The 65,333-nt window shown below is 40.5% G+C and overlaps 2 protein-coding genes across 3 annotated transcripts; both read right to left on the reverse strand.

Moving 5' to 3' along the window:
- Window positions 1–4,723: 4,723 nt before the first annotated feature.
- Window positions 4,724–33,822, reverse strand: LOC100931071 (zinc finger protein 777; the record flags this gene model as incomplete). Its single annotated transcript, XM_031939353.1, is given in 7 exon segments — window positions 4,724–4,771; window positions 5,372–5,620; window positions 14,223–14,336; window positions 26,464–26,590; window positions 29,428–30,288; window positions 32,745–32,824; window positions 33,735–33,822. Coding segments are annotated over 5 exon segments (1,384 nt in total), but the record flags the coding sequence as incomplete, so codon positions are not given.
- A 13,024-nt stretch (window positions 33,823–46,846) lies between these two features.
- On the reverse strand, window positions 46,847–60,282 carry ZNF746 (zinc finger protein 746). Of its 2 annotated transcripts, none has more exons than XM_031939346.1 (7): window positions 60,151–60,282; window positions 56,002–56,301; window positions 55,742–55,868; window positions 53,300–53,413; window positions 50,178–50,363; window positions 49,356–49,481; window positions 46,847–48,136 (listed from the first exon to the last, which is right to left on the reverse strand). In XM_031939346.1, exons 2-7 carry the CDS (start codon window positions 56,284–56,286, stop codon window positions 47,076–47,078), a joined length of 1,899 nt encoding a protein of 632 aa, XP_031795206.1. In that variant the 5' UTR covers window positions 56,287–56,301; window positions 60,151–60,282; the 3' UTR covers window positions 46,847–47,075. The 2 variants fall into 2 exon arrangements, with proteins under 2 accessions (XP_031795206.1, XP_012406600.1); XM_012551146.3 differs by lacking the exon at window positions 60,151–60,282 and adding an exon at window positions 59,038–59,299.
- Window positions 60,283–65,333: the final 5,051 nt, after the last annotated feature.

The raw sequence follows: 65,333 nt of genomic DNA on the forward strand, positions 1-65,333 counted from the left end.
TCTGGAGAGCAATCTGGAATTATGCTCAAAAAGTTATCAAACTGGGCATATCCTTTGATGCAGAAGTGTTACTACTGGGCTTATATCCCAAAGAGATCATAAAGAAGGATAAGGGACCTGTATGTGCCGGAATGTTTGTGGCAGCCCTCTTTGTAGTGGCTAGAAATTAGAAATTGAGTGGATGCCCATCAGTTAGAGAATGGCTGAATAAATTGTGGTATATGAATGTTAAGGAATATTATTGTTCTGTAAGCAATGACCAACAGGATGATTTAAGAGAGGCCTGGAGAGACTTCAATGAACTAATGCTGAGTGAAATGAGCAGGAGCAGGAGATCATTATATACTTCAACAATAATACTATATAATCTTCAATTCTAATGGACATGGCACTCTTCAACAATGATCTGAACCAAATCAGTTCCATGTGTTCAATAATGAATATAACCAGCTACATCCAGTGAAAGAACTCTGGGAAATGAGTGAAACACTACATAGCATTTCCAATCTCTCTGTTTTTGTCCACTTGCATTTTTCATTTCCTTCTCAAGTTATTTTTACCTTCTTTCTTAGTCCGATTTTTCTTGTACAGCAAAATAACTGTATAGAGTATTTAACATATACTTTAACATATTTAACAAGTATTGATCTACCTGCCATCTGGGGGAGGGGGTGGGGGAAGGAGTTGGAAAAGTTTTGCAAGGGTCAATGTTAAAAAATCACCAGCTATATAAAAAAGAACTAATTCAGCCTGTAACACCTGAACTAGAACTTTGTATATATATGAGACACTCTTTAGTTTGCTGCTGATTTTTTAAGACTAAGCATGTTTGATTGTTCCCAATAAAATCTGTTTTTACTGAGATCTGATTTGCTTCTTTAAATTTTTTCCTCAACACAGGGACTAATACTGACATCCTCATCAGTACATCATTAAGATTTATACAATATTTATCTCACAACTCCACTTTGAGGCAGAAGTTTCAAGTATTATTAACCTCTTTTTTAAAAAAATGAGGAAAGTGTAGTTGAAGAGCTTTTTTTTTTTTTTTTAACCATGCTCATATATGTTTTCAGTTGGTACCTGAGCTTAGATTCACCCCCAGGTATTCCGATTCCCAGTTTAAGTTGTTTCACTGAGAAACTCTCTCTCCCCATATTGACTGCAGTATATCTGAAATTGAGAAACCTTTAGAAATTGATTCCTATGGGTTAAGGCATTGTTTCTCCAACATCTGCTTTAAAATGAAGCCTTTCTTAGGGAAGAAACACCTTATACTACTGTCATTTCTATAAGGAATAATCTCTCTCAATCAGAAACTAGCTTGCAATAAAGTATGAATTAAGTCATATCCTCGTGGGCACAGGAGTTGGAGTTTCACTGGTGGGGCCCAGCAAGAGAAAGAAATGAAGGAGAAATTGTTTGGGGTAGGTTGAAGAATATCAGAAGAGGGGAATGTTCAAGAGGAAGGAGCTGGAAGAAAAGGGAAGACAACTTATATTTCATCATTTCTTTCAGTTTCAGCCTTGCAGGTGGTGGTCACATTTTATGAATACTCCATTTTTTAAAATATGGATTTTCTAGAAAAACCCAGTCTATGGAAATACTCACTTATTTCCAGAATGTCATGACCAGATGGGGTTGTCTCGACAACTTTAGGGATCAAACTCAATTGCTCTCAGGATCTCTTGGCTTGGCAGCAGTCCAGGGTGGCCAGAAAACCTCAGTCCAATTCTGGTCTCAGAGGCTCTTTTCTGTCAGCTCATCATAAAATCTATCTCCCAATATTATAAGGATGAAATGAAATTTTCACAAAGCACTTAGCACAATATTTTTCACTTGCAGGTACCTAGTAATGTCATTTCCTTCTTCTGGTTTGTAAATGAGGAGGGTGTCTTAATTTTTTGTGTGTCATGGCACACACTTTGGCAGTCTAGTAAAATCTACGGGCTCCTTCTTAGAATGATGGCTATAAATAATTGTAACAAATTCTAAATTGTAAAGATTAATGAAAAAGTAGCTCCTCCCCCCCCAAGTCAAATTCACAAATCCCCTGAAATCTGTCCACAGCCTCAACTCCAGCCTGGCAGAAAATGTTTACAGACCCTTCTAGCTTTAACACTTTATGTTTCTGTGCCTCTATGGACTTATCTCCACCCAAAGATGCGCAGGCTCTGCCAGCAGAACTGACCAAGAGTGCTGACTTCTGGCTGTCTGCCTCTTCCCTTTGGATCATTCAAGTATATCATAGACCAGAATTCTCAACAGCTTGATTTTTCTGTTTTCTCCCAAAGCCCAGTGCTACTTTTGTGTTAAATTCCATTAATTCATGCAAAAATTATCTCACTAGCTAGATTTAAAATTCCTTGAGAGCAGGATTTGCGTCTTTGTATTGTGAACCCAATCTAACACAGGATTAGGTAGACATTCAGTGTTCTGCTTACCGGATGGTCTTTGGTTCATCCCTTCGTTATGTGCTCTGTATAAATCACTGTTAATGGCCACAATGCCTTACTTTGCTTTTTAAATAACCCCCGTTCTCTCGTGGCCTCACTTTTTGATAATCTGTTATGTCTTTGGCTCTCAGCTTACTCACCTGTAAAAAATAAAGTGATTGGGTTTGATGGCTGCGGTGTCTTCCAGCTCTAACCTTCATTTCTTTGGCTTCTCCCTTAAATTTTAGCTTTTCTAAGTCAGTCAAAAGTATCCTGTCCTCCCCTCTGTCCTCCCACGTAGATCAGATGCCAGGCTGACAATTTAGTACCTTTACTGCTACGTGTGGACCACCATTTTTCCTCTTTTTTCCTCACTGCTTCTTTACTATTTCCTTCCATTTCCACTCACCAGTTCAGTTCAGACGGTAAGATGAGGCAAGAGAGAGACTTGGTGCTACCTTTCATTCAGACCCTCACTTCTTCACCCTGGCGGCGATGATGCTGTGGCTGCGCAGCCGGCTCAGGCCCCCCAGAAGGGACTTTCGGTTCTGAAGGAAGCGTGTTTGCACGTTGCTTTGCACGTGCACCCTCCAAGCCCTCCCACTTAGCTCCAGCCAAGCTCCGTTTCCCCTCCCCGGGCCCAGGCCTTGTTCAGCTAGGCGGCCCAAGGGCCCTTCGGCGCTTAATGGTCTTGGCCATTCAGAGCCTTACTGCTGCTTTCTGACTTCCCCCAGTGGCATTTTCTCAGGAGGAGATGACAAGCCTATAGAAGGCCGCTCCATCTTACATTTCTGGCACTTTATCAAGAGGCTGAGCACTGCGGGCGCCGGCCCGGAAAAGGCGCCCGAGAACCAGCCCAACTGACCCCAGGCCAGCAGGGACCGGGCCATCCCGTCCCATCCTCCAGCCAGCCCCACTCCTCCCCCAAAACAAAACAAAGCAAAAACAAAAACAGCAAACAGGAAACACTCGTCTTTTAAAAATTACTCTATTATTATCAAATAGAACCACAGTATCCAAAAGGTAATTATAAAGTTCTATCCCCAACTAAATCAGCCTGCCCCACCCCCAGGTGACCCAAGGGCCCAGCAAATCCTCCCCTGTGATTGGTTTTATCCATTTATTGTCAAAAATTCCCCAAAAGGGGCTCCCAAATCCCCCCGGGGGAAAGGGCAGGAAGGACTGGTTTCCCGCCCCAGCTTTCCTGGGGGAATAGGGATGGGATGGGAGGTTACAGTAAAGGGGGGCGCTTCCCCTCGGCCCCCGCCCCCCAGGCCCGCCCCGCGGGCCCCCCCGCCCCCCCGGGGCCCCTCCGGAGGGCCCGGCCCGGGACGGGGGATGGCCCCCTCCGGTGGAGTTCTGAGGATGGTACGAGCGTGTTTGGCGGAAGCTTTGGCGTGGGTGCAGGGAGGCCGTCCCCTGCCGGGCTGGTCCCACGGTGTGCTTTTGAAGGGGCAGCTTTTCGGTGCAGTGGTAGGGCCGCCCGGGTTGCGCCCGTGCTCCACAGGTGGTGCTTTGGGATGAAGCCTTCCGCCGGGAGGCGCGGCCCGGCGTGCGCAGTGGTTGGTGACTTGGACTCGGGCAAGCCTTCCCCCCGGGGGGCCCGAAGGGGCCCGCCCGGAGTCCCGGCCGCCCGGAGGCAGGGCCGGCTGAGTCTTGGCAGAGGCTGCAGATGAAGGACACCTGTTTCCCGGCGGCCCTGGGGGATCACCAGGCTGATCTGCAAAGGAAGGTCTTCTTGCCTGGGGCGGTTACGGGCGCTCCCCGTGATCTTTTGCCGGCTGGACGGGCTGAAGCGTGTCCTTTGGGAGCACTGGAGGCTTGGCCCGCCCGCCCCGCCCGAGGCCCGGGGACTTGGGCCGCGGTTGGGGCGGTTGGGGCGGGGGGCCCGCGTCCCGGGGCCGCCCGCCCGGTGGATGCCTGATGCAGCGGAGGCTGCGGGCAGTGATGCGCTTTCGGGCGCCCTCGGCACCCTTTGGTTTCGCTGGTGGAGATAGGGGTTGATCTTGGGGACTCTTGCCGCCCCATCCGTGAAGGGCCGCCCCCCCGGGTTGCTTTTGGCCCCCGGGGGCTCGCTAGGGGGGCGAGGCGCCAGCGGGCGGCCCCCCAGGTGCGGGTGGGTCGGGTCGGGACGGGCGGGTGGCGGTCGGGCGGCCTTGGGGCCCTCCCGGGCCCCGGCCGCCCGGCAGCTGGGCCGGGAAGAGCCCGCCATCGTTCTTGGGACAGCGGGCCCACCTGCAGCGCGGCGGTTTCCCTCCTCCTCGTTGCGCCCCTCGCCCGGCCCCTGCCCTCATCCTCGTCGTCCTGCTCCTCGGTTTTTATCACGATGCCTTCGGCTGTGGGGGAGGGAGGAGAGGCCCTGTTAACCTCGAGGCAGCGCCGTGCCCGTAGCCACGGACCTGAGGCTGTCGAATTCTCCAGCAAAGACCCTGGCCCCTTCCCCCCTCCACTTCCCAGAGGTCGCCCCCCCCCCCCACTGACCCTAGCGTTCGGCCCGCCCCCGAGCCTCCCCACCGGACTCTGGGGCATGAGGAGCTGCGGGGAAAGTCTGGCGCAGCATCTCCCAGAGGCCCAGGCCCCTGGGAGAAAGGGCGGCGGGGCTGGGACCAGGTCACAGGAAGTCTGGCTGCGGGGCCGCTGAGCCTGGCAGCCCGCGGCCTGCTCTCCCAGCTGGACCCTGCCCAAGGCCGGCATTCACATAGTTCCGAACCAGGACCGTCCTGCCAAGGCAGCATTCAGTCACCACGGGGGCGGTGAAGGAGAGGGCCAAACGGTGCCACCTTTATTCCTCTGGGAACTGTTGCTGAGCCACAGATTGGATGTGGAAAGAGGCCTAGATTTCTCTGCCCGCTTATTGCCCGTCAGACGGACAAGGGCAATGAGCCCTTGGGGCAGCCAGTCTGGCCCTGCTGTCAGCCCCTGACTCTCTCTCTTACCTGTACAGTTTCTCTGCTGCACCAGCATCTGCTTCAGTTCGCTGAAATCCCTAGTGTCATCAGGGGATTCCCCAAGCCTGCTTTCCTGCTGTGCATCCGAATCAGGCTGTTCCCCACAGGCTTCCCCCAGCTCTGACTCCTGAAATCCATGCTCCTCTACTTGTCCCGCCAGTGGTTCTGGGGTTTCCAGGCTTTCTGAGCCTTCATCATTGGTCTGTACTTCGATTTTGATCACAATTCCATCATGTGCTGAGAGAAAGGGGGGAAAAAAGCAACTCAGGGAAGGTGCTTGCTTTCAGAAAGGTCAAAGCAAGAGTCCAAAGATACATAGAGATCAACTTTCAAGATACGTTAACGATGGGAGGATTCCAAGAGGGGAAAAAAAAATTGTACGATGGTTTTTAAAAGTGACCAAGACAAAGCAATTATATATCTATATGCTTATTTTCATTGTCCTTAAAAAAAAAAATTAAAAGTAATCATGTTTTCAGACTTTTTTTGATTTTTTGATTAATTATTGCTAATTTCTCTCTCTCTCTTTTTTTAAGACTAATATGTGGGATGGCTATCTGGAAAGGCAGTGGAAGGGATACTGGGGAAAATAACAGTGAAGTAAAAAAAGATAGCAAAATGTAATTTTTTTAAAAGAAAGTAATCTGTGTGGGCACTGATGGAATCTATCATGAAACAGGAAAAGGAAGACTTTTGCACCTGATGGTGTGTTCCCACTTATATAATCAACTGAGTTGAATGACCATAAAAGCCATTAAAATAATAGGAAGGCATCCTGGACAAAGGGTAGATCTTTTGTGCATGATTTATGTAAAGCAATATGACAAGATTCCTATAAGGTGAAATCATCTTCCAAAGTGGATGAAGTACCCACATCTATCAGACTCAATCTGCTGTAACCTGAAGTATTCTCATGAGCCCCAAACACTACAAGGCACCCTCCCCCCTTCTGTTCATCTGGTCCAGCCTTCTGTATAGGCAGAGTAGGTAGACACTATATGGTGTCTGATGAGCATAAGGAAGGCCTCAGTCCTCAAAAATATCTCCTGATTAAGATGCCATTGTCAAAGACTGATTCTTCTAGATTCATTCAACTTAACATTTTAAGTAACTACTATGTACAAAGTGCTGTACAAAGAGGAAAATAGAAATTTAGAGGAAAAAACTAGTCCTTGTGCTCACAAGTGCTTCCTGGGATTAAGAAGTATGGTTTCTAAGATGATGAATTCATCAAACTGCTAACGCTGCTAATTTCTTCCTCTCAAATTGGAGGGCTCTAGGGTAGCCAGAAGGAATGGGGCCCTTGGGAGGAAAGGTAGGTGCAAAGCAGAGGAATGAAAGAGGACTTCAAAGACAAACTGTAGACATCTCTGTTTTGCCAGAGTTTGAGCTACAACGGGCACAACACAGATCATCCTAACAGCGGTTAGACTCAGTGTTTCAAGCAGCACAGAAGAATTACCTAAAAAGGAAGCATTAATTTAATTGCAAAGGTACAAATTTGGAGTGTGGTTTTGTGGAGATGTTAACTGCCTTCTTCCCTACCATGGACTCCCACTTCAGGTTCTGGCTTACTTCCCCTGGGAAGGGTGAAGAGGTGCTTCAGGGATCAGGTGCCCTGGAGGGGGACATGAAAAGAACTGAAACACAGGGCATTAGAGCTGGAAAAGGCTTTTAAAATAAACCATTCAAAAATAATCACTTTACAAATTAGGAAACTGCTTTTGAAAGAGATGAAGAGACTTGTCCAGGATCCTAGTGGTCAATTATCATAGGAAGGTTTTAAACTGCCATCTCTGCACTCCTGAATTAATGCCCTTTTTATTGTGCTGTGCTTCCTAAGCCAGGTATTTTTAAGACAAATGTTTTTTATCTTTTGATTTCCTATATCACCCAATTTCTTCCAGAATACCTCCCTATCTAGAGAGCCATCCTATATAATGAATTTTTTAAAGAAAAAAAAATCTTAGTAAAACCATTCAATACACTGAAAAGTTTATATATATATATATAAGCAGTTTATCAGTAATTAACCTTACACCTCTACAACCAAATAAGATGAAAATATCTTCTGTTATTTCTTTGCAACCATATATTCTTTGTAATTTTGCAACATAATCTTTTGATTGCTTTGTGGTGGTTCTTCCCATATCTTTATGTTGTATAGTATTCATTATTATGTATATTAATTTTTTGACTCTGCTTGCTTTACTCTGTAAGATTGTGTGAATCTTTCCACTTTCTGTATTATAGGACAGTAATATTCCATTACATTCATGTACTCCAATTTGCTTAGTCATCCACTAATTGATGGAATATAATCCCATGCCTGGATTGCTTTTCCTCCTCCATTCCCACTACTGACCTCCCTGGCTTCCTTTAGGTCCCAACTAAAACCTCATCTTCTACAGGAAGCCTTCCCAAATTCCCCCTTAATTTTAGTGCTTCCCCTCTCATTTACTTCCTATTAATCTTGCATATGACTTTTTTTGTAGATATTTATTTGCTTGCCATCTTTCTCATTAAGCTGTGACCTCTCAGAGAGCAGGATATCACCAACTGCTTAACACCATCCCTGGCACATGGTAGTTGCTTAATGTTTCTTGACAATCTGATTGATAGATTTCAGTTATTTCCTACCACAAAAAGTGCTGCTATAAATATTTTATAAAAATAGAAATATGGATATTTCTAATCAATGACCTCCTTGGGGTATAAGCTTAGTGGAATCTCCTAGTCAGAGAGTGTAAACATTTTAGTCACTTTGTTCACAGAATTCTAGATTGCTTTCCAGAATGATTGTACTGCTTTAGAGCTCCACTAGAGCACTACTATTTGTATCTTTTTATAATCCCTCTAACTTGGATGATTCCAACCTTTTATCATCTTTATCCATTTTTCAGTGCTTGAGGTAAAACTTCAATGTGATTCACGTTTCATATGGTGGTGTTAACAGCAATTCTTTTAAAAACTGTTCAAATCCTTTCACCTTTGACCATTTCCTAAGTTTTATATTTGCTGTCTTGGTTTGAAGATAATAGGTAATTTGTAGCCTTGGATGTCCTATAAGTTCATCAAACTACACATGTCCAAAAGAAAATTCATCATCATTCATTCAATGACTTCCAAACTGATTTCACTTCTAAAATCAGATACAAGTTCTTCCATTTGGCATCTAATTCACAACTTGGCCCAAGCTTATTACATATTTGATATATTCTAAGATTTTCTCTAGCTCCAACGTTTATAATGTTATGATTCTGTGATGTACAATATTATTGCTTTCTTTTTTAAAGTTTTAAAATAAGTAAATTTTCACATTGATTCTTTTTGTTTTTATATAATATTCATTTTCACATATGCCTCCTACCCAGTGGACCTTCCCTTTTTACAAAGATCGGAAAAGAAAAATATATTAACTGAATTTGACAGAATATATATTATATTCCACACTCACTGCATGATGCATTTTCTCACTTTTTCTTTTGGACAAAATACTTAAATCATTATAATTACACATTATCCATTTTATCATTCTTTCCATTTGCACTATTATAGTTATTAGGAATATTAGCCTTCCTGATTCTGCTTACTTTACTCTGCATCAATTCCATGTTTCTGTGATTTATGTGACTATATTATTAGCATAGCCATTCCCTAAGTTAATAAGCATCTATTCTTTTCTAGTTCTTTATGACCACAAAGAGGAATATAATAATACTTTTTATAAGTAGGACCTTTATTTCTGTCTTTGATCTCCTTGGGGTATATGCCCCATGGTGTAATCTCTGGGTATGAGGATATGAACATTTAGTTATTTCAGAATAGTTAGACCAAATCACAGCTCCATCAATAGCATATTCTGGTCTTCCCATGGTTTGTCTAACACTATTTCCATCTTTTGTCATCTTGGATAATTGCTGAATATGAAGTAAAATCTCAGAGTATTTCTTTTCCTTGAAGACCTCTCATCATGAACTCCTTATAATATATTCCCTTTTTAAAAAAAAAAACTATTTTTATTTTGAATCTGAACAAGAAATAAAATTAGGATTTCTATATACAAAGTAGAATCAAAAAAGAAGGTTGTATATGAAACTGATTCTCTATAAGTTATTCAGTATATAACTTCAATACGTAACTTTCAGAATTAACAATTTTGTCTCTTCTGACTTTCTGTTCTCTTTTGTATATTAAATAACTGCTTCAATGATCACATTTTATTTACTTTTACTTTAATATTTTGGCAACCTATTACTGGACTCCCTTTTCTTGCCACCTCCTGACCTTTACCCCCACCAATGAAAAAGAAAAAAAACCTTATAACAACTATTTTGCATAATTACACATGTATAACTGCATTGAATTGCCTGCAATCTCAATGAGGGGGCAAAGAGGGAGGAAGGGAAAGAATCTGGTACTCAAAAGTTTTAAAAATGAATGTTGGAAATTGTTTTTACATGTAACTGGGGAAAATAAAAATATTAAATAATATATTTTTTTAAAAACTGATTTGTATTAAAGCATAGAATCTTCTCAAATATATAAAAGAGCAGAACGATTAAATCAATTTCTTATGCCATAAAGCAAAAAAATCCTACAATGACCATGCCTTATTCCACACTCTGAGTTCATCACCTCTCTGTCAGGAGGCAAGTAACATACTTTATCATCAGTCTTCTAGAACTGTGGTTGGCTACTGAATAAGTCTTTGTTGTTTTTCTTTACAAAGTTATTGGATAATTCTTCTCTTGGTTCTGCTCACTACTCTGCACTGGTTAATGAAAGGCTTTATAGATTTCTCTAGTTGCTATATTGCACTATGGACTCATTGGATTTGCACCGCACTAAAATACCAATTATTTTTCAAGCAAAAAAATATGCAGAGTCAAGCAAAGTAATCTTCATAGCTGTATACAAAATTATGTATGTATCATTGTGAACCCAAAATCCATCACTTTCTCTAGTAGATAACATATTTCATTATTGGTCCTCTGGAATGACGAATGGTTATTGTATTAATTATAGTTCATATAGCTGTCAAAATCGTTTGTTTTTTCAAGGTTGTTTTTATTGTATTCATGGTTAATTTAGAGATATACAATTTTCCTCTAAGAACTGCATTAAGTATATCACAATTTTTTTTTGCTATATTATCTCATTGTTGTCATTTTCTTTAATGAGAAATTACCTGTCGTTTTATGACTTGTTCTTTGATTTACCTATTCTTTAGGATTAAATTAATCTCCAGCTTATTTTTAGTTCTTCAGTAGTTCAAATTTTAGTCCTTTGCTGAATATAAATTTTATTGCATTCTGGTCAATCAAAAATGTTAAATTTTTATGCATTTGTGGAGTTTTTATTTGTTATACAGAATCAATTTTTGTAAAGGAACTGTATATGTAACTGAAAATTATGAATATTCCTTTCTGCTTCCAATTTAATAATTTCCAGAGATCTATCATATCTAACTTTTCTACAATTCTATTCAAGTCTTTAATTTCTTGTTTAAGTCTGAAAGGGATAGATTAAGGCTTTTTAATATTATATAGTTTTATTGTTATTCCTTGAATAAATTTTCTTTTAGTTTTTAGATGCTATAATATTAGGAATATTTATATTAAGAATTTGAAGTAGCTTATTTCCTATGATGCTTTCAGTATGATGTAGTTTCCCTGTTTATTTCTTTTAAAACTATTTTTATTATTGTCTTGTCTGATATCATGATTGTTATCCCTGTTTTCAGAATTTATTTGAAGCATTATGATTTTGTGATAACTCCTTATTTTAACTGTCTGAATTTTTGTTTTAAATGTGTTTTTTGGGGGTTTTAAAAATCACAAACATTATCTTTTAAGAAATATTTGCTCATATTCTTAAGCATTTATCCATCTGGGAATGACTTTTCTTATGTATTAGTATTATTCCTTTACATATTTGGATATCAGATCCTGATGCAAAGATTTCCCCCCCCCCAAAAAAAAAAAACCCAACAACAAACCCTGACATTTTCCTTTTTATTCTAACTACATTGATTTTGTTGGTGCAAAAGCTTTTCAATTTTATGTATACAAAATTATACATTTATTTGTAGATCATCATTCTCTTTTCAAAGGAGAAAAAACTAAAGTCCAAATATAGGAATGAATATGCTCAATGGATTGTTACTATTTATATATTCTAGAGTTCTCCAGAATACAGCCAAATTCCTTGAACTGTGCTGCTTTTCAGTGCAAAGTAAGAAGGTACATAAGAACCATACCAGCAAAGAGCAATTCTCAAATTAGAGCCATTAAGAAATCCTTTAAAATTCTTATTTTAATCAACAATTTATGACAATTCTACCTAAATTAATCTACTTATTCAGTGCATATCAACCAAACTGGCAAGAAATTAATTTGGAGCTAGTAAAAATAATAACAAAATTCATCTGGAACAACAAAAGGTCAAGAATTTCAAGAAAATTAATGGGAAAAATGCAAAGGAAGTGGCCTAGCTATACCAAACCTAAAACTATATTATAAAACCATTTGTTACTGGCTAAGAAATAGAATAGTAGATCAGTGGTACAGATTAGGTTCACAAGATACAATAGTCAATGACTAATCTAGTATTTGAAAACCCCAGAATCAAGCTTCTGGGATAAGAGCTCATTATGTGACAAAAATTGCTGGGAAAACCACAGAAACCTGGCACTAACACCTAATATTCTATACCAAGATAAAGTCAAAATGGTTCGTATTTAGACATAAAGGGTGACACTATAAGCAAATTAGGAGAACAAGGGATAGTCTACCTCTCAGATATGTGGAGAAGGGGAGAATTTATGGCCAATGAAGAACTAGAGAATATTATGAAATGCGAAATGGATAGTTTTGATTACATTAAATTTAAAAGGTTTTGTACAAACAAAACCAATGCAGCCAAAATTAAAAAGGAAGCAGAAAGCAGAAAGGGGGAGGGAGAATTATATCCAGTGTTTCTGATAAAGTCCTCATTTCTAAAATATACAGAGAATTGACTCAAATTTATAAGAATGCAAGCAAGTCCCCAACTGATACATGGTCAAAGGATATGAAGAGATAATTTTCAGATGACAAAATTAAAGCCATTTCTAGTCATATGAAAACATGATCTAACTCATGAAATCAAAGAAATGCAAATTAAGATAATATGTCATACCTCTCAGATTGTCTAAAATAACAGGAAAAGATAATGATAAATGTTGAAGGGGATGTAGGGAAAACTGGGACACTAATACATTGTTGGTGGAATTGTGAACTGATCTGGGGTCCAATCATTATAGAAAGCAATTTGAAACTATGTACAAAGAGCTATAAAGCAGTGTCTCTACTGAGCCTGTATCCCAAAGAGCTCATAAAAAAGGGAAAAGGACCCACACATACAAAAATGTTTGTAACAGCCCTTTTTTGTAGTGGCAAGGAACTGGAAACTGAGTGGATACCCATCAATTAGGAAATGACTGAGTAAATTATGATACATGAATAAAATGGAATATTATTGTTCTATAAGAAATGATCAGCAGGCTGATTTCAGAAAATTCTGGAAAGGGTAACATGAATTGATGTTACATGAAGTGAGAAGAACCTAGAACATTGTTCACAACAGTAAGATTATATGATGACTAGCTGTGATGGGCTTCTCTCCTTTCAACAATGAGGTGATTCAATGCAATTCCAATAGACTTGTGATGGAAAGAGTCATCCTTATCTAGAGAGAGAACTATGGAGAATGAATGTGGAGCAAAGCATAGTATTTTCACTTTTCTTGTTGTTTGTTAACTTGGGGGGTTTTTTTTGTTAGTTTTTTCCCTTTTGATTTGATTTTCCTTGCGCAGCATGACTAATACAGAAATATGTTTAGAATAAATGCACTTACATTAAATTGCTTGTTGTCCAGGGAATGGGGGAGGGAGAAGAATTTGGAACACAAAGTTTTGCAAAAGTGAATGTTGACAACTATCTTTGCATGTCTTTGGAAAAATAAAAGGCTATTATAAGAAAAAAAAAATCCGATAATTTATATCCTTTGGCTCAGCAATCCCCCTACCAGGCATATATCCCCAAGGGAGTCATAGACAAAGGAAAGGGTCCAGGTCCCAGGTAAATATGCTAATATTCATAGCAGCATATTTTGTGGTATCAGAAAATGGAAACTGAGTGGGTATCCACTACTTGAGGAATGGTGAAACAAACTGATGTATGAATGTTAATAAAATATTATTATATTTTGATATATATAAAAAATTCAGAGAAATATGGTTAGACTTGAATGAACTGATAGAGCAAAAATTCAGAGAATATAAACTATAACAATAGCAAATGATATGGCAAAACAGTTAAAATATTAAATTAAAACATTTAAGAAAGAGCAAAATTCAGAATAAATGGGAAAATCCAATATTGAATCCAGAAGTCAGAAAACTATACATGCTGAATGAAGCAGATGAAAATAATCACAGATGCTGTAATTGGTCGGCTTTGCTTTATTCTTTGCTTCAACAGAGAGAGAGAGAAGGGAAGGAGAGAGAATAAGAAAAAAATACATATGGAAATGAATTGTGATGTAAAAAACCAAAAACAATTAATAAAATTGTGTTCAATTGTTTAGACATTTGGAAACACAAGAAAGGACAGATATCCTCAAGCAGATCTCACAGTCACCCTGAGAGTTTTTTATTTATAGTTTGTTTTTTCAGGCTTTGTAACATACATATCCTCTCTAATTTATCATAGAAGAGATAAAACCCAATAGAGCAAAGCTGCAGTTACATAAGAGTTAGAGGGAAAGTGCTCTGGGAGCCAGGGCAGTCACTTACCAGCACTGGGGTCAGTGGGTGTTTCTCCTTCCTCAGAATCTTCCTGTTCCTGCATGGTTGGCCTCTCTCCTCTTTCCATCTGTGACATAAGGTCTGGTTTGGAAATTGCATAGTCTGTCCAGGAAACAGGAAGTAATAAAAAAGCATGGGATAATGCTAAAATAGGTGTTATTAACAATGTTACAGCATGTGTGCTGTACTAGCAGATGATAATCTTTGAAAAGGAGTATGCTTATGCTTTTATATATTAAATTTTCTTCTTTATGTTGTGTATCTAATCTGTTTTATGGATTGATCTCTTTCTTAACCAGTAAAAAATTATTTTAATAATTACTGCTTCATGGTATCATTTGAGATCTGGTACTGCTAAATCCCCTTTATTCCCATTTCTTTTTGTTATTTCTTCTGAGATGCTTAACCTCTTCTCTCTCTCCCCCACCTCTCTACACACACTTTTTTCTTTTCTTTTCTTTTCTTTTTTTCTTTTCTTACTTTATTTTTTAAAACAATTTTATAAAGCAACCCTTTGGTAATTTGATTGATATGGCCTTGAATAAGCAATTTAGATAGTATTATCATTTTTAAAATACTGACATGCTATTCATGAACAATGACTATTTTTCCATTTTGTTAGGTATATATTTTTATAAACAGTTGTTTATAATTTTGTGCATGTATGTGTATAGTTCTTACGTGTATCTTGGAAGATAGATTTCCATGTATTTTATATATTCTATAGTAATTTAAACTGCAATTTCTTTATCTCTTCTTGCTGGGTTTTATTACTTATAAGATTTATAAATAGAAAAGTTCATGACCAAATAAGAAACAGAATATCATGAAAATAAAATTAATAATTTTAATTATATAAAATTAAAAAAATTTTGTACAACCAAATCTAATAAAGTTAAGATTAAAAGAGTAACAATTAATTGGGAAAAATAATTGAGTCAAGTTTCATCTGGAAAGATGGTAGGATAGGTCAGAAAACATTTAGCTCTCCAAATCTTCTTCACAAAAAAAGTTAGATTACCTCAGAAGGATTTAAAAAAAAGTCTAGAAAAAGCAAGCATTTGTCTCTTCCTAATTTAAGAAATTCCCACGAAAGATCTCATCTCCAGGAGTGCAGGTTTGGTCTTAGTCAAATGCAAAAACCTCCAACCCAACTCTGTGAGAGCTACAAAACAATAAGACCTGGGGGCAGCTGGGTAGGGAAGCAGCCTCAGCTGCAGGCGCTTTCACTTCACTAACTGTGGAGGTCCCAAGACTGTGTACAAGATTTAAGGACCTCCCCCTTACAAAGGACACCAAGCACAGGAGCTGGCCCTAATCTTTCTGGGTTGTGAAGGTCCCAGGAGCTAACACAGGCCTGGTGAATATTGTGGAAGCACAGTGGGGACTCACCTGGCTGTGGGCATTTGCAAGAGAGCAGAATCCCTGGTTTCAGTTCCAGGGCAGAGAGGACCACTGTAGTTGGCAGCCACAGGAGGGATGGCATCAACAAGATTATTTGCAGAGCAGCATATCTGGGAGCCCTAGCTAAGGCTTAGAATAGAGAGGATAGCCCCAAGACAGACCTCAGAAAATAAGTAAAAAGAACCTGAGGCTTGGGCATCAATCCCCAAACTTTGGGACTAGGACTTGATTATACTAATAGCTGCTATTTTATTTTATTTTTATTTTTTTTTCCTTTTTTTTTTTTTTTTAAATTTATTTAATAGCCTTTTATTTACAGGATATATACATGGGTAACTTTACAGCATTAACAATTGCCAAACCTCTTGTTCCAATTTTTCACCTCTTACCCCCCCCACCCCCTCCCCTAAATGGCAGGATGACCAGTAGATGTTAAATATATTAAAATATAACTTAGATACACAATAAGTATACATGACCAAAACATTATTTTGCTGTACAAAAAGAATCAGACTCTGAATTATTGTACAATTAGCTTGTGAAGGAAATCAAAAATGCAGGTGTGCATAAATATAGGGATTGGGAATTCAATGTAATGTTTTTTATTCATCTCCCAGAGTTCTTTTTCTGGGTATAAAAGCTGCTATTTTAAAATTAAAATGAGCAAACAAAGGAGAAAGAGCCTAACCACACATAGCTACCATGGGGATAAGGAAAATCAGGATTCATATCAGAGGAAGATAATGGAACCAAAAAAAAAAAACAAAAACTTCTTTTTCAGTAAGAACCAACAAATGGTCCCAATCTTCGAACAACTTAAAAATGACTTTAAAAATTAAATAAGAATGACTGAGAAAAAATCTGAAGAGGAAAAAAAGAACAATCCAAGAAAATAAGAAAGTGATGAAAATATCAACCTAAAATAGACAACCAAGAATTTAAGAAAGAAAATAATACCTTAAAACTAGAATTGGGAAAGGGGAAACTAATGACACCAAGAAATAACAAAACAAAATCAAGAGAATGAAAAAGATAGAAGAGAATGTATAAAACATCTCTTTAGAAAAACAACTGATATGGGAAACAGATCAATGAGAAATACTATGAGGCTAATCAAAAACAACTGATATGGGAAACAGATCAATGAGAAATACTATGAGAATAATCAAAAACAACTGATATGGGAAACAGATCAATGAGAAATACTATGAGAATAATCAAAAACAACTGATATGGAAAACAGATCAATGAGAAATACTATGAGAATAATCAGCCTATTTGAAAGATATGATCCAAAAAAAGAATACTGATACAGTATTAGGGAAAATTATCAAGAAAAACTTCCCTTAAGTTCTAGAACAGGAAGACATTGTAGAATAGAAAAAAATCCACTGATCACCACCTGAAAGAAATTCCAGGAGGAAAATTTATAGGAATATCATAGCCAAGTTTCAAAGCTCCCAGGTTAAGGACAAAATATTGTCAAGAAACAAGAAAAAGCAATTTAAATATCATGGAACTATAATAAGGAATCCACAAGACCTAGTAGCTACTACACTGAAGGACTACAGATCTTGGAATACTATATTTCATAGAGCAAAAGAGATGGTGGTGTGACCAAGGATAATTTACTCAGCAAAATTAAGTATAATCCTGAATGGAAAAAAAAATGGCTACTTTAATGAACTGAAAGACTTGCAGATATTTGTGACCAAAAAAAAAAGAAAAGCAGAACTTAATGGAAAATTTGACATATAAGATCCAGAAGAAATATAAGGTAAACATTAAAGAACAATTATAAAATACTTGAAAGGCCAAATTGTTTACTTCTTGTATGTGAAAATGTTAGCAATAGTCTTATGACTGTTATTATTTGGATAGTTTGAAAGAAAGCCTTGGGCTAAGCTATATAAGATGGGGTGAGTCTTTAAAAATTGTAGGGAGAGATAAAAAGGAGTACTTATCTCATACAAATGAGGCATAAAAGGGAAAACTGATACAGAAGAAATTAGTAGGGGGTAGTCCTAGAACCTTATTCTCATCAGGAATGGGTTAAAGAGGGAAAAACATATATATATGATGAAGGATATAAAAGTATTCTAAACTTGAAAAGAAATAAAAAAGCAAGAGGATAGGATTGGGGAAGAGAATTAAAGAACTATTAAAGGGGTGAATAGGTTAAGGAACAGGAGAGTAAGATAGTGGGTAGAAATAAAATAGAGGAGTAAGGAGGATAGGATAAATAGGGAAAGAAGAATAGCAAGGAAAAACAGGAGGAAAATACAAAAGTAAATATTAGAATATAAATGGATTGAATTTATAACCCATAAGATGGAAATGGATAGTAGATTAAAAATTTGAATTCATACTATATTGCATTCAGGACTCAATAAAAATGAGATATACATAAAGATCAAATGAAGGGAAGAAGTAGAATTTATTATGTAAAAAAAACAGAAGTAGGTAGGAATCATAATCTCAGACAAAGTTAAAACTGAAAACTGAAAAAAAAAATAGAGAAACTACACTGTATGTCATCAATACTATTCAATAATTTTAGACCATTTAAAATAATTAGACAGTATAAAATGACTGAGGGCATATCTGCCAGAACTGACACAGAAACTATATGAACATAAACATAAAACACTTTTTATACAAATAAGGCCAGATCTAAATAATCGGAGTAATATAAGCTAATATAATTTTTATAAATGACAATTTTACCTAACTAATCTATTTATTCAATGCCATCCCAATTAATTATTTAAAAAATCTTACTGAATTGGGAAAAAAATAATTTGGAAGACCAAATGTAAAAAATTTCAAAAAAAACAGAGGAAAAAAATGTAAAGGAATGAGATTCAGCATTAAACTATAAGGTGAGAGCATTGTTGAGGTTTAAAAGAGATAATTTTGATTATTTTAAATTAAAATATTCTTGCACAAATAAAACAAATGTAGCCTATAATATAAGGGATGCAAAACATTGGGGAAAAATTTTCATAGACTTTCTTAGATAGGATGTGATTGTGTGGGCTGTGCCATAGGAAATGATGAGCTAGTTGATTCTGAAAAACATGGAAAGGCTTGGATATATGAAAGAAGATGTTATCTACCTTCAGAAAAAAAATCACAAAGGGAAATGTGCATATTAGTTTTACATATATGAGTATGCGTGTATGTGTGTTTATATGTATATGCTTATTGGCATTTATGTATATGTATGTATGTATGTATGTATGTATCATATAAGTGTTGTCTTTATGGCAGAGTAGGATGATGGGGGGAGGAAAAGGGAAAAAATAAAGTAAAAAGTACACAGCAGAGAATAAAAGAAAATGTACAAGGAAGCAAAGAAAAGATTGGTAGCTTGGAAAATAATGTTTAGTATTTATTTTTATATTTATTTAGTATTTAAGTTTTCTTGAAATGAAAATTTATTGTTTTATATTGAATTCTTTCTTCTGTGTATCATGGCAATGTTCTTTTTTTCCTCATTTATATTTGTTGCAAATGAATAAAAAACTTACAAAACAAAAAAAAATTTCTCTAATAAAGCTTTCATAGATAAGAAGTACCATGTCCCAACTAATAAATGATCTTAAGAATATGAAGAGACAGTTTTCAAAGGAAGAAATGTAGGCTAATTATAGCTATATGAATTATGAAAATGAATAGATATATGAATATGAAATTCTCCAAATTAGAGAAATCAAAATTAAAGCAATTCTGAGATTCTACTTCACACCCACATAAAAATGATAAATGTTGAAGAGGCTGTGAAAAATATGCACACTGATGCACTGCTGGTGGACTCTGGAAAACAATTTGGAATAAAAAGTTACAAAAGTTACTAAATAGTATGTACCTTTTAACTCAGCTATACCAATACTAGGCTTATGTCCAAAAGAAATAAAAAAAAAAAAAAGAAAAAGGTTATGTACAAAAATAATTATAGCAACTCTTTTTGTGGAAACAAAAAATCCTGAAAACTAAGGGAATGTTCCTCGGCTATAGAATGATTAAATAAATTGTAATATATGAATGTGATAGAATATTATTATGATTTAAGAAATGAGGAAATAAATGATTACCAAAAAAAAAAAAAGACACGGAAAAACTTATATGAAATGATATAGAATAAAGTAAAACAAAAAAAAAACTTATTTATATAACATCAATATTATAAAAATAATTTTGGACTGTTATAAATTGATAAAGAATAAAATGAACAGAACCAGAGAAAATTAAAACAATAACAACACTAAAAACAAACAAATAATTTAAAGGGTTGTTGCATAATGCAAGAATTAGATTTTTCTTCTTGATCAAGATGGGCAAGACTAGGCATAATGCTTTTTGATTCATTGATTGATTAGACAAATTTAGGGATTTAAGGAAAAATATCTTCTTAGAGCTAATCCAAAGCAGACTGAGCTACAATAGGAGGTAACGGATTCCTTGTCCTTAAAGATCTTCAAGCAAAGATTGGATAACCTCTTGTCAGGGATCCTGTATAGATAGTAGAAGTATCAAACAGGTAGCTTCTGGCAGAATAGGCCCTGACACCCTCCCAGTGCATAGGCCCTGACACCCTCCCAGTGCATTCCTGAACCAGATTACAATGTGATTGGAAAATATTTAACAAAATCAACAGAAATATAATAGAACATAGATAATGTTAAACTTGATCCTATTTGCTGTAGAGGAGATTCTTGCTTAGATTATGATGAATTTAGATGGCCTCTGAGGTCCTTCGCAAACCCAAATCAGCAAATAGCAGTGAGGATTCAAAGAGGAGAGGCCCAGTGGGGCAAAGTGCCAGTGCTAGCCGGGGTGGCTCCCATATTCACTCCATCAATTCGCATTTTGAAACACTTACTATGGGCCAGGCACCATAAGCTTTGGGCACATAAAGAAAAACAGCAACATGGTACTTGCCCTCAAAGAGCTCACACTCTAATAGCAAGCAAATCACTATGTACAAACGAGCCACAGACAGGATTAATGGGATTAGTTTCGATGGAAGGACTGGCAAAGGCTTCCTCCTGCACAAGACTGGACTTCAACTTAGAATAGATGGAAGCAAGGAAGTCATGGGAATCAAGAGAGGAGAAATGAGGAGTGACAGCTTTGTGTGCCTCTAGATTTAAAAGATCTATGGTTTGTGGAAGAATTTTGATTTCAAAGCTTCAACTCCCTTCACGCTAGGCTTCCCAATCCTTGGCATATTGTTTTGACTTTGAACTATTACCTACAACTAATTCACTCCCCTTAGCCCTTAGGAATCAGTACTTACAGACTGTCTCTCCTCTGATTTTTGGCTAATGCATCAGTCCAGTTTTGGACACTTGAGAGCCCTGGAATCCAACACTCCTCTTGGCATATAGGAATAAAAGTGATCTTGTATTTGAATCCCCAACACTTCAAAAATGGGCCTTTAAAAAGTACTATACACTGTTTCCTTCATGTGCCTGTGACATCACACAACTCTGTTATCTCCTACTCCCCTGAGATCCCAAGGTCCCTTAGGATTCCCTCCAACATTGTGAGAAGAGTTATTCAAGGGATATAAGAAAAAAAACAAAAGAAAGGAATTCCAATAACATATTCTACATATCAACCAAATCTAATAACACAAAGTGATTCTCTATAGCACTTGGTCTGTTCTGCATATTTTGGAAAGCTCTGGATTCCTACCCCTTCTGCTTACTGATAAGGTAACCTTGGGAACTCAATCAATCAATAATTTGGCAGCTAGATGATTACAGATTAGGAACCTGAACCTGAAATCAGGAAGACCTGAGCTGAAATCCAGGCTCAGAGGCATAAGTCCTAGCTATGTAGTCTGGGGCAAAACATTAAACATCTGCCTTCATCTATAAAATGGGGATATAATTAGCATCTACGTCCCAGGGTTGTTGGAAAAGTAAAATAAGATAAGATTTGAAAAGTGCTTTGCAAATCTTAAGTGCTATATAAACACTCATTATTATGCACTTACTATGTGCCAGACACTGTGCTAGGTGTTGAAGATACAAAGAAACAATCTTTATTCCAACATAATAATGGGGTAGAGAACACATACCTAGAGTAAGTACAAAATAAATCTAAGGCAGTAAGAAATGGAGTCAGGGCCTAGCAGGTTGGGGAATGAAGAAAGGTTTCATGGAGAAAGTGGTACTTCAAGAGCAATGTTATGATTCTCTAAAGCAGAGAAGAGGATAGTTAGTGCAAGGACACTTAGATGGACAATGTTATATCCTAAATAAGGAACAGAGAAAACGCCAGTTTTTCTGGACCACACACTTTGAAAAGGAAAGTAACAAAATGAAACTGGAAAGGTCATTTGGGACCAACTTGTGAAAAGCTTCTAAACTATATTTTATCTTAGAGAAAATAAGAATCTTTGGAATTTATTGAGGGAGCAAATGATGGGGTGAGGTCTGTCCTTAAGGAAAATGCCTTTGGCAACTGTGCAGAAGATGGACTGGAGCAGAGAGAGGCCCGAAGCCCAACACTAATGAGGAGGCCACTGGAGTCCCAGCAATAGTGATGGAAAGTTTGCACTAATGTGGCAAATGAGTGAAAGGTGTAACATTGGATGTGAGAGATATGAAGATAGAGGAAGAATTGGCAATTCACTGGACATGTTGGATAAAGGAGAGAGAGTACAGAATAACACTGATCTAGGAGCCTGGAAGAACCCATACGGAGAGTGGGAACAAGTATTAACTGGTACTTGCTGCTCAGTTCTGCATCAGACTCAAGATAGGTTGGCTGACCAGAGAACTTGTGGCCAGGAGTGGTGTGCTCCCTGCGCTATGCAGCAAGTTCAAAAGCAAGCAGCAGCTATATAACTGACCCCAGGAGCAAAAGCAAGGCCTCAGTTTCAGTTTCTAGCCCAATCTGAAGCCTGCAGAAGAATAACGAGGGCAAGCTATGACCAAATCTGACAACAAAGAAATTCTATTGCTCAAACCAGATCAAGGTTAGGAACTTGCAGGGTTCAGATGGGGCAGCAGCCGGGTGGGGAGTGGCGAGCAGTATATTGGATTCTTATTAAGATTAGATCACTTTGTGAACACTGAAAGCTTGCAGGTCCTCAGCCTGAGCTGTCCTTGAGAACCTGGAATAACACAATATTCAGTGCCCCAAGAAAGAAGAATAAGAAAAGCCCAGCAGTATACAGAAGCTTGCCTTAATATCAAGCCTTAAAGCTTGGCTGTAGGCTGGCAAATGGAACATTTAAGATGAAGGCTCCAGAAGAAGAGAATGACTCCAAAATATCTACAAGCAAAGCCTCAAAAACAAAAAAAAAAAAACAAAAAAAAAAAAACAGCTTGGATACAAATTAAACAAATTCCTGGGGAAAAAAAGTTAAGGGTTAAAAATAATTTTATCAATGAAATGACAGCATTAGAGGAAAAAAAAGAAAAAGAAATGAAATGGGAATTAACAGCTTGGCACAAGTACAACCTTGCTTAAACAACAAGCTCCTTTAAAATAGGAATGGACCAAATTGAAGCTAATGACATAATGACACAACAAGAAATATTAAAACAAAGTCAAAAGACTTAAAAAAATAGAAAAAAATTAAGTTACTTGAAATCAAAAGTAAGTTATTTGAAAAAAAATCAAGACAAAAAATTTAATAACCATTGGTCTATCTGAAAGTCACTACCAAAAACAATCTAGACAGCATATTTTAAGAATGATTAAAAGAAAACTGACCAGATCTATTAAAACCAGAGAGAAAGTTATTAATAAAAGGAATCCACCAGTTGTCTCCTAAAGGAAATCTCATAAAGAGAACTTTTAGGAACATTATAGCCAAAATTCAGACCTTCCAGATAAAGAAAAAAAAAATACTGCAAGCAGTCAGGGAAAAAAAACCGATTCAAGTACCATGGAGTCACAATCACGATCACACACTATTTTGGTGACCTTCACTATGAAGGAGAGGGGACTTTGATATTCCAAAAGGCAAAGAATATTGGCTTATTATTGTTGATTATAAAATTATTCTTTATTATAAAAACTCAATATAAACCTCAGGTGAAGGAAGGGGTGGGAAGTAAAAAGCCTTTAATGAATTATATAATTTCCATGCATTCCTGATTAAAAGACCAGAGCTGAGCAGAAATTCTTAAGTTCAAACACAGGAGCAAAGAGAAAGATAAAAGGGCAAACATAAACAAATATATGGAACTAAAGAAGGATAAACTTTTTACATTTTAATATAAGGAATGATGTATGTATTTCTGAAACTTATGATCTTGTGACTTGAAAGTCACAAAGAGAGCCTAATTAGAAGGAAGGCTTAGGAGTGATTTTGCTCTATCTTGAGAAAGGAAAGAGAGAGGAAGAGGAATATATGGGAATGGAGGGAAAGGAAAAAAAGGTTATGGAAAATGTTCTTATGTAACAAGGATTCAAAAGTAGAAGTCAACAGGGAGGAAAGGGTAGGGGGAGCGGTTAATATTTGAACCTTATTCTCATCTGAATTAGTCAAGGAAAGGAAGAGAAGATACATCCATCACTGGATACAGAAATGTTATTAATTCAACAGGGAAATAGGAGAGAAGGGGAGAAGTGGGAACTAGGAGAATGAAAGGGAGGATAGATCAAGGGAGGGATTGTTATCCTTCATTTTCAAAAAGGCTCAATGACATCATGAGGGATGTCTTGACTTTTATGTGAATTGGATTAAAGTAAGTCAATGTTGTGCAAAAGTCATCAGCCTTACTCTCTCTTCCTGAGTTAATGAAGTCCAGAGGTAGGACAAAAACCAAGATACCTGGCTGTGGCCCAGGATGGAGAGGGTGACCTTGGCACCTTGAATGCCTGACCAGGCTCCAAGCACCTGCTTCAGCCATCTTTATGGTCACTGGAATGTGATATTCTCATCTAACTATTCCGCCAGGAAAAGTCTTCGAATGCTTGAGGAGACGTTCCCCTCGCTCACCAACAGGTTTAAGTCAGAAGCTTACCCTCAAACTGGCTGAGCCCGTCTGAAGAGACAGTTTTACTGAGATATAGCTGCTGCACGTGCTACAGCTTCCTGGAGTTGTGGTGAGAGTTGAATAAATAACTTAGCAAAACAAACTCTGGAAGATGTACGTGGTGGGAATTTCCCCACTAGAGTTCTCCATAATAAGAAAATTCATAGGTCTGGACCGAAAACAAAAACTAACCTTATGTCTAGAGTGGTGAAGGATCATGTTCAAAGTCACACAGCACGCTGATAGCAGAAGTAGGACTAAAATCTCCCACATCTCATATAAAGTATTTCCGATGCTAACACACAGTCCAGGAGCCCACAGGACACGGCTCCCTGGGTTGGTCTGGTCTGTCTTGTGCTGCCATGGTTTTCTTCCTCATGGTTTATTTTCAGAACCTACTACTTGTCCCTCTCTTGCTTCTGGACTTCTTGTATGCATCCTCTAAGATGGCAAATGCAGAAATAAGGCCTAAATATACCCTATCTCCTATCCCTTCTCCATGCCAGAGACACCATCACCCTAAGTAGCTCCTCAGGCCATCCCTTTTGACTCTTGCCATTCGTTCTAAAGGGCTGCTGAGCAGAAATCACGTCTAGACAAGAAGAGAGGCATCGTGGTGGGCAGAGATGAGCCATCACTGAGACCTTGGGCAAGAGAGCCAACTTAACCTCTCCCTCAGCCTGAAGGTTTTTTTTTTAATTTGTAAAGTGGAAATGATAATCTTTGTGCCCCCTTCTTCATGGGGTTGTTAAGAGATTCAATAACAACAGGGATTTAATAAGCTCCTACCAAGTACCAAGCACTGAGGTAAATTCTGAGAATATAAATTAAAACAAAATACCCAGCCCTGTATCTCAAAGAACTCCCAATCTAATGAGGAAGAAAAACATGGAAACAACCCTCTAAGTACAAGATACAAAGTAAATGGGAGATAATCTCAGAGATAAGGCCTCAGCAGGGGGGAATATGAAGGGAGGGGAAAACCTCCTCCAGAAAGTAGGATCTGAGCTAAGTCTTAGAGGAAGCCAGAGAGGATTGGAGGTGAAGAACATTCCAGGCATGGGGGGACAGCAGAGGGAGAAGGATGGAGTCAGGCAAGAGACGGTCCTGAGGACAAGCAGGGGTAGAAGGCAGGCCTCTCTGGAAGGGAGCAAAGGGTAAAAAGATTAAAAAGTAGAACACCAGCCAAATATTTTTAAATTTGATCCTGAAGCCATTGGAGTTTCTTAAGCAGGGGAAACAAGGTCAGTTTATTAGCTGAATGAAGGATGGACCGGAGTGGAGAAATACTAGAGGTGAAAGGGCACTGGGACTGAGAAGATAAGGCACCAGGAGGGTGGTGGGGATGCTGCGCAGACGGAGGGATCTAGAAGAGATGGTGGAAAGGTAGAAGCACCAATCTTGGCAACAAACTGGGTACATGAGGGGAGGCAGGGAGGGAGTGCCCCCCCAAAGTTTCAGAGAAGAGAGGAGGGTTTTGGGTGGGAAAGGCAAAGGGATTGTTTTGGATCTTTAATTTGGGATGTCCAAGAAGCAGTTGGTGCAGTCGGTACCCTGAAGATCAGGAGAGTAGTTAGGGCTGTATGAAGATCTTTTGCCCAGAGGAACCTAGAGGAACTGATGAGATCATCAAGTAAGACTGTGTAAAGGGAGGAGAGAAGAGGGCTCAGGACAAACTCATGGGAGACAACTACCACTAGTGAATGTGAACTGGAGTGGGAGACAACTACCATTAGTGAATGTGAACTGGAGTTTAGGTAAGATAATACACATAAATTATCATATCTAGATAGGGTTATTAAAGAAGCATTCCTTACCCATTGAGACAAGAGATTCATAGTTGCCCCTCATCACATTCTTGTAAAGTTCCTTTTGCCACTCAGACAGGTTCCCCCACTCCTGTTCTGAGAAATGGACTGCAACATCATCAAATGTGACTGGTACCTGAAATCACAAAACAGACCTTCAGCGCTGTCCAAATATAGAGCTGGTAAGGATACACTTGTTGGACAATTCTAGCACAAAGAATATGGCCCAGAACTGTTTGAAATTCACAATGTAAGCTAAGGAACATTCCAATTTATAAGTAGAATAGAGAATATATTTAGGGTGAGGGCTGGTTCAAGGGCTGTATAGCTTAATAAATCTTCATTTTGAAATTTTATTTGAGTATGGGCATATGGAAAAATAATCAAATATCACATCTATGCTGCTAATGCACTAGTGAAACCTGACTCTTTTCAAGGGTAATCCTGCAGAACTAGAACATGACTTATCCTGTCTCCAAGAGAAATCCTAAAAAAAAAAAAAAAAAAAAAATCAGAAAATGAGTTGATTTGCATTCCATTCACTTCATGCTGACATTACATTCTACAATACTATAAGACCGAAAAACAAATCCTAAGGAGAAAGAATTCAGGATACTGCTTCTCATGCCAAAAGTTAAAATCACAAGTTGAAAGACATAAGCCAGAATACAATTTTATTACAAGAAAGAAAAGGTTTTTACCATGGATTCTCCTTTTTTTGGTCTGGATTTGTGATTTCACTTAGTAAAAGGAAATCCCAGGTAAGGAAACTCTCTCTACCAATCTGGATCATCAACTGTTCTGCAACTTACAGTATTGCCTGGAAAACTGATACTAAAAGAGGTTAAGTGACAACCAGTATGGGCCAAGAACTGGACTTGACTACATTATGCTGTGCTACCTTTCTTGTAAATCACTTCAAAGGTATTAGGTAAAATAATAAGTAACAGTCCCTGGAAATACATTTTAGAATTTCATTAAAAATCTAAATGTGAATCTGGGAATACTAATGAGTTTAAATCAAGTAAGGTTCCACTTTGATATCAAAAACTAGTCTGAAAAAACAGACTAGTTTTTTCTTGTCTATACCCATGATCATAAGTGGGTACACTGGAAACAGAACTAAAAAGACACAGGCTCTAGCAGTTTTTTTCTTGGAAGCACAGAATATTATGATCAGAAGGTTCCTCAGAAGTCAACTGGTCCCCTCTCCCAGGAAATATCTGAAGTGGTTGCTTATCTAGCTTCTGCTCTTTGAGAATTTACTAAAAAATTATGACATCAAAGTAGGCCTCTAATTTTTAGGAAGCTGAACCAAAATTTGCCTTCTTTCCTTCATCACATTTATGAATTACTATAACTTTCACCCATAATCTTATCTTTATCTCCTTTAAAAATTTAGTCTATAATCCTTCATGTTTGAAGCATGTTATCCCTTCTCCAAACTAAACACACCTAATTTAATATGATTTCTTGACACCTCATTTTCCTAATTCCTCTCCTCTGAACATCCTCTATTTCATTCAGTGTCTCTTTTAAAATCGGGAGTCTACAATAGAATCCAGCCCTATAAATGATCTGTGCAACAGGACTCAGTATGTGTCTGTCCTTAATGATCATTAAGAGGCTGTGAAACTTTAGCAGACTGAGGAGTAGCCTTAGACCTGGAAAGAACTGGATTCAACTCTTGTCCTGAAGAAATACTACCCAGGAAACCACAGGTAAATCGCTCTTTGTACCCCAGACAATTTTTCAATTCAATAAATTACGGAAGAATTACTGATCTTTATCCATGGAGGTTAACTTCCATATTGGAAGAGCATAACTTTAAAAACAATAACTGTTTCACTCTGTTGGCTCCATATTAATCTAGTAATCAACTAAAACCTTTAATTTCATGAACTGTGACTAAGCCAAGGATCCTCCATCCTGATTCTTGTAGATTTGATTTTTACAAAACAAAATCTAAGCCTAGGACTTTACTCTTATTTCAGATAAAATTTACTTTGTTAGCTTTAGCTTGTGGAGATATTTGGGAACCCTGACTCTGTTATCTATCATGTGGCTGTGCCTACAAGTTTTATGTCATGTGGAGATTGGCATTCTTATGCCATCTGTGTCTTCATCACTAATAAAAACCAATTCTGAACATCAGTGTCCCATAGCATTCCTCTGAGCCTATCAAGCTAACTAACATAAGACATGTCAACATATTTTGGTTGTTCAATCAGCTGTGGTCTAATTAATATCATCTATTTACCCCATTTCACCATCTAATTAACAAGGATATTGTGTAAGATTTCATCAAGTATTTTGTTGAAACTAAAATACACTAGAACTTAAAATGTCTCTCTAATCTATTAACCTAGTTTCTCTGCCTTAAAAGGAAATGAATTATTTGGCATGACTAACTCTTGGACATCATCTAATTCTTTTACCTTTATTTAGGCAGTACCAAATTATTTTTGATGATTACTGCTTTGTTGAATAGTTTGCGATCTGGTACTAACAGATCCCCTTCTTTCCCAATTTTTATTTCATTATTTATCTTAAAGTTCTTGACTTTTTTTTTGTTTTGTCAGATGAATTACATTATTCTTTTAAATATATCTATAAAGGAATGATAATTCTTTTGCAGTTTGGCCCAACAGTAAAAAAAAATTAATTTAGTTAGCATTGTCATTTTATTATATTGGTTTCTTCTATCCATTAACAATTAATATTCCTCCAAATATTTAGGTCTCCTTTTTTTTCCCCTTCAAAGAGTATTTTGTAAATGTATTCACATACCTCCTGTGTATATTTTGGTTAAGTAGAATCCCAATATATTCTGTAGTTATTCTGAATGTTTCCCTTTACTTGGACTCCCCCCCCTTGACCCAACCCTTTCCCTTTTCCTTGTATCAAACTCAACTAAAATAAATTTTTAGTTCTGTTCTTTAGTTATCATCCTGCCATTCAGGAAAGGTTTACCTTGGGAACTTCTCCATTGCTGCCTGGGGGGAGTCGAAGAATCCAGAAATTCCTATTTTTCAATAAGTTTTCCATATTCTCTAATCTTCTTTGCAATAAACCATACTCCTGGAGCAAGGTCCCTAGCACAACCCATTTGCTCTCTAGGTGGTTTGCAAATTCCACAGCTGTCTTTTCACAGTCAGTTAGCTTTTTCTCAGCCGTTCCTGCCCGCCCCTCCAGGGTGAGTAACCTCATGGCCTGGGCTTCCACTTTCCTCTCCACTGCTTGGATGGCAGCCCATATTGCCAAGCGGGATATTTCAGCAGTCTGAAGTGGAGTTTCCTTTTGAGAGGCAGCAGAGGTCTGAAAGGATGTATCCTTTTGAATCCCATGACCTGGGCTTTGCAGTAGGGTCTCCATCTCAGCTTCAGGAACAGTAGCGGAAAGGAGCAGGCTTTCTTTCTCAGGAATTTCAGGGGAATGGAGTGGGATTTCTTGATAATGAACAGGATGGGACCGAAATAAGATTTCTTGTTCAGAAGCAGCTAAGGGTGGACACTGAGTTTCAGGCTGGAGAACAGGAGGATGTTGAAAAGCTATCTCTTGCTCAGGAGAAGCAAGAATTGGGAGTGAAATTTCCCTCTGGGAAACAGAGTGGAGTCGGGCAGGAGTCACTTTCTCAGGAATGATCCGGGGTGGGGCCTCTTTCTGGGGAATGGCAGGGAACAGTGATGGAGTTTCTTTAGGGGAAAGAGCAGAGTACTGGGATGGAGTCTCTTGGAGGGGTCCAGCAGGTGAGTGAGGGAGAGTTTCTCGCTGAGGAACACTGGAGAATGCCAAAGGCGAGGATCGCCGTGTCTCCATGTCTAGTTCCCGAACCTGTTTGGAAGGAAAGAAATGAAAAGACAGTATTGAAACTTATATTCCTACATGGCAATTAAGTTAGGTCCAAAAGATTATTAATCACATTTCAGAGGTTCAGTTCTGATAAGCAAAAAGATAAGTTCTATAAACAGAATATAAAATCTTGAGACTATTTTTATCATGCATGTACTCTGAACAGTTTTTATTGTTTTGGAGCGTCATACTAATAAGACTGTGGTTATTAATTATAATGGTAATATTATCTTGAATCTATATACAGCATCATACTTTTCTGATTTCATTTTATCCTTATAATGTCTATGAGCTAGGTAAAGAGGGATTATAATCTAAATTTTAAAGATGAGGAAACTGAAGACTTAAGAAACATGACAAATTAGTGTTAGGGTTGGGATTAGAAATCTGGTCTCCTGAATTTCAGGGCTATTTCTTTACATCCAAATTATGGGACCTTTTTCCATCATTTTCCCAATAGGATAAGGACTACATGTATAATTTCCTTAGTGCAGACATCGCCCAGTGAGGAACTTTTTCTACCAGTGCAGGTTAGCATCTTTTCACTGAAAATCAAAGTCACTTTCCCAGGTTCACAGAGCCAGTATCTTCCTGGCTCTCTATTCACTACATGGTAATACCTATCAATATCGCTTAGAAAGGGCACAATTATTTTTTTCTTTTTCCTTTCAAATATTCCAAAATAAAATGATTAGGTATTTTTTTTTTTACTAGTGTTTGCCATGATGGATTTTGAAAGTGTTGTGTTCATATAGTACCTTTCATAAAGAGAATTCAGTTTCATATAGCATGTTCACTCTTCTGAGAAAAATCCTGAGACAGGTACCAGAAGGATTATTACTCTCATTTTATACATAAGGCAAGTGAAACTTACAGATATTGAAGGACTAGCCCAGAGCCATGGGCCTAATCATTCCAGAGTGTGACTGTAAACCTTCATTCCAGGTCTACCACACTTTCCTACTAAAAATTATACTCCTATAAAAATTATCTCCTATAGACTCACAGAATTAAATGGGAGTCTTTGGGCATTCAGTCCAGCCTCCTGCTTATAGGTAAGAGAGCCACTAACATTTGCTCAAAAGATGAATATTGATTTCAAGATATCATAAATTCAGGGAAGAGAATCAAACAGGATTCTTTCAGCTAGTGAATGACCTAAGCTTCTGACTATGACACACAATGATGCTGTAAGTATCTCTGTGAAGGTTAGGATACAAGGTCAAGGACTAGATAAGAAAAATCCAATAGATCCATTTTGCTACTTATTTCTAGCTCAGTTGAAAGACAGAGAAGAAAAAGGGCTAAAATGAAGTTTTCAGAATACTCTGTGAACTTAATATATTCATACTCAAGCTGTTCCAAATAAAACATAACTTTTTCTAAATGGAAAACTTAGTATCTTTAGGGAAAAAAAGCTCTTAATCTACTGGGTTACTAATGTTTCAACTACCAACACAATAATTATCTTACTGAGACCAGATCTGAATCTCTTGTTACAATTTTTGTTCAATTTCTCTTACTTTGTTTTTCAAGGACATGAAGAAAAGCTATAGCTACTTATTAAAGTTCCTCTAGACCATTTCTAAGTCTCCACAACTATTCATTCATAAGCTTATTCATTTCTTCTTCCAAATAAGTGAGATGATACAGTTTCGCTCATAATGTAAAAGAAAGCCTAGGGTTCAAATCCCTGGGGGGAATTTTTAGAATGTGTCTAGAAATCAGAACACCTCTTTACTACAGAAGACTCTACTTCTAATATTTTGAAAATCTTTTAAGTATTCATTAAGTCTCAATTAGATCCTTAGCACTGAGTTAGGATCTTTGGGAGCTACAAAGGAGGCCTGCCTTCAGAGAGCTTACAATCTAGTACATGAGTATGATAGTAGTAGAAAAAGCAATGATACTGGTATCCAAATCACTTAGCTTCAGTTTCTTCATCTGTTAGGAAAAGAAAAAAAGAGGGAGTAGGATTACATCATTTTTGAGGTCTCTTTCAATTCTTTTGGGACTTAGCCTCATAAGTACCTGATTAATGGGATGAAATTTATTATTATATCATGTCACCTCTAAAAGATATGAGGTACTAAGTTGTGGTCCTTTTACAGATGAGAAAATAAGAACATGAAGCATGTGATTAATTCTCAATAAGCTCACAATTGTTCAGTTTAGTGAGAACACCAATGATTCACTATGGTCAAGAAAACTGAAAACTATCCAGTCTATAATGAAGAAAATATGGCTACAATCTCATAAATAAAGCTTGAAGAGCAGAAACTTCTTGCCTCACAGTGCTGACCTGAAAAATATGGAAAATCTGATTTTTTTTCCTAGATGTTCCTCTTATTGGTTTAGAGAACTTTATGTGAATCCTGAGAGAAAAGAAGAAAGTTCCTTTAAAAACAAAAATAGTATTTTTGCTGTGATTTCCTCACCAGTCTTAGAAGCCTGCGATCTAATCTGACCAGGACTAGATGACTTCAGAAGTCCCTTCCAACTCTGATATCCTGTGGTTCTGTGAGGTAAAAAAAATAAATAAATAAATAAGATTTTTAGAAGTTAAAAAAAAAACAAAAAACAAACAAACCTAGAGTGATCTATCAATTCATTTAATTCCTAGGACACTCAAGTTCACAAATATCAATTCTAAAATTGAAATTTCACGGGAAAGGATCCTATTCAATCTTTTAAAGCCTTTAAAAGATGATTTTATAATTTTCTCTGTTATTGTCTTTTCTCTTCTCTTGTGCTTTGAGTTCCCCAGAACTGGGGTCATATTAATGAAAGGAAAATCTTTGTTCTTTTTTTTTTTTTTTTTTTAAATCCTCCAAGTATAGTGAGGGGGTGTGGAGAAGTCACCCATTTGTGAATTTAAAACTAGGGATCATTCTCTTGAGGTCACAGATCCTGGCAAGGGCCCCTAAACAAGCTGGGGGAGCTGCTGTCGCCCAGATACCTGCTGGGGGGGGCACGAGGCCGGGGCACCTACTCTGGGCAGCAGCTCGCCCTCTGGCCTCCCCGAAGTCTGGGGAGGGAGCGGCACATGGGGAGCCCAGGGGGTCTCGCTGCTCTGCCCCCGGCTTCTCTTCCTGGGGGTGGAGGCCCAGTCCTGCCGGGGGCCCCGCCCGCTTTCTCCGTCCGGTGGCCTTTGCTGGAGGGGCCCGCAGCGCAGGGCAGAGGGCCACGGAGGACTGGCTGCATGACCTTGGATCCGGCGGGAGCGTGCCTCTACGGCCGCTGTGGATCCGCCTGCCCCGCTGACCAGAAGCAGACCGCTCCCCGAGGGCCCGGGCCGGCGCCCGCGGACTAGAGGGGATGCCCGCAGTCCGAAGCGACCGCGGCGGTGCAGGCTCGGGTCCCCGATCGCTGCGCCCGGACCCCCGCCCGCCCCCCCCCGGCGGGGCCCGCGCGGGGACGTCTCTCACCGGAGCAGGCGCCGCCTCGGCCATGGCCCTCGGACTCGCTCCCAGACCCCGGGGAGGCTGCGGCGCGGAGGCTCCGGGGCGTCCGGCCCTTCCGCGTCCCCTCCTCCTCGGCCCCCTCCCGCCCCGCACCGCGCACGGCACCCGCAGGCGCTCGGGCCCCCGGGCCGGGCCGCGCCGCGCTCTCTGGCCGCAGGGGCCGGGCCGCGCCGTCAGCGCGGAGGGCGCCGCGCCAGAGGAGCCCCGGAGCCAGGCGGCGGCCGGGCAGGGGCCGGAGGGGAGCTGAGCGGAGCCCCTGCAGCGCCGGCCCGGAGCTGGGCCGCCCCCGTCTCCGCAGCCGCTGCGGCCCGGGCCCCGCGTTCAGCCCAGCCCCAGCTCGGCGGACTCGGGCTCGGGCTCGGCTCGGGCTCGGGCTCGGCTCCGCGCGACGCTCTCGCCCCAGCGCCCGTTCAGCAGGGGAGCTGCACCGCAGCTGCCATGTTGATACAAACTGCATCCTGGGAGGCATGTCCCTCTCCGACCGCTTAAAGAGAAAGCGCCGAATCTCCGCCGAGCTCACACCAACCCGGACAGCTCCATCTACAGCTGGTAGGAGCGAACAGTGCAGGCAGCGCCGGGCGCGCGCCGCGCGGACACGCCCCAACCGCGGGCGGCGGGCAGCGGCCCCCCCCCCCCCCCGGCCCCGCCGGCCCGCGGCTCCCCACCTCCTCGGCCCCGGAGCGCGGGGGGCAAGCGGCAGGGCGCGCTCCCGGACCCCCGAGGACCCGAGCGCTGAAAGCGGGAAGCCCCCCCGCCCCCCCCCCCGTGGCGTCCGAACCGTGCGGCCGGGGAGCCCCCTGCGAGCAGGGCAGCCACGAACTCTGGGGGCGGGGGGGGGCCTCACTGAGGCCGTTATGAGTGTGTGTGCGGGTGTAGCATCCCAGGTGGAGCAACTGGGACAATGCCCGTCAATGCCCGGCAAGCTTTCGCGCAGCCACATAGCTGCTCCGTTTCCCAGAAGAGCGTCTGGGCTCGGGCTAGGACCGGGAAGCCCCCTTACAGAGATCCTGAGAAGCCTGCTCCTCCGCAGCCTGCTCCCTGGGCGCTTTAGAACTTCAAGAAAAGCACGTTTTCCTTCTTACCTTAGATGACCCTTGGAGTACTTGACATCGTGTCTACGGTCCAATTCGGTCAGATGTGGTGATCATGGCCGAGGAGGCAAAGATTAAAGAACTGACCTTATGGGGTTTTGGGGTGAAGTGGAACATGTGAAGTGCCATCGAGGGCTTTCTTGTGACATGGTCCCCCCTTCCCCGCGCGCCCTCATCCTGCTCCGGACAAGCGCTTGCTTGTTAGGGGCCTTCTTGAAAATGTAGCGCCGGGAATAGGACACAGCCCTCCTCATGTGGGATTTCTGAGAAAAGGAGGGTTGTCATTCTTCCTTCAATCAACCAGCGTTTTTAGAAATGCTTACTGTGAACTGTGCTAGGGAGAGTCCTGGGGATAGGGGTCTGGACCTGAAATTCCCTTCAGGATCAGCAACTTGCGGGTGAGGAGACTCTACCAATGCTCCCTGCTATGTGGAGGCTTATCCACTTGTCTAGAGCACCGACAGCTTAGCCCGATTGCCAAGGCCATACTGGGTCAAGCCAAAGGTTGTTACTTTTTTACCTGTTACATCTCCGCCCACTATTCCTGGAATACAAAGACAGACGTGAGTCTGTGACCTCAAAGAACTTATATTCTATCGGGGGAAAATGTGTACATCAATGTCAGTAGAAAATAAACACAAGGTGATTTTGTGGAAGAGGAATCAGCGGCTGGAGGAACCAGAAAAAGCCTCATGTGGGAAGTATTCAAGCTGAGCTTTAAAGAAATTCTATGGGACACTTTAATTTAGACACTATCTTCCTGTTAATGCAGTATAAGATGTATCAAGCTCTTTTATCCCTCATATCACACTTTTGACTCATTACATCTACAGCCTGCTAAAAGCTCCAGTTCTTTTTCTAATGGGGATAATAATAGTACCTACCTCCCAGAGTTGCTGAGGGGATCAAATGAGAATTGCAAAGTGCTTTACAAAGCTATATAAATGTTAGCTATCATTATCAATACAATTTGGGTGAGGAGAGAAGATGGGGGAAGGGAAGGCAGTTAATATTCTAGTTCCATTTTTTGCTGTTATTTTATGGATGCCTTCTGTTTTTACACCACATGTATTTCTGAATATAGATCTTCCCTCTACTCATAGAGACTTCCTTTGTAACAAGGAAGGAGTTTAAAAAAAAATTCAGCAAAAACAACAGATTGACTGACAATATATGTAATATTATACACTCAAAATTCCCCATCTTTGTAATAAAGGAGTTAACCTCTTATCCTCAGTTTCTTCCTCTGTAAAATGAGTCTTATATTGGAAGACCTCTGAGAATCTTGTTATCTCCAAGGGTCTATGCACAAATGAATGGGGATAACAAAGGCCCTTCCTTGTCTTTGTCCACTAGGCCTGGAATGCATTTCTATCTTAACTTGATATCTTGTAGAATCCCTAGTTAACTTCTAAACTCTACTCAAGAGATACTTCTCCCATAAAAATTCTCATCTCACCATTTGCCAAACCTTTCCCCCATCACTTTATTTTGTATGTACTTACTACTGTATACATTTTCTTCCCATTTTCACACACACACACACCCAAAGTAAGCTCTTTGAGAAGTAGGGACTGTTTCATTTTTTTGTTTGTTTGTTTTTGAGTTTCCAGCATATAACAGTGCCTGGCTCCTAGTAAATACTTAATAAATGTTAGTTGATTAATTGCTCCTATTCTCCCATTGGTTAAGCACCTTATCTCCCTGGGTCTTACTTAGCTCTTTAAACTGTTCTTAGACGTGTGTGTGTGTAAAATTTGAACATTTATCCAAACTTTCCAAAATTATTCTTTCCATCCTCCATCCATCTTTCCCTTCTTTCTCTGCCCTTCTTCCCAAATACCTCCTATTCCTGAAGGATATCATAAGTGGTCTGGTGCTCAATGATCAGTCTAGAATGATCTTCCCCTTTTCTGTCTCCCTCCCAAGGTCAGCTCATCTAATTCCTCTTCAATTCAACTAAAACATCAGGCCTTTCCTCTCCAATTTCACTTTCCAAACGTACCCTGAATATCAGCCTTAGCCTTCCTACTGAATTGTAAGCCCCTCAAGGATAGGGTTTGCATAGTTTTATTCTTTAAATCTCCCACAACACCTAGCAAGAGCAGAGCTTTGCATATGATAAAGATGTAGTAAATACTTGTGGAGTTAATTTTTTTTTTTTTTTTTTTTTTGAAAGGGGATGTCTGGCAGTGGGCCAGTTGTTGCTTAGAGACAAAAAGCCTTCAGGGACAAGCCACCTGAAGTCAGAGGGATACAAAGCAAAGACCTTAACCAGAATCATTCATTTACATCTTAATGTGAGGTATTTTAACAAGATTTCCACACCCATTCACTCTAGGTGAAGGAATGGGATTTTTAATGTGATGGAGATGAGAGAGGTAATTTGGGATTCAGGGGCTATTCTAAAGTCATTCTACAAAAATGCTCTAACTATTGATCAGAGAAATGCAAATTAAGACAACTCTGAGATACCACTTCACACCTCTCAGGTTGGCTAAATCAACAGGAAAAGATAATGATGAATGCTGGAGGGGACGTGGGAAAACTAGGACATGGATACATTGTTGGTGGAATTGTGAAGGGATACAATCCTTCTGTAGAGCAATTTGGAACAATGCTCAAAAAGTTATCAAACTGTGCATACTCCTTGATCTAGCAATGTTTCTACTGAGTTTATATTCCAAAGAGATATTAAAGAAGAGAAAGGGATCCACATGTGCAGAAATGTTTGTGGCAGCCCTCTTTGTAGTGACAAGAAACTGAAAACTGAGTGGATTCCCATCAATTGGAGAATGGCTGAGTAAGTTATGGTATAATAGGGAATATTATTGTTCTTTTTTTTTTACCCTTTTATCTCTTTTTTATTATAACTTTTTATTGACAGAACATATGCATGGGTAATTTTTTTATAGCATTGTCCCTTGCACTCACTTCTGTTCCAACTTTTTCCTTCCCTCCCTCCGCCCCCTTCCCTAGATGGCAGGCAGTCTCATACATGTTAAAGTACATCCTAGATACAATATATATGTGCAGAATTGTACAGTTCTCTTGTTGCACAAGAAGAATTGGATTCAGAAGGTAAAAATAACCTGGGAAGAAAAACAAAAATGCAAACAGTCCACATTCATTTCCCAGTGTTCCTTCTCTGGGTGTAGGTGATTCTGTCAATCATTGATCAATTGGGACTGAATTAGATCTTCTCTTTGTGTAAGAAATCCACTTCCATCAGAATACATCCTCATACAGTATCGTTGTTTAGGTATATAATGATCTCCTGGTTCTGCTCATTTCACTCAGCATCAGTTCATGTAAGTCTTTCCAGTTTTTTTCTGAAATCATCCTGCTGGTCATTTCTTACAGAACAATAATATTCCATTGTTCTATAAGAAATGACCAACAGGAAGAATACAGAGAGGCTTGGAAAGACTTATATAAACTGATGCTGAGTGAAATGAGCAGAACGAGATCATTGTACACGGCAACTACAAAATTATATGATGATCAATTCTGATGGACGTGGCTCTCTTCAACATTGAGATGACTCAAACTAGTTCCAATAATCTTGTGATGAAGACAGTCATCTGCACCCAGAGGACTGGGGACTGAGTGTGGATCACAACATATAGCATTTTCACCTTTTTTATTGTTTGCTTGCATTTTGCTTTCTTTCTCATTTTTTTTCATTTTTAATCAGATTTTTCTCGTGCACCATGATAATTGTGGAAATATGTATTTAAGAATTGCTCATGTTTAACATATTGGATTACTTACCATCTAGGGGAGGGGGTGAGGGGAAGGGAAGGAAAAAAAATTTGGGACACAAAGTTTTGCAGGGATGGATGTTGAAAATTACCTGTGTATATGTTTTGAAAATAAAAAGCTTTAATTTAAAAAAAAGAAAGAAAGAATTTTTCTGTCTGGGTAGACCTGAGAGGCTGTCACCTTAGGAGCAGAGAGAGTATAATGATAGAGGATACCTGGCAAACTAGAAAGGAAAGAATATGACAAAGAATGAGGCCACTAAAAACAAATGGCTGCTAATATATCTCAGCATGTAAACCAGCTTCCTCAGCATCCTATTCCCAGTGACTTCTGGGTGACAAAATATACTTTTTTAAGTCTGAAATATATGTGTGTGTGTAAAGATATATGCATATAATTCAAGTGTATCTTTTTCTTTATATCCCCATTACAGTGCTTGGCACTTAATAAATGTTCACTGTTGATGATTTTTATATATTTGCATATATGAAATATATCTCTTAAGTCCTTCAAACAAATTTTGTATTTTCTACTTGTTCAAGACCTCTAAAGATAGCCTTTTTTTTTTTTTCCTGAGGCAATTGGGATTAAGTGACTTGCCCAGGGTCACACAGCTAGGAAGTATTAAGTGTCTGAGATCAGATTTGAACTCAGGTCCTCCTGACTTCAGGGCTGGTACTCTATCCACTACACCACCTAGCTGCCCTAAAAATAGCCTTTTTATGAGACTTACTGGCAATAAATTTTCATTTCTCTCTCCTATAGAGAGTTTTTAAATAGATAATCAGATTCTCATTTCTGGACTGGAAAGGTGTCAAAATTTCTCCATATCTTACACAAGAGCTCTGATTTGAAAGAAATGGCCTCTGAACCCTTCCAGCACTAAAGCCAATTCCTTTGTCCCATGGAATTAATTTTTTTCTGAAAAAGAAGAAAAAATTCTTCTGCTTGGAAATGCAGGTTAAGAAATATACTTTCTCCTCTTTGGTCTAGTCTTAATCACCTTCCTCTTCTTGGTTCTTTCCTCTTCTAAATTTGGTCAGCCTGCCAGCCAGCCAGCAACAGAAAAGGTCACACTTTGCACTGGAACCTCAATAGGCAATTAGTGTGCCTCTGGAGATTTGCCTAGGTCTTATCAGAAGTCGAGAATGGGGCACCAGGAAAGTTGGGGTTGGCTCAGAATAACCCTTCTAGCCAAAGGTAGGAGCGCCACAAAAGGATTCGTTAGTTTTTAAAAGTCAGATGCGCTACCATAAGCTTTTTAAAAACAATTTCAATTTTTAAAAAATCTCTTACTTGAATTTGCTTGCATATGTATACACACACAAGAACACAAGCGGGGGGGGGGGGGGAAGAACAAAGTTCTTGTAATAACTATACAATCAAGCAAAACAAATCCCCACATTGGTCACATCCAAAAGTGCATATGTCATTTAGCATGTTTTCTATAAGCTTTTATAGCTTCAGAACTCTGATTAATACAATGATCCATCAGAGACTGCCCAAAGAATTCCTGAAGGGAAGTGCTGGATTCATGGTAGAGCCACATTTTTTGGACATAATCAATGAAGGAATTTGTTCTGCATATCTGTTATGCATAGGGGTTTATTTTGCTTTTTTTTTTTTTTTTTTTTTAATTGGGAGGGGAGAGTGTGAGGAAAAGAAAAATTTTTGAACAGCAAAAAAATTAGTTTAATTTTAAATGAATACTTCCCTCAAATAAAAAATTCAGGTGTCCGCAAGAAAGCCTTAATCTTGAGGAAGAGTAACACCAAAGAATATTCAAATTACTTAACAATTGTATTCATTCACATGCTAGCCAGGTTATGCTTGTGATTCTGCAAAGTAGGTTTAAGAATTACTAGAAGTACAGAGGCAGAGTTTCAGAGACAAAGGAACTAGAGACCAAATTGGTAAAAATTTTCCAGGTTATGGAGAAAGCAAGGGAGTTACAGAAAAACAACTAGTATTGTTTTATTTATATTTTAACTGAGGCAAAACAATGCAAAAGAATGAAGCCTTCATTGGATCACAGGATTTGGAGCAGTGGTTTCCTAAATAGCTCAAATTTCCTTTCTTCTGTGAGGCTTTTCCAAGCTAGTCTATCCAATGGTAATCTCCAATGGTACTTATATTTATTTCTTCTATCGGAAGAAGATAAGTTCTCTCAGGACAGAGAGTCCTGAATCTACAGGTGAGAACGAAGTACCATGCTGCATGGTACAAGTTATAGCAACAATTGTTTACTTTCACATAGCACTTTGTGACCCACAGAGAGTTTAATACACGTCGTCATTCATTCCTCCTGATAACTGGATGAGATAACTAGGTGGTGGTCAGTCATTTCAGTCATGTCTGATTCTTCGTAATTCTATCTGGGGTTTTCTTGGCATTGTCTTCTTCAGCTCATTTTACAGATGAGGAAACTAAGGCAAACAGAATTATGTGTCCTGTCCAGGGTCACACAGACAGGAAGTGTCTGAAGCCAAATTTGCACTCAGGTCTTCCTAACTCCAGCTCCAATGCTGTATCCCCTCACCACTTAGCTGCCCCAGTGAAAAAGGTAGTGTAAGTTTTTTCATTCTCCACGGCTAGAAGGTCCAGGATCCAAACACACTGAACTGGCAAAACTCTGAACACATGATCTTTTAATGGCATTGTAAAATTCTAGTTTTCCTCTGACTCCCCCCTTCTCCTCTTTCTATGCTTTTAATTAATGCAAATTTTCTTTGAGGCATCTTCAAAGTATGGCCCTCAAGAAGGCACTTAATTAACTGGAATGTTAAGACAAAGTCTACACTTCTGTCTCAGGCACAAATGAAAGATTATAAACTCTGCATCTTCAATAAAAAAAAAAAAAAGTCATCACCTCCCAATTTTTTTTTTTTAAAGCAGCATCATTTTCCCTTTGTTTTAGTAAGTTTGTATATATGACAATGAACCAAAAAAGTATGGGTTAAGTGGTCCAGGGAGTCGTTTATTCTCCAAAGGAATTGAAAAAAATTAAAATTTGAAATTCCTACCCAAATGCTGTAACTCCAACTGCCTATTCTTCTGCCTTTGCCCTCATTCTCCCAGGCTTAATCAGCCTCACTGCTTCTTTGGTTACTCCCTAATCTTTCTTCCCCTCATTTCTATCCCTAGTAGCCTGGACCATCTTGCTCATAGGTTCCAAACTCCTGCTCCAAGAATATCCTAGTCAGCTCAGCAATAATAAAACACCCTGAAAAAAGTCACTCTCACTGCCCTACTGCTTCACCTCTAGGCAAATATGTAACCTCCTGGCATCTGCAACACCTTTCATCCCCCTCTCTCCCATGGTCGATTGCCAGTTCGGCTTTGTTCTTTCCCACATCACCTGAATCCACCCATTCCCATTTTCCTTTTTTGTGAAATCGACTTCTTTTCCATAAGTAACAGCTTCCCACTCCCTCTGCCACAGAGGGCTCTCCATACTTGAGGTTATTAAACAGCTAAACAGCCTGCTCCCTGATGGGAAAAATGCTTTATGCATGCTGTTTAATTCCCAAGTATTAACCTATAACACTTGCTATGGGGTCAGGAAACACTGCCAGAATTCACACTGTCCAATACACTTGGGGAAGCCTTTAAAGCTTTTTGTGAGTTTACCTCTATTCTTTTGGATCAACCCCTAACTTCTGATCCCTTCCTAGCTATTCCCACCAGATTCAACCCACACCTTCCATTCCAACCAAATCAGCACTTTGTCCCCATTTTCTCCAGTGTCCAAATCTTTGCTCACATCCATGGAGGGACCTATTTAGTTTACCATGTTCTAACAAAACTCAAGGGCTACTTCCAAAAGAAAAGTCTTTCCCACTCAACACCAGCAAATTCAAACCTAGCATTCACCTCTTTCCTTCCTTATCATCTAATAAAAGTATTTAAAAATAGATATATAATATATAAAATGTTTTACACATTTTAAATATATATAATGTATAAAATAAAGGGCATAACGTATGAGCATTAAGCTTAAAACTGCACCATTCCTTTTGAAATACCCTGTATATGTATGTGTATACATATACACATGAACATATATGAATATATTCACCTATAAATATACATATATAACACATGTGTGCGTGTATAATATATTTTATTGTTATATGTGTGTATTCTATATTATAAATTCATGCATAAATACACATACAGATTACACACAGAAAGGCAGCATGATGTAGTGGTTAGAGGGCTGACCTTAAAACCAAGACCTGGGTTCAAGGTCTACTTCTGGCATATGCTGGTTGTGTGACCCTGAACAAGTGACTTGACTCCTCAGTGCTGTGGGAAGCTCTCTACAAGACTACCTTGTAGAGAGGGTGCTGACGTGAAAGCCACACCAATGAAAGAAAAACTCTGAAAAGTCCTACCAACCCAGAAAGGCTATGATTATGAGTTTATGGCCAGATTCTGTCATTCAAGAACTGACCTAAGTTTGGAGAAGCTTTTCACCAGCTTGACCACAGCTAGATCCATTATTTTGGCCACAGTGACTTATTCTAAGGTTAACAAAAAACAAATTAAAGGGATATTTCTATAGGCATAGTAGGATAGGGAAAAAAAAAAAAAGATTGTCCATGAAACTTCAGGTCTCTATTATGTGCTGTTTTTCAGTCATATTCATTCATGTCTAACTCTTCGTGACCCTACTTTCCTTGGCAAACATACTGGAATGGTTTGCCTCTGCCAGCTCATTTCACAGATGAGGAAATTGAGCCAAACGAGGTAAAATGACTTGCCCAGGGTTACCCAGCTAGGAAATGTCTGAGGCCAGATGTGAACGCAGGAAGATGATTCTACCTGACTCCAGGCCTAGTGCTCTAGGTACTGAGCTGCCTAGCTGCCCCCACTGTTTCTATTATGCACAATCTTACTTTTCTTAAGCATATAAATTCAACTTGTAGCTTTCAAAGCTGACCTTGCTAGTTTGCAGTCTTTATGGCCTTCCTTCTGTTTTCTTCTCTGTACTATAAAAAGTTTTGATCACTTTTTTCCTTTCTTTTTGCCACTCTAGTCCTATCCTTCCTTGTCCTCCCACCATAATCTCCTCATTGGGAAAAAGGAAAACAAAACTCAAAACAAGTATGGAGTCAAGAAAACCCAATTTCTAGCTTGGTCTCCATGGCAACCCTTGCACCCTGTTCAGACACAAAAAGGCAATTGGGCCAGACCACATCACCTAGATGTAACATACTCATGCTGATGAGGTATTGGCTTTTTCAACTACCTATGTGTCTATCTGCCTCAGGGCATGTACATAAACCAATTTGCAGCTTGCATGTAGGTCTGGCTAAGATAGCTTTGACTGCACTTTCTCAGGGCAGAGAGCTAGTTCAAACCTAAATGAAACGAAGTTTATGTGACTTCCAAGTTCATATTGCTTGTTAGAGATGGGATTAGAACTCAGGGCTCCTGACTTTACATTCAGTACTCTTTCCATGCTGCCATATGGCTTATGTTAAGACTGAGTAGGAAATAGATCTTGTTTTCATTTCTATCTCTCTCTGGCTAGATCTTCCCCCAAAACAGCTTAATTTTTAAAAGGGTGGGGAAGAGGTAGGATGAGAAGGGAGGTGGATATCTCACTTTTCCTTTTTCTCTTCTAGGTTTTCCAAAATGTAAACAAATCAAACATGACTGTTTCAGGAGCTAATCAACTTAAACACAAATCTATTTTCACCTCCCCAAATTAACAAAAAGTATTTGAATGAGTGGAAAAAGTCTTCTAATAAGGTATCTGATTTCTCTGCATGTGTGATGTAAAACTATCCTAGTGTCTTTGAAAGATCAATGAGAGACAAAGCTACTTAACCACCCTATGATGATCGAACCAAGCAAGGCGTAAAACAGAAAGGCATATTGCCAAAAAAGGGTCTGTCACTTATAGAAAAACATCTAGGCTATAGACTTGAGAGCTTCCAGTTGCTCCCGTTCACAAATGACATTGTGCTGACTGCATTGGTCCCAGAGCTTCCAAATTAGATCCATAAGCACCCAAGAGTTCATCTTAACCATTCACTTAGGGAAAAAAACAAGTGGATGAGGAATACCTGGTGTCCAGACTAGAATATGCATTTGGATGGGAAATCCAGAGCCAGACCCTATAGATGAATGAGATGGACCCAAAATGTAAGGGAAAGAGCATAGGATTTCATTTGGGAAATTTCATAACCTTTTTAATTACCCTAGATTCTCTTCCCATTTGGAGGGGGAGGGTTGGATCTATTAAGACTCTTGCTATTTCTTCTTCCAATGACCCTATTTGACTATGCATCACGGAATACCATTGAGGTTCTGAAGAACCAGATTTGTGTGTTTTGCCCCCCAACACACACACACACACACACACACACACACACACACTTTCCCCAGAGCAAAAGAACTGCAAGGTAGACAGATTTACAAAGAAATTCTGCACCATCAAAAAACAGCTGAATAGGGGGGGAAAAAGACAGGTTATATAGCGAGAACAAAGAGTTAACAGAGGGATAGTTTGGATATCTAAGATTCATCTTATTTCAAGAGATCCATGGACCCTTTGCATACTGGGTAAATTGTCTGTAGAGGATGTATAGGATATAGACAGAATGAAGGACTTTCATTAGAAGTAACATCCACACCAGCGAGATGATAACACTATCAAAAGATTACAATTAAACAAGGCACCTTCAGGTGTATAAAGGGTACTTTACCCTTTAAACAACTAAATTTTGATTTTCTCCCAAAATTTGCTCTAACATAAACTAAAAACCAGCAGTTATTATTCCCCAAGGTGGGCAGACAGGCAGTCTGATCCCAAGAACACATCCCAGGAACATCAGGTCTACCATTATATGGTATGGTTAAAGTGAAATTTCATCTGGGGCTTAAGTTTTAATTTTTATTAAAAATAATCTCTGTTTTTTTTCCTCCCTTAATAATACCAATCTCATATGTATGAGGAAATATATAGATATAAGCCTTTTTCTTTATCAGTTTTCTCTCCATAAAACTTGTCCTGTTCCTTCCCTCAAAGAGGGAAGAAACATCCATAGTGATAATCTTATGAAGTTCTTCCCACTTGGGACAATGAACTCTCCTGGATGGTTGACCAGTAGTTTTTTTCCAAGGCAATTGATTAAATCAAAATCAGTTAATAGGTTATGGTAATATAGAAAGAATCTTAAGACTGGGGTTCTAGCTGTGCAACTACTTACTTTGAGTAAGTCCCATCCTTTCCAGGGATGCTTTCTTGTTTAGGTCATATTACCTAACCAACTTTACAGACTTAATGTGAGGGATAACAAAGCATTCTATAAATGCACGAAAAGCTAAACAAAAAGACAAGCTGGTTCATAAGGGAAAGCCCTAGACCTGGGTGGGAGAACTGATTTTTTCTAACTCTACCACCAACTAGTGAGCTGTGAGAATTAGAGGCAAGATCCCTCAGTGCAACCTCATCTCTTCTTCTATAAAACAGAGAACTTGAATTAGATGCTCTATGGTTTCTTCCATCTCGAATTTTCCATGATTCTTTTCTACAAGGAGCCCAATGGTAACCCTATGCTAGAGCCCCCATTTTCACCAGATTTCCTTTAAAAGGCATGACTGTGAATCTGGCCGGTATTTCCTAGGTGATCGAGACCTTCTAACTGCCTCCACACTCCCCACTATCTAACAAAGACACATGTACCCAACAGCCTTCATTCCACCATGAGGGTACCTTACAAATGACACTCAAAACCCTGAGAACTCACTGCTATCAAGGGGTTTGTCTATCCAGTCCTCAAGGTCAAAGCTATCAATCGCCTAGAGCTGCAAACCTGCAATCCTGACAACTAATTAAAACCTTTCTGACAATGAAAAAGTCAGCTTCAGGGCTGGATGATCAAGTCCTTTTTGCCCTTTCTCTCTAGCTGATATAGTGTTTTAAGTACATTCACTTTCACATTTGATATGGATAGGAGACCCCAATTTCAAAAGTGAAAATGTTTTTCTATCTTGTCAAATTGCAGGTAACTGGAACAGGAAAAACCCATTTTAGTGATGAGGAAACTGATACCTGGGGGAAGAAAAGTGACTTGCCCGAGGTTGCAAAAAGGTAAGTCATTGCTGTTGTTATTTTCCTGGATTTTTATTTAGGGATAAAAAATTAAAGTTTCATATTAAATTATTAAAAATTCTACAGTGCGAATGCACAATCTAAGAATTCTATTTTGTTTGCAAGTGGAATTTTTATTGACAGCTTCTCTCGCTCCTCGTCATGATCAATTTTAGGTGACTACTATTTGTCATCTTACATTTGCTATTTTCTTTTCATATTTGCCATGTTTGCTGTCTCCATTCTCCTAATATCCTGGTATCTGGAAATTTTATTTTTCAATTTGTGAACTGGCAGCAGCATCAGGGGGAGGGAGCTGCCCAGTTCCTGATCTGCCCAACCTCACAGACTGTTGCCATCTGTAGGTCCTAGGGCATTCAGACCGTAAGTCCAGTCACTCGCCAGTTCCGTTGGGGTCAATGGTCCTTTGGAGCCAAGACTCTTAAAAGGATCTGGGAGACTGCTGGTGGCTGGTGGGAGGGGTGGTCCAAGGGCCGCCCCCTTAGGCCCTGCTGTGTGGTTACGCTGGTGTTTGCGGAGGTGGTCCTTACGGATGAAGCTTTTGCCACAGGCCGAGCACGTGAAGGGCCGCACTCCTGTGTGGGTGCGATAATGGTCGATGAGCTTGGAGCGCTCTGTGAAGCGCTTCTCACACTGGGTGCAGGGGAATGGCCGCTCACCTGTGTGCAGCATCCGGTGCCGGATGAGATGGGCCGGCCGGGTGAAGCACCGTCCACATTCCCCACACCGCAAGGCATTGCCGTCTCGGGCTGCCGAGTCCTGGCCCGACCTGGCGCATCCCCGCTGGTGGGTGCTCTGGTGAATGGTCAGGCTGATCTGCAGCTGGAAACTCTTCCCACACGTGCTGCAGGTGAAGGGCCTTCCCCCAGGGGGCGCCGGCGGATGCTTTTTAAGACCCAACTTGTGGCCAAACCCCTTTGTCCGGCCTGGGTACTTGCAGGATTCACTGTAGGGTCTTGGGCTCTGGCTGGGATTCAGAGAGCCTCCCCCATGATCAGGGGCGGAATAAGTCAACCCTTCAGGACCAGTCCTGGGAGGAAGGTTCATGGGAGGCTTGTACCTTAAATTCCATCCCCACCTGACCCCACCGAAGAGCCAATCTCCAGGCAGAGTCTCTTCCGGGGCCATAATCGGGTTGAGCTCACTGAGATCTCTTTCTGGCCGGGTGGGTTCCCTTAGCCCCAGCAGGGTTTCCTGGGAAGGAAAGGGGTTACCCTGATTCTCCCAGGCTGTATCTTGGACAGTATTGGGGAAGAGCCTAGAGACTTGGCCTGGTTCAAATAGAGCCCCGTGGGCCTCCAGGTGGGCAGGGTGGACTGGGGCTGCTGCGGCAGCGACTTCCTCCTCTTGGACCTCCGTTTTAATCACGATTTTCACATCCGCTGAAAGACAGAAAGAGTCTAGATGTCACTGACTTCATTAACTAAACTTGGAAAAGATGTGAGAATCAGAAATATGGGAATTTGAGGACTTAGATGTCAAGAATGAGCTTTTGTATAGATGTGGAGTAACCCCCCCCCAAAAAAAAATTATAGCTATAATCCTGAAGTAACTCATTTCCAAACATTAACTAAATGCTCATAGACCTAAAATAGCCACTACTGAGACATGCAAATTTTTAGAGCCCACTTTGTGACCAAAGACAAAAATATGGGACTTTCCTATAGGAAGAAGGATGTGTGTTTCCAGATTTTTTATCAGGCTAATGTCCACAATAGGAAAAACAATCAGTCTATTAATCTGGATTCCATTTATACTGTTAATAATTCAATGGTTTGTTTCAAATAAGACATTGACTTAATGAAGAATATTAGTAGTTGCCAAAAGAAAGTGAAGAATGTGTTTGAGTTTCTTTAAGCACTTTTAAATTTCATCTTCATGCAGGATGATGTGGGAATGCCTGATGGAATAAACAGAGGAACTTCAATCCCCCAGGAGATGTGAATTTGAATACTCTATCTGAATATAGTCAGGAAGACCTGGGCAAAGTCTGGAGATTTCTAAGTGTCCCCAGACAAGTCTTTCTAGGATTAACAGGTGCCGATTTGTACTGTTAGGTTTCCTCATTGGAAGTTCTCTATGCCAATGAAATCAGAGACCTGGTATGTGTGCCCTTTCTTTTTCCCCAGTCCCTGAAAAGTATTTCACATGAGAAACGTTTTAAATTCATTGCTTTTCAACAAGAAACTAGGCTTGGCTGGGTAGTACAATGGACAGAGTAGTAAGCCTGGAGTCAGGAAGCTGAACTCAAATCCAGTGTCAAGACACTAGTTATGTGACCCTGGCATGTCACTTAACTTGTTTGCCACATTTATATGGAGGTAATAATAGCATTTATCTCTTCCAGTACTGTTGTGAAGATCAAATGAGAAAAAAAAGTGCTTATCACAGTACCTGGCACATAGTAAGCCCAAAACTAATACTTATAAATATTTCTTAAACTTAGATAACACTTTTTAGCATATACTGATATCTATTACTAGGGTAAGAGATTTTTTTTTTAATATTCTAGTTATGATTTGCTGATATTTCTAAATACATTCTAAAGTTTACGAATGTTCTACAGGTATGACATTTCTTTTCTTCCAGCTCCCATCATACCTTCCGAAGAGGCCACGGTACTGAGTTTCAGGGTTCCATCTGAGCATGCTGATGAAGGGTGGTGGGGTGGCAGTTCTGCCTGCCATGAGTTGGTTGGGATGGCAGTGGAAAAACTAGGGTGCATACCTGTAGACAGGATAGACCAGAGTGCTTGTTAGAAAAGCTGAGGGGGAAAGAAGAGAAAAGTGACCCTTGAGATAGAGAAACTGAGGGGGAAGAAGAGAAAGGTGACCCCTTGGTTAGAAAAACTGAGGGAGAAGGAAGAGAAAGGTGACTCCTTGGTTAGAAAAACTGAAGGGGAAGGAAGAGAAAGGTGACTCCTTGGTTAGAAAAACTGAAGGGGAAGGAAGAGAAAGGTGACCCCTGGGAAAGACTACCAGACCAGACTAGATCCTGCAGACACCTAAGGCTGGAGGTGTTCTGAATGGCCACAGTGGTTCTCTACTACCATCCTCCAATTCTATTTCTCTTGTTCCGATTTCCAAAGCACCCAGAAACTTATAGATAGTACAAGTTTCATCCACAGAGCCCTCGGAAGTGCAGAGGGAGCACTGGTCCAAGGGACACAAACAAGATAAAATATCATGAAGAGCCAAGATTAGAAGTTAGTGATCATTAAATCACAGGAGTCAGAAGCTTCCAGAAATCATTTGCCTTCAGACAGCTGAAGATCTTAACAAGTAAGGCCAGATGGTTACTTATTCATCAGAAGTAACTTGCCCCACCATTTGTATCCCAGCACCTTCCTCTGGACTTCTGCTTCTAGTAGGAAAGTAGGCTTGCCCTCTTGGGTCCCCCTTTGTCCCCTTCTCAAGGACTCACCAGGACTAACATCAGTAGAAAGTTCTGCTGCCCCAGAGTTCAACTGACTTAGGGCCCATGATTCTTCTCCAGTGTCTGGCTGACTGGCCACCCATGCCTCTACCCCAGAAGCCTGTTGCCCCTGGAGTCCCAGTTCTCCTTCTTGCTTGATTTGAAGTAAAAGGTCAGGAGCAGGAACAGGAGATCCTGCATGAGAGAAACAGACAGCACATTTATACATTCTGGGGTTGGGAAGGAAAACAAAACACTTTCTCCTCAGTTTCCTCATCTGTCAAATGGGAATAATAACTTGTACCCTCACCTACCTCACAGAATTGTTATAAAGGCTATACAATGAGATAACGGATGTGGAAGGACTCTGAAAAGGATAGCTATATAGTGCTATTATGATGTAAGAACCTTGACTGTCATCCCTCCCCACCCCCACTCTCACCAAGGCTCTGAGTTCTAGTTCGGACTGTGCTGTTGCCTTGCTTGGCAACTTCAAAACAGTTTAAAAAAAAAAAGTCTTCAATGCCTTGTTTAGTCAAGTCCTCAACAACAGTGGGAATACTGAATTAACACCAGATATAGTTGTCAAGAAGATGGCCACTTAGTTAAGAAGACAAGATTAAAGTATTATGAAACGGGGTAAACTGTTTCACTTTTGGTTTTGTTAAGACTTAAGAAATGTTCACTGAAATTAATTAAACATAGGCTCATAGATGATTAAATACAGGTCTAAGTGATTTGGATTTTCAGTGCCACAAGAGCTTAGGGTACTCTAAGAGGCATGAAGAGCAGACAGAAGACTTCATGAACTTAAGTCTTTTTTTTTTTTTTTAAATAGCTTTTTATTTACAAAACATATGCATGGGTAATTTTTCACCATTGACTCTTGCAAAACTTTCTGTTCCAACTTTTCCCCTCCTTTCCTCCACCCCTTCCCTAAATGGCATGTAGACCAATACATGTTAAATACGGTAAAGTATATGTTAAATACAATATATGTATACATATTTATACAATTATCTTGCTGCTCAAGATAAGATCAGATCTAGAAAGAAGGTAAAAAAACCTGAGAAGGAAAACAAAAATGCAAGCAAACAATAATAGAAAGAGTGGAAATGCTATGTTGTGGTCCACACTCATTTCCCATAGTTCTCTCTCCGGATGTAGCTGATTCTCTTCATTACTGAACAATTGGAACTGGTTTGGATCCTCTCATTGTTTAAGAGAGCCACTCATGAACTTAAGTCTTGAGCTAGTCCTTAAATAACATTGAAGGAGCAGCAGGGGCAGCTAGATATTGATGTGGATAAAGTACTGCTCTAAAGTCAAGAGGATCTGAGTTCAAATTTGACCTCAGACACTTAACACTAGCTGTATAAACCTAGGCAAGTCACCTTACCCTAAACATTTCACCAAAAAAGGAATGGTGAAATTGAGAATAGGTGGATAAGAAAAAGAAAAACATTGTACGGTTGTGATTTGCCCAAGAATCGCTTTCCAAAAGGGTGAGAAAGAAACCCAGTTCTCAAAGAAACCAGTTTTCACCTAGCCAGTGGGCACAATCAGCTTGCCCCTTGATTTAATAACTTGAAAACAATGACATGAGAAGGCAGATCACACCTACAATATGTAATCACATCTTTGGAGAAATAACAAAATATACTTTGAAGGTGGCTTAGTTCACCTTGAAACAACATGGATAGCCAATTGTGTTTTCAAATGGGAATATTTTGTTATTTTTTTGGTGCATTTCAATGACATTTTGATCCATGAGAAAATTGTGAAAGACACAAAAATTTTGTAGGCTGTCCCCCTTCACTATTTCTCATCTATGTCTTCCTGATTCATTCCTTCTAAATCCCATTCCTGAAAGCCTCAATGTCTCATACTAGAGAGCAACCACTTTAAAGGTAAGTTCATGATGATTTACGGTGAGAGGAAAATTTAATATTCAAAGGAGGCTCTGCAAGACTAAAAAACCTTCAGAACACAAAGAAATGGCTCTTTAATGGTGAAATTTCATGGGAAAGGCAATGGGCGAAATAATGGGCCCTACGTTGAAATTAGGGAGTTAAATATCAAGGAAGTCCTAAAGTTCACAGAAGACTCCTCTGATATAAGAGTCTTTAAGCTTCTCTAATCCCTCATCAAACGGAGGTGACTGTCTCTTTGAAGGCTATGCCAGCCAGCAAGTATAAGTTCTTACAAGTCCTACCTACTTGGCAAGGTTTCAAGGATGGGCCCCAGACTGGACTCAGTATTCGTCATCTAAGGAATAGGGTACCTAAATTGGGAAAGGCTCATCACCAGGCTGTGACCACAGAGTGAGGAAAGAGTTAGTCACAGGAACTCAAAAATGCCATCTGACTAAGTCACAACAGGTTGGCATCAATGTCAATAAGGAGAGCACCCACACTGAAAAAAAAAAAATCACAGATGGTTAAGAATGAATGTTTCCATCCTAAATCTGGGCGTCCTTCATGGCTCTCTTCAACAATGAGATGATTCAGGCTAGTTCCAATGATCTTGTGACAAAGAGAGCCATCTACGCCCAGAGAGAGGACTGTGGGAACTGAGTGTGGACCACAACATTGTGTTTTTATTCCTCTTGTTGTTTGCTTGTATTTTATTTTGCTTCTCTTTTTTTCTTGTGCAGTATGATAATTGTATAAATATGTATACATATATTAGATTTAACATATATTTTTACCATGTTTAACATATATTAAACTACTTGTCATCTAGGGGAGGCTATGGGGAAGGGGGGGGGCATAATTGGAACACAAGGTTTTGCAAGGGCTAATGTTGAAGAATTGTCCATGCATATGTTTTGAAAAATAAAAAGTTTTAATTAAAAAAAAAAAAAAAAAAGTGGGTTTCCTTGCTTTAACTACATTTCCAAGCTCTTCTCATAATAACTCAAAATATGTTTTGCAAGGATGAATGTTAAAAGTTATCCATGCATGTTTTGAAAATAAAAAGCTTTAATTAAAAAAACATAATAACTCAAATATAAAAGGAAAACTTCTTATACCTGACTTTCAAGTTCAACATTTTCTTCAGAAAGCAGTCTTCCTCCTACCATCTCCCTTAATTTTCCCATTTCCTCTGCTTTCTCCCCAATTCCTCACCTGGGTTTGGGTCTGTATGGATGTCTGGATTCTTGGGACCTGCACGTCGCCAGCCACATGGTTCCTTCCCTTGTTCAATCCGAGAGAGAACCTCAGGTTTGGAAATGGCATAGTCTGACAAAGGAGAGACAAGTTAGCCACTGTCAAAGACTGGCAACCAGACAGCTAGAAGTGAATCAAGAAAGATTCATTCCTAGAGAGGACAGTTTCTCTGTCTCTTCAGGCAACAGTGGGTACCACTTATTCCTGCCTAGATATTGTATATTAAAGATGATTATTGCATGGTGAAACTCTGTTAGGAAACAGATTGTTGTCTTCAGACATTTAATGACTAATGAGAATCATGAAATAAGGAGAGGAAGGTAGAGGAAAGGAATACTACTTTATCAGGTCACATGGAATAAGCAGAGTAGAATAATACTAGTTTGTAACAAATGAAAATTCTAATAACTTGGCCCAAGGAGTCAAGAGAAGAGAAATAAACAACTGTGGGAAAGATAAGATATTTTTCTCAAGGACATTTGGCTTACCCCTCCATATAACTCTGAGCATAATACTGAAAAGACCATATAATATTACCAATGCTAAAAAGAATCCTCAAACTTGAAGAATATAGATAGCCTGAGTCCTCTCTACCCAAGCAGTATTTTGGGGACAAAAGCATTAAATCCATGGGCCAATGAGTTCCTAAGAAGCAGAAACAGAAAGACTGGAATAATCACTACTCATTATTCTAATCAATTCATATACTGGGGTGAGTACTATTTACACAGAGGAGGAGTCAGTTGCCATCAAGTGTTACTGGATAGCTTAACTATTAAGTTGACCTTCAAATTGGAGTCATATATATTGGCTGATACGCAAAACTTGATCATAAACATAAGTACCCATAGCAGAGCAGGAGATGACTACACTTTTATCGATGGGCTTGGCAGAGAAGGCTCTGGTAATGGCCAGCAACTCTTATGCAAATAACATGAGGAAAGGACATTTCAGGACCAGGGCCAGCAGAGAAACCAATTCCACCAGACAAATCAAGCCTATCTCCACTAAAAATATTTAAGACCAAAGCAAGATCCATTCAAGGGAATCAGGCCTCCTTCTGGGCCCTGAAAAAGAGGTATACAATTTGGATTGATGGATGAGGGAATTGTGGTATTCCCAGGAGTCACTTCCCACTTTTGTGTTTTTCATTTCAGTGTTCTTTGAGCAGTTGTTTACTACAAAATCACTTCAATGATATAGTGTTACAGTCTACTTTACATGAAGGAACCTTATATCAATAAATCTTACACTAAAAACACTGATAAGGTCTCTGACCTCATTTAAAGCAATGTCACAGAAACTCCTCAGGGTCTTTACCTGGTGGCAATTTCCTTTTCCAGTCTCCTCTCTTACTAGCCATTAATCAAACTCTGGTTTAAGCTGGTCTTCTTACTCTCTCCCAATATATTACACACACTACATCATTTTGCCCATGGCCTGACATGTTCTGTTCCTTTGTAAAGGATAAAACCCTTAGACAAATCTTCTTCTTCACTCTTCAAGGCCCAGATCAAGCCTGATCTCCTTTCTGAAGTCATCTCTGGGCACTCTGAAATCCCATAGCTCTGCCTATATTGTTTGCTTGGGAATTTAATCACATCTCCTCTCGCTCTTCAGCTCTTCACATGCTTATGATACTAGCTATATGATCTTGGGCAGATCCTTTGAACTTTCTGGGCCTCAACTAGTTTATCTTTAAAACAAGGGGATAAAAGTAGATGATTTGTAAGGTCTCTTCGAGACCTAAGAATTCATAATCTGAAAACACTACCCACACAAGCATTCCTCCAGCTCACCCTCTCTATGCTATCTCTGACAAATGGTCATCTAGCTTTTGCTTGAAGACAAAGTAATGGGAAATGTGCTACCTTTTGAGTTCTATTTTATTTGGGCCAGTCTAATGGGTAGGAATCATTTCACCAAACAGGTTTTTATATAAGCTAAAGACAAGTTTTGATTTAACCTTGAATATCTTGAATAGCCTTGAACATCATAGGACACAAAATCTTACATTAGATTGATACTTCCTTAATGTATTAGTTGAACCCAATGCTCATAAAAAGGCCAGCCATTAGGACAGGTGGCCACAGTGCAAATCAGGCTCTGTCCTTCAAACCAATTACTTCACCTATCCTGACCAACAGGAGAGTGCTCAGGCTTTCTGGTAAGATTGAAGTGCTAGGCTACAAATAGGCTGGAATGGGATTTTTGACTCTAGCTGATTCAGCACGATCTCAGCTAAGAGGTCAGTCAGAGTCGAAACTACACCAGGACAAAAGAGAAAAAGAAGGCTCCTGACTTCATGATCAAATTATCTATGTAGAATCTTCGCTGGAGGAAAGCAGGACTAAGAACACAGATAACTGCTAATAGGAAAAAAAAAGTCTAGCATCTTACCCAGGGAAACCAGTGTTTCATAGTTGCCCCTCATCACATGCTTATAAAGATCTTTTTGCCATTCATCCAGCTTGCCCCACTCCTGTTCCGAGAAATACACAGCCACGTCATCAAATGTCAGGGGCACCTAAAACCACAAGGATCATATGTTTTCACACACACACACACATATATATATATGCATAAGCCTGGGAGGCCTCATCTGTTCTTTCTGCTCCGGGTTGCCTGCCCACCCATCTCTTTAGACCCGGTATTATTACCTTGGGGACCTCCCCTTTACTGCTTGGGGGCAGCCGTAGGATCCAAAAATTTCTGTTTTTCAGTAGATTCTCCATGTTCTCCAGTCTCCTTTCCAGCAATCTGTACTCCTGAAGCAGGGTGCCCAGCACGGCCCATTTGCTCTCCAGCTGGTTCCCAAACTCTACTGCCATTTTCTCATAGTCACATAGCTTCTTTTCAGCCGTGCCTGTCCGTCCCTCTAGGGTCAGTAAGCGGGCAGCCTGGGATTCAATCTTTCTTTCCATGGCCTGAATTGTTGCTGCCATTGTCCATGGAGAAATCTCCCAGAAATGATAAAAAAGACCAGTTTCACTCCTTCTGTTTACAGTATTCCCCAGCTGGATGCCCCAGAACTATAACTGTCATAAGCAAGGGGAAGCAGAACTAGGGAGTGAGGTGGAAAATGAGGATGCAGGATTATGTATCACAAACTGAAGTTGGGGGAGAAGGAGTAAACTACAGATTTGTCACAGACTCTCACAGTGCCCTACACATAGCAAGCATTCAATAAACGTTTGTTGAGATGATGACGATATAGCGAAAGAACAGCCTATTCATTCAACTAGTATGGCACACACTGAACTTTCTAGGCATTTGTAGCTGTAGTAGTTAGTATCATCCACTGAAGAGCTTGTTAAGGAGATGAGACCTTGTACCCACTGGAAATGAGAAAATGCTCCAAATTAACAACCCAAGATACCAAAATGCAGTATCTTATGAGGTGCTACAGAAATGTTGTAGATGATAAGTACTATGAGAATTCAGAGGAGGAGATCAGACTTCAGAGTATTTCATAAAGTGGTGAGCTTGCTGTCATTATGATTATTTAGTAGAAGTGGTGTGATCATCTGTCAGGAGCTACAGAAAAGATTCTGGCATTGGATAAAGGGACCCCTTATGGCTCTTTCAATTCTGAGATTCTCAGAGATGGGATCTGAAAGAGAATGGCTTTGAGGGAAGGATTTCAGAACTAGGATGGTTCCTAGGACAAAGCAAAGCTGTGGACATCTTGATCTTTTTTGGATATCGGCCATTTACTGTTAGCACCCTGCTCCAACACAAATTCCTTATCCTGGTTCTGCACACTCCGTTCTAAGTCCTCATCTCTGAGCTTTTTGAGCAGCCTCCTTCCTCCCCTACAACTGCTTTCTCTCTTCTCCTCCACATCCTAACCATTTTTCAAGGACCCAATTAAGACCTGCCTTATCTATGAAATGGCTGTTATTACTGTATTTTTACTAAAGCCCTACTCTACTGTGTTACTTTGATGTGGAGGTGACCCTGGATTTCTGAAGGCTGTGCCAGCAGAACGCAAGTGCTCTGGCAAATCCAAGCCAGAAGGGCTGTGAGTGACAGACTCAAAAGTACATCCGTTGTCCGAGGACCAGGTTAAGTTGGCGTGAAAGACTCATCATTAATTCACTGAACAGTGACAACTTTTTAGTTACAACTCTTCTTAAACTCATCTACTCAAAGCAGAAAGGTACCAATTATCATGTGGTATAAAGAATAATCATGTAACAAACACCATTTATATATTCATTATAATAATCCCATTAGGATTTATGAAACACTATTCTCGACTGATATTCACAACACTCCTATCAGAAGAATACTATCTATTATTTGCTATCCCCACTTTACTGAACCCCAGAGAGGCTGTGACATACCCAAGTTCACAAAGTAAAAAGCAAAACCAGATTAGAACCTTAAAAACAAATATAATGCTCTTTCTACTGTATCTCAAAGATAAGACAAGAAAGGGCTTTGGGGGAGCCCCTGAATTAGAAATGTGACTGTTTTAGACTACAAATGTTTTACCCCTAAGCATACTAGCCCCTCCAAGCCTTTCCCTGACTCATCCAGATAAATGATCTCTATGAACACACAGCATTTGTCTATGCCACTCAGTACTTACTCATTCCACTGCCTTGTGGCATCCTTTGTATTGTCTCATATTGATATTTAACTATTTTCGGACCTTGCCACACACCTCTCCTGCTCCCTACAAGTTCCTGCAGGATAGCTTCTGCAGCTCTAGGCTGGGCTCTAGACTAGATGTGGGCCGGGCGGACATGCAGTAGATGCTCAGAAAACGCTGGCTGAACTGGATTTCACTCGTGTTTGTGAGTTATTTGTACAATAAAGTTTGACTTTCCATACTAAAATGGAACTTGCGGCTCTGGGTGACAGGAAACGGAGAAAGGAGGAAGTATGGGACGAAGGCAGGAAGGAGGAATGGAAGGAAGGGAGGAAGGGGATAAAAACAAGGAAAGGAAAGAGCCTGGAGAAGATAATGGGGATGAAGATAGAAGGAGAAGTATGGGGGAGGGGGGGAAGTGGAGAGGAACAGAGATGGAAAGAGAGAATAGATGAGGAAGTGAGGGGATGGACAGAAAAGGATGGAGGAAAGAGAAATGGAGCAGAGAGGAGGGTGGGGAGGGGAAGAAAAGAGAAAGGAAGGGGTGAGAAAACAGAGGACGGTGGGGAGGGAAAGTGAGGAGAGTGCAAAGTAGAAAAGGGAAAGTAAGAAGGGAGAAAGAAGATGGAGAGGGGGACCAAGGGGGTGTGGAGGGGAGGGAGGATGGGCAGAGGAGGAAGAAGATGGGAGGGGAAAAGAGGGAAACATGGTGGGAGGGAGGGGGAAGAGGTGTGTACCGGGGAGGTCGGAGAGAATGAGCAACACGGCCCTCCCAAGCTCCCGGCAGCCCTCCCGCTCCGCGTCCCCCAGTCACTAGAGCGATCTCCGCTCTCCTACTCCAACACAAAGCTGGGGGAGCTCCCACACCTACCCCCACCCCGCCGAGCTCCCGGGGAGACCCAGGTCACGCGGCGCAGCCCGCTCCCCGCTCAGAGCCCCCGCCCCGGCCGGGGCCCTCACCCCAAGCCTCACGGCCCCCTCCCCCCACCCAGAGACACGCACACGGCGGCCCAGGCCCGGGCCGGCGCAGGGGGGCCCCCGAGGGGCCTTCCTCCCCGCCCCCTCCCGGCGGGGCCCGCGCGGGGGGATCTCTCACCGGAGCAGGAGCCGCCTCGGCCATTGCCCTTGGTCTCGTTCCCAGGCCCCGGGGAGGCTGCAGCGCGCGCGGGCGGGCGGGCGGGCGGCGGGGAGGGCTCTGGAGCTGGCCCTTCCCCTCCTCCTCCCCTTCTTCCTCCTCCTCCCCCTCCTCCCCCTCTCGCTTCGAATGCTGGGCCCCTTCTCCACCCGCGCGGCTGCGGCTGCGGCTTCGGGCCTAGGAGTAGGGGGCCCACGCTCCTCCTCTTCCTCCTCTCCTTTCTCCTCTTCCTCCTCTCCTCCTCCTCCTCCTCCTCCTCCTCCTCCCGCCGCCGCCGCTGCTCTGCGGTCGCTCCAAAACAGCAGCCTGGGAGCCCGGCACCCCACGCCCGAGAGGCTTCCTGGAGGCAGCGCGGCCCGCACAGCGCCACCTGCACCGGAAGGGACGAACAGCAGCGGCCCGGCCAATGGACCGCCCAGCCCTGCCCGGCCCTACCCGGCCCGGCCCGGTCAGGCTCCGCCCAGCGCCCGGCCCGCCGCCGCCAGCAGGCCGCGAGGGCCGCATGCAAAACAGCTCGGCCGCGCCCCCCCCCCCTCCGCGGGGCCCGCCAAGCGGGAGCTGGCCCCGCGCTCCCGTCCAGCCGCGCTGCCTTTGCCCAGGCCGTGCTCGCAGGCGCCTCCCGGCGGCGCTCGCGCGGCTCTCCCTCCCACCGCGAGGCCCCGCGCCGCTTGGCCTTCTCACCCTTTCATCCCGCGCCCATCAGGGGCGAGGAGGCGCAAGGCAGGGTGTGGGCGCGCTCCCTCCCCCCCCCCCCCCCCCCCCCCCCCCCCCCCCCCCCCCCCCCGGGGGGGGGGGGCCCGGCCGGGGGGGGGGCGCCCCCCCCCCCCCCCCCCCCCCCCCCCCGGCTCCCTGTGGGCACTGACCGAGGCTTCGGACTTAGGCCGTAAAAGTGCATGTGCCCCCGGGCCTCACTCCCGCCTCGACACGGGCGGCACAACTAGGCAAAGAGCCCCGGGAAGTAATTGTCCCGAGGGTCCCTCCGAGCGTCCAGCAGGCGCTTATTGTGGCTGCTACGGGCCGGACACTCTGCTAGTCTGGGGCATGCGAAGAGAAAAGCGAAATGCAGCAACTTACGCTCTAGCTCCAAAAATCAGTTTCTCCTTTCACACCCCCCTCATTGAGGAAAGTCTTTAGAATGAAAAAATAAAACCCTCAACCCCGGCTGAATCAGCCCTGCAAAGCAAATCCCCCGCGGGCCGCGTCCTAGCGGAGGCCTCTTTCTGGGCTTGAAGTTGATCACGTGTTGGGATTGTGGTTTAGCCACGACATTGACCAGGGTTCTAAACTGTTTCAAAGTTGCTTTTCCAAAGACAATTGAACAAATTGTCTTCTTCCTAAGTCTGTTCACTTCGGTCTCCAAAGTTCTATAACGATCCTCCCAGTTTCCTCTGAAACTGTTACTTCATTCCTTGTGGCACAATAATCTTTCCCCATTTTGTGTCGCCACGGTTTGTTTTCTGCAGGAGGAGGAGGATGCTTTGGTTTCCAGTATTTTTTTTGCTATTGCCAAAAGGGCTGCTAGAAGTGTTTTTTATAAAGATATTTTTTTTCCCCTCCTTCTTTGATTTCTTTGGGGTAAGGGAGGATAGAGAGGCCTGATAGTGGGGTCAAATTGCATTCTAGGAATTTTGAGGGCTTAGTTCCCAATTGCTTTCTGGAAAAGCTGGACCAATTAACAGCTTTTCCAACAGTGTATTAGTTATCCTGCAGCCCCTCCAGCGTTTGTCATTTTCCTCTTGTGAATTGAAATCTTAAAATTACTTTAATTTACATTTCTCTAATTACATTCTAGTCAACTAAGTGCTTTGGGAGTATACCGGGAGAAGGTGAGGTCAGGAAAGGATCTGGAGGAAAGGTGGCCTGTTTTATTCAGCTTCTTTCTGACTTCTCTTATCCAAATGGACCAAGGAATTTTTTGAATGGACCTGATTTCTTCCATCTTCCATCTTCCATCATTAAAATATAGCTAGGGGAGCAGAAAAGGCACCCAGAAAGTGGATTGTGACAGAAGGATTTCTCTTCAAAGGACCCATCCTTCCTCAAACAGCTTAAATCCTATGAGATTGGTCAGTAATTTCTTTTACTGCTTCGGTTTTACTGATGATATTTTACTAGACATTGAAGAGAAATCAGAAATTCTGAGGTCCTAGAAACATCAGAGAAATTTTTAACTCAACACAAGGAAAAATTCTTTCCAAAATGAAATGGAGTTCTTAGGTGGACTCAGCCTAGCAATTGATAACAGTGAATTTATTATAGAAGATTTCAAATGGAAGCTGGATAACTCTGGAATGCTATGAGGAGCTTTCTGATTTGTGTAGGGATTTCACTCTCCTACCTCTGAGGTGTTTTCTACATTCAAGTTTCTGTGGTAACTCCAGCCCACATTGATCTCTCCCCTTCTGATGTCCTAAAATTCATCATTTACTTCCCTGCTTTTGAATTGTACCTTCATGACTCCTTTGTTTTCAACCAGACTTAGTTCTCAGAAGCAGGACTCTGCCAGCTGCTTCTCTTTTATCCATCCCCTCAACACCAGGCTCAGGGTTGGCCCCAGAAGTGGGTATATGGGGGGGAAAAGTCCAACTTTGAAGTCTCTCATTAACTAGCTATGTCACCTCTGGGCTTTCCTATTTAGAAAAAAGCAATGTATAAATTTGTAGTAGGAAGATTTTAGATGATCTAGAAGAGTATTTTCTTCTCTAAAATTACATATTTAGTTCCTAGACTTCAGTGCCCATAAATCAGGATAAAAGTGTCCTGATACAGATACCTTTGTAAACTTCTTTTTGGAGCCTAAATTTCGGCCTTCTTAGACCAAATTACATGCTATTCCTCAAACTTTGAAATGAAAGGGACTCCAGGGAGGGACTTTGATTTGAAATATGATAATGAATCAGTGAACTAATATAAGCCAGCCAAGACTGGAAGAGTTAAGAATGGGGGCAGTTCCATATAGAGGCTATAAAAGGTCTGTATTCCCTCTCAGATCTTCACCTGGAAGGCGGGGAACCAGGTCCTTCAATCAGCTTCCCAATTATGAAAACTAGAATACTTGACCCATTCTGAGGCTGTCTAGAAAACCTTGAGACTCAAACCCCAGCACTTTCTCAGCCTCCCCTTATTCTTCATTAAGCTAGGCTGGAACTTGTCCTAGGATCCATCAGTCAACATGGATTCATTTTTATTTGGTTATAAAAATAGATTCTCTCCTGGAACTGTCTCTCCACAGGCTCTTGTACTATTTTAGAAGGATCTCTTCTTGACGTGTTGATCTCTGTTAGCCTCTGCCCCAGCTTTCCAATTGCCCAACTGCCCATTCCCCAAGTCCTATATATTTTGTGCCTTTCTGTTCTAGTTCCAACATCTTCAGTTCCTCCTCTCCCCCAAGGACTAAAGATTCTCTAATAGAAAAACACTTCATGGAAAGAGACCCTTTAGTATGTCCATCAACTGAGGAATGTTTGGACAAGTCATGGTATTTGGTTGTGATGGAATATTAAGGTGCTATAAAAAATGATGGATGCAGGATGTTTCAGAAAAACCTTGACTCATACTAACTGATCCAAAATGAAGTTAGCAGAACTAGGTAAACAGTACACAGTAACAGCAACATTATACAATAATCAACTATAAATGATTTAGCTATTCTTAGCAATATTAACGATCAAAGATAATTCCAAAGAACTTATGATGAAAATGCTATCCTCCAGAGAAAGAACTGATGATGTCTGAATGCAGATCAAAGCAATGGGTTTTTTTTTAAAACTTTGTTTTACTTGGAGATTTTTAGAGGTCTATGTTTTCTTTCACAACATTACTAATATGGAAATATGTTTTGCCTGACTGTACATGTATAACCTATATCAAATTTCTTGTCTTCTCAGTGAGGGGAGAGGGAAAGAAAGGAGGGAGAAAAATTGGAACTCAAAATTTTGAAAAATAATTAGAAAAAATGTATATTTTCAAAAAGAAATAGACACCCCCCCCAAAGCTCGAATCTAAGATACTCTATTATTTTCCCTGTTAATCAGGTGCTCACATGAAAGCCAAGGCTGATCAATGTATATTTATGTATACATAAATCTGATGTCCCCAAGTCAAATCAAATCAACAGGTATTTTTTAAATAACTGTCGAGGATACAAAGGAAGGCAAAAAGAATCTCTGCCCTCAAGGAATTCACAGTTTGATGGCAAAGATAACATCCAAACAACTTGTACAAATAAGATTTACGCAAGACAAATTGGAGATTGTTGTTGTTGTTTGTCCTTCAATTCTGGAAAAGGACCATGATATCAGGAAGATGATGCTATAACATGCAAGTGAGTTGGATTTAAGTAGGGTGGGCTGTGCAAAATTACTAGTCTTACTTTTTCCTCCAGAGCCATTCAGGTCCAATGGCAAAATATAGATTAAGATGACTGGAGATGGCTCTGGATGCAGTGGGAGACCTTGCCCTTTTTAAGTTTAGGTCTTTAACAGGTCTCTGCTTGATTGAGGCAATATCCAATCAGTGACTAAGGCAAGGTAAGAACTGAGGCAGAGAATGACCTCTTTTACCTAATTAAAAAAAAAGCCAATCTGTAGAGAAGAAAGGAAGAAAAGACAAAAGAAAGAGAAAGAAAGAAAGAAGGGAAGGAGGGAGGGAGAAAGGAAGGAAGAAAGAAAGAAAAGAGAAAAAAGAAAGAAGGGAAAGGAAGAGAGAAAGAAAAGAAGAAAGGAAGAAAAAAAAATAGGAGGGAAGGAAAAAAGAAATCAAAGGAAAGAAAGAAAGAGCTGTGTTGTCCAACTGACCTGTTCTAGCTGGCTCCCCAGCAGGGAAGCTGGACTCACAGAGGTTGTTATTTGTCCTTCCATTCTTGAAGAACACCATGACATTAGGGAGGTGATGCCATGACTTGCAGGTGAATTGGATTTAAGTGAGAGAGGCTGTGCAAAGTCACCAGCCTCACTTTCTCCTCCAGTGTCATCTGGATCCAGTGGCCAGATAGAGATCAGGGTGCCTGGAGATGGCCACAGGACAAATTGGAGATAATCATAGAAGGAAGCCCCTTAAGAAATGCTTGCCAAAGCTCAAGTATCTCCTTTCTCTCTCCCCTCTCTCCCATACACACAGAGAAGCTGAAGTCCAAAGAAATTTCTAGTCTGGTACTTTGGGCCTTAAAAAATATAATCCCAAAATACCTTTTCAATTCAATAGCCACTATTTCTTAACTCCTAATAGAGAGAGATGTTTGGGAAAAATCTCTAGAGCATCAGTAGTGGTCCAAATTTCTTCTCAGTGAGACCCCATGTGATTCTTTGGTTGTAGAATTTGGAAAAGAACTCTATACCATATTCCTGAGAAATTAGGTATTATTGGGCTTAGCCAGGCTATTGAAGAGTTCTCCAGCCCTGAATGTAGCCAAAGCTGGTGCTAGAAAAGTGTCTAAACTATGAGTAATTGATTGTCCATCTTCTAATTTTGAAGGCCCTTATAAACACCTTGTGTCAGTGATATTCCTTACCCTGCAGTCTCAGCCTAGATAGCATACTGAGAAATTAGACAAACATTCTCTCTGTCTTTAGCCAACTATCCATCCATACTTCCACTCCAATTCCAAGAAAAGGAAAGGGAAAAAACCAGAAATGGAAATGGAAAAGAATTAACAACAAAACAGAACTAGATTTTTTTTTAATTGCTAGGTAATTGTTTTTATTAATTTGGTACAACATTGTTTATTATTAAATACTTCTAAAGCAAACTGTGGTAGTCAAAATTAGTAGTATTCTTATCTGTTTAGCCATGAGGAAAGCAATTTAAAAATTACTATGAACCCACAGTTATAAAGAGATTAAGGCAGAGAGTATTAATCAGAATTTGTGTTTCCTAGGAAAGCACCATGGATTCAAGTTTCAGAATCCCCCAAGCAGATATGAATGTCAGAAGAATCCAGGAGGTTAGTAAAGAATAGCAGAACAAGGTTGTTTTGGTGGTGTGGCTGCATGCTAGCTTAGAGGCAGCTCCGTGTATTCTCAGGGTAAAGAAAATCATCCAATCTTAAAGTAAGAATAAAAGCTTTTTGTTCAAATTGGAATGGATATCCCCGCAAGATTTTGATCAAAGCATTTAGAAGATATACATTAAGGATGTGTGTGGGTGTGTTTATAAGATTTCTTCCTGGAATCCATCTTTCTAATATCTTCATGATTTTTGACCAAGTTCAGAATATCATATACTACTGAGTCAAATATAGTCCAGCCTTATTGCCAGGC

Source organism: Sarcophilus harrisii, chromosome 5 (genome assembly GCF_902635505.1).
Source record: "Sarcophilus harrisii chromosome 5, mSarHar1.11, whole genome shotgun sequence".
In the NCBI taxonomy this organism is placed as follows: Eukaryota; Metazoa; Chordata; class Mammalia; order Dasyuromorphia; family Dasyuridae; genus Sarcophilus; species Sarcophilus harrisii.

Excerpts from the sequence above, each read along its gene's own strand:
- ZNF746 (XM_012551146.3), bottom strand. The coding sequence starts at position 59,061 with ATGGCCGAGGCGGCTCCTGCTCCG. Across the intron at positions 50,364-53,299 it reads CCATACAGACCCAAACCCAG|GATCTCCTGTTCCTGCTCCT; the intron begins GTGAGGAATTGG and ends TCTCTCATGCAG. Across the intron at positions 49,482-50,177 it reads TTCTACTGATGTTAGTCCTG|GTATGCACCCTAGTTTTTCC; the intron begins GTGAGTCCTTGA and ends TCCTGTCTACAG.